We start from the raw sequence: 72089 nt of genomic DNA, 5'->3' as shown, positions 1-72089 counted from the left end.
TCTTCAGATATAAACTGAGCAACATAGGCCTTTTTAAGTTCATCAACATGGTAGTAAGATATTTAAAACTTGTTTCAGTTACATGTCTTTTAAAAAAAAAGAATAGGAAAAAATCAAGTTGTTCCCATAACAATATTGTAAAAATATTTCAGCACAGTTTGGTTTTATTTAACATAACTATGTCACTTGCAGTATTTTCCCACAGTGATGTGCATCGCTGTTCTCTTGCTATTTAAAAACACACGGTTGTTACTGTACAATGACTTTGTATGTTCATACTAAAAGTAGAACATAGGAACAATGGGAATAAACTGTATCAACAAAGGAAAATGCAGATTTACAGTGGAGATTGGATGGTTAAAGAAAAAACAAACCATAATAGAAAAATAAACCAAGACTGCTGTAGTTGTTTGAAGGTTAGACTTACAGCAGCCTCTCTGAACTGTGTTTTACCTTTTATGTTACTGGGCCATAAACTAACAAATTGCTTTATAACAAATCATAGGAAAAGAAGCCTTTTTTCTTCCAACCCCAGATGACTGCAATGCAGAAACTTCCAAAATGTGTATCCTTTCAATGATTTTTCTATACAGTTGACATGGTGAGTTTGTTTTGCTTTCCTGAGCTGTTATGCTAGTACTTCCCATCCAAACAGAGGCAGTGTGGCACAAAGGAACTACAGTATATTAATAAGAAATTTAAAAACACAAGATGTCAAATGAAGGTAAATATTGTAAAATGGAGTGCAGTTCCATGTTTCCATTAAGCCACTGCAACGTGAATTATCTGCAGCAGCTTTTTGTGCATACCCTAATAGTTGGCCTGGGGAATTTCTGCCTGAAATCGCATTTGGCAAGCTTCCCTTAAACACCTCTTTTCCCCGATGGCTCTGTGCTATACTTGCAGCACAGGTCTACCTATATTTAGCATCGGTGATTATCTTAGTACTAGTGACAGATGTTTTATGATGCAACATGTGTAATAAATTAAAAGGAGAATAATCTTTTGACACTGAGCTGCAAATTGTTTTGCCCTCAAAACAGACTTAGTGAGCTGTTGTGTGGATGGTAAAAGGTGGTGAAAGTGCTGGTTCATGGTGACTTCTATACTGAGCCTGCAGTCATGATAGGTTGACTAAATTTGATCTCAAGAGTGAAATGTTTCTTCCAACTTCCATCTAATCCCATTTCAGTTGTTGACATATTCTACACATCCTCAAAGTGAGAAAATTCTTCTTTTTTTTTCCCTGTTTTCCTGCCTCCACGGGGAGGTCAGAAAGGCTTTGCTATTGAGCAGCTCCCCTGGAGCCTGTATGGACTGTTGGGGTCCTATCTTGCTCAAAGAAATTTAAACAAGTTGGAATCCTGCAGTCACAGGAATCCTAAAGCTAGGCCTTCCACTTGAAGGCTGGTGTCCCTGCTTACACTAGCCTGCTGCTTATTTAATGGGATCTAGTGGCAGGGAAGGTAGCAGTATGTGGAGTTTGTCAAGTTTGACCAGCTGTAGTCTTGTGGTATGTGACATTTTCATGCTATAAAAATGAGAGATGGATTCATTACTGCAGCCTGGCAGTGACTGCAGAAGACCCAGCCTACCCATGCAGTCACTTCGGTGAGTCATGGCCATTGTTAGCTTGGAAACAATTTTTGAATTAAAATATAATCCTTCTAAATAAATAGTGTAAGAAAATCTAAACCACAAAATCAGCTCACAATTATAGCAACTAACCTACAATCAAAGTGCTGTTTCAGTGCATTTATTTTTCATGAAAGTCAGGGATTTATTGCATGCATTTTGAACAAAACAAATGGTATGATAAATTTGTCAAATCAAATCCAAGATAACTTAATTATAAAATAAAGCATTGTTTTAAGTTACTTTATTAATCCCAAGCTGGGAAATTACTTCTCTGCATTTAATCCATCACTGATTGAAACACACACACATGCAACATGCAGTGAAACACACAGGAGCAGTGGACTGCATCAAGCGCTCAGGGAGCATATTGCATATTGGGGGTTAAGTGCCTTGCTCAAGGGCACATCAGCCAGCTAATGGAGGGGTGTGGACATTATCACTCCACCACAATCAATTTTTTTCCTGCCCGCCCGGTGGGGGAATCAAACCAGCGACCTTCTGATCACAAGCCGCTTCTCCGACCTCTAGGCCACGGCTGCCCCCCCATTTGACCTGGAGCACAATCAGCCGCTCTGATGCATTTTCCTGAAGTGATCTTTTCACAAAAATATGGGAAGATGCACTTACCTCATGGTTTTTGTCTTCTTGTAGCAGGAAACTGAACAATCTTTTGAGTGGGAACATGAAATGTTGAAACAATAAATTGTAAAAATCAGATACTTTCCAATTTCTTTCAACATCCTGTCTGACTGACTGATGATTACAACACTGAGTGCTTCAAGACAATGTATTGTGTAAAGTCAATATTGTCAAGGTCACAGATGTTTAGAAACATTGCAGTACAACAGTAGTAGTCGTGGTGGTCAGGACTGCTGAAATACTAGAAACCACAACGGGCCTGTTGTCGCTTCAAGTGTAGTGATAGAATAAGCTTGTAGTAGCCACCACTGATCAAATAACCCAAGGACACCCCCTGGGCAGGATCTGCATAGCATATGCTCATAGCCTGGTTCTATGATAATAATAAGGAAACCTTTAGAAAACTGCAGATGGCTGAAGCTCATTCAAGTTTAAGTTCAGTGATTTAAATAACCCGTGATCACAAACAAGACAATCTGAAAGGATGTTGCTGCAGAGGAGACACGAAATGGGAGAAAACGAGATCCAAGAAAAAAAACAACACAGTATGAAGTAACAGGTTTGTATAGTAAGGGGTGTTCAGCACCAGCACACTTCGTGTCCTAATCTGGCATTACTCTGTTTTCTGCCTCTAAACAAAATGAAACATTTTTAAAATGAGCTTTGATAGTTTCCTTGGATCATGGACATTTGACTCCATCAGCAGCTTGGAGGTTAGAGAAATAACATTCTGACTGAAGATTTACCAGTTCTGGACTGACTACAAAAAGTTGCATGAATTCAACACTGACCCTCAACAGCTACCATCAAAGTGCAGTTGAGCAAGGCACTGAACCATCTATTGTTCCACAGTAGCTGCACTTCTGTTGCCAGCAGAAAAAAGCCGTAACAGTTTGAACGTGAAACCCTGTGTGGGTGTCAGACTCTCCAGCTTTGCCATAGTGTAAGTAAAAATATTTTCAACTTCAACTTGTCTTGTTAAGTTGACAACATAAAATCTGTTGTAATGTATTTCTAAAAAAAAAAAAAAAAAACCAGCAACAACACTGAGCTCTCCTTGGAAAATATACTGTAACCACGAAAGTGAGTTTTATTATTCATAACATCACCTTCCCTCATTTTTTGCATCATTGTGAGAACGGTAGAAAGCGTGAGCCGACTACTAATTTACGTTCATTTTGCATTTGAAAGTCACAGCGATTTTTGTTATTACGGCTCTGTCAGGTTGATGGAGGCGGGATTGATGGAGCCGCTGAGCTGTTCCTGAATGCTCATGAGAATAGGGGTTACAGTCTTTTTCTCATCAACACCTATGACACTGTGATGAGTGGAGGCTTCTAGTTGTGACTGACAACTAAATGCGGAGGCTTGCCACATACTTATATTTGGATAAGAGGCAACTTGCGACTCTAATTTCAGGAAAACACTGCAATCCACAAAGCATAGACAAGACATGGTTGTAGAGTGGTGTGAAGAGAGACAATAAAGGTAGAGGGAGAGCAGGGAGGGGAAAGAAATGAAATAGAAGTGAAAAGTTGGCAAAAGAATGTGAAGAGGAGCACAGACAAAAAAAAAAATAATGAAAAGGGGAGCTAAAAAGGGAGAAACAATACAGCATGAGCTTGCAGCATCAGCAGTGTGGTGCTCAATGTTATTAGCTTACTAGTGTAGGACCAGCCTCAGTTTACACAACAGCAGGAAGAGGTCTAGACAGAGGCAAACAAAACATGTCTAGCTAAAGGAGGAGCGGAAAATGCTCATGAACTTGTACTATCTAGCAGAGCTTGGCTACCCAATTGACCCCGGTGAAAAGAAGGGGTAAACAAAACCAGGTGCAGGAAAAGATTTTGTCTGTAAGAATTGAGAAGTGATGACTGGCAATGCAGTGTGTACCAGAGAGGGAAAATTGGACTTTAGTGGTGCAAATGGGAACTAGATTTGGTACACAAACGGGAGCTAGATTTGGTACACGTCCAGAGATTTTTCCACCGTCCTTCGGACAAGATAAGACTAGTCAGTCTATAAATACAAGTGTAATTTACATTGTAATAACTACATTGATAATTATGCATTGTTAGCCAAAAGTTGCACTTAGGTGGTTGACTAAGGCAAAGGTCGTGTGTAGGGGACCCCATGCCGACAAGGAAAGTAATTACTGACATCCGCAAACAGATATTTTGTTTGTTTGTGTTTTAAAGGTATGGCGTTATGCTGCTTGTTGCCCAAGGCATTAGGTTTTCAGCGTTGTGTCATATTCTTGTGAATGAACTAAACTGGATTCCTGAACTAGTTATGACAAAAATACACACAAGTGTCTAACAAGATAAAATAAATTAGCGATGACATTTTATATCCAGAAGGTCAATTCCACCATGACATTATAATGTTCTTAAAAAACAATAAAAAGAAACATAATACGAGGAACATAAGGGGAGATATATTTGACATTTACTGGGATGCAGAATTGGTAACACTGGTGAAACTGTCCCCTCAGGACGCACCTATGACCCTGCTGATTGATCAGAAAAGATGGGAAGAACTTTGTTAACAGAGGTCCATCTAAGAGAGGATTAAGAGAGAATTTTATTTTTCATAAAATGGATGAAAGAAGTTACTTCCGCCCACCACATCTTCAAATTAGATGGAACAGATTTTGCGTAGGGCTCTGAAAATTTTAGGGCCAGCCCTGGTTATCCCAGTTTATTTATTTATTTATTTTTCACATAGGGGCCAAATAGCTCGACCTTTTCAATGTCATGTTGTTCATCTGTTGTAGCATCTGTTCATGAACAAAATGCCAAAGATAGAAACAAGCATTAGGACTTGTGAGGAAGACTGGTTGATTATCTGCCCTCCCTGTCCGTTTTGTTTACATGGTGGATTTATGATGATGTGACCTCTATGATAATCAAGAAGGACAGGGAGAGGTTACACCAGACTGGGAGGACTTGTTGTCATCATGATCCAGCCATAAATGTCTTCCCTTTCTTCTCTTCCTTTGCCTTTCTCCCAGTCTAGTTTATTCTTTTTGCATGAGTGCCCGTATCACAGATCCCAGTCCTCTCTAAAGCAGACATCAGTTGGCAGTTTATTTAACTCCACAGGCCTCCTTCATCACAACAGATCTCCAGCTGTCACAGTAGACTTCTTTCCAGCCACCACACTGAGGGGAGAAGAGGTTCAGTCCAGCAGAGCTGCTCAGGTTCCTTTCTGACACATCAAGCCCTCCTAGGAAGTAGGAAGCAGGAGCAAAGGGAGCTTTTCCTCTCCCCTGTGGCTCAGTGTGCAAAGCTAGTTATTATCGATAGGAAGAGGTGAGGGAGCACCTTATGAAGCAACAAGGAATGCAACTCTTTTTTCCTTTCCTCTTTTCTTCTTTTTCTTTGAACCTACCCCACAGTGTTTCTCCCTCGCTGTGATTTTTCACCTTTCCTCTCCCCATGCCTCCTTCCCTGCTCCGATTCCACATGCGGTAGCTGACATCAACACAGGTAATTCTGACTAATGTGACAAATAAACTCTTCTAATCTCGACAAAGTGGCTGTTGCTTTATCATGCGCATTCATCTGTGTTAAATCAAAGGTTTTATGCAAATAAAGGTTTTTACAGGGTCTTACTTTTCATCCAAATAAGCATTTATATCAGGTTGTAAGCTGGACAGCTTTGAACTTACTATGTAAACAAGTGTCAGGCTTCGTGCTGAAATGCAAACCTCTCTAACTCTCACCTGTCAAAATCAGACTTTTTTTCTAAATTACACCTTTTCTAACGAAGCAACATCTCCTGCAGAGAGATTTAAGTTTTTAATCAGGTGTGTCTGGTGAGTGATTCACCTGCTCTGCTATTTGAAACTCCTGTGACCTTAAAGAGATTAGCACATCAACATTTCCACAGTGGGGCATTACTGTATATGCAAAGCTTTAGTCTGTCAGCTGTGCAGACTAGATAAATAATGTTGGTAAATGCTGCTGTGCCGCAAGTAAAGGCGTCAGATTTGCAGGTATGTGCAGTCTGCTCAATCATAATCAAAGTTAGATTTCCACGTAAGCTTCACACCCTAAATATGCCTGAATATTTTTTCCATTTTTCCATCTTTCGCTTGTAGGGAAGTACATTACTTTGTTTTCCAATGGCATTGCAGTGGAGGCATTTAAACATTAACAACAACGCATCAGGATATATGGGACTTGTCAGCGTCTATGCTGGGAAGCCCATTGCCAAGGCACAGCTGTCTCGTAAGTGAGGAGAGCAGCGGAAAGACAAACTTCACCTTGCAGTATTTATGAACAATTTTCAGAGAGGTGGTGCTGAGTGCTCTCCTTTGTACTCGCCAGTCTACATATCCTGACCTACATAACCTATGTGTGACAACGAGCATTGTTGTTTGAGTGCTGTCTACTCTCCAGAGGAAAGTCTTGTTTTCCTCAAACACTGGCAGCACCTCGCTCTCAGTGTAATGTGCCAAACAATTGATTCATTGGAATACAGGTGTGTAGTGAAAGCTGCAACTCATGTCATTTCACCTAAATCACAAATAAACATATTATCCCACCTTTGCCAAGCTGTATCTAGCCATGCAGATAGTTTCAGTTACACTTGCCAAGGTTTTGAGATCTCTGCCAGTAGGATTTATGCAGCCACTTTCATACAGTGAGGGTGAATGGAAAGAATGGAGGAATTACATTTTCAAAATTTAAGTGCTTACCTTTTGCAACACTCCAAATTATTCCCAGTAGCAGGGATAGCATCTGACATTTTTTTTTTTTCAGAATGGACCAGATGCATTTATTCAACACGTTCATGTTATATTTTCAAATCACATTTTTGAGAAAAGAACTAGGGCAGCACAAATTTTATCAACAACAGTATCAAAGACTGAAAAGGAATCTGTTTCCTTATAGTATGACCAGTTGTCATGGAACATGTGACTGTGATCCACTAGGCTATAACAGAAGGAGTAATGACGTCTCAGGCCTCTTGATATAACACACTGAATTTAGGTCAATTTGGATGAGTTGAATACTGATGAGACCAAATTTATCAAGTTATTTTTTTTTAAAAAATGCTAAACAGTAGTCTAGAGTACTCTTTGCAAAAACACAACCTTTGGTTACCATAGCGGTAATTGTGAGGTGGTGTTTCATAAACACTGTTCTAATAATACATTTATTTCATGACAGTGAAAGTCAGTTTGAAAACTAAGTCAAATTAGGTTGATTAAATAAATGCATTTATTAATAAATTATCACTATCTCTTCTATTTGGCATTTTGTAGGCATTAGGTGGCTCTTGATGTGACCCTGCCAGTCATCACTGGGCATCAGTTTGTGCCCCAGTAATCCTGGATGATGCCATCAGGAATCGATGTGGTCTAGAAACCACACAGGCCTCTCAGTACTATGCCAGATGCAGCTTTGCCACCCGTAGAACCATCTCAACCTTTTGAAATTTAACGGTTCATGTACGTTCAGGGCTGAACCATCTGGCCCTCCAAAGAGTTTTTGCATGTAGAAATGACTTTGGAGGTGATGAAATGAACACATTGCAAAATATGCATTATGATTTTCTAGCTTTCATTTTACAACATTTGATCAGTGGTTTATTGCACCATAATAGTTTGTTGATTTTGATGCATCTGTCCATCATTTTTTCATTGAACAGTTCTAAGATCTGAATTTTTATACAATAGAGGTAATTACTGAATCATCATTACTGAAGACATAAAGAATCAGTCTGCTCCCTTTTTAGGGAAACTTAAGATTGCCAGAATTTTAGTTTATAAGTTTTAAAAAATTATCAACACAAACAACAGTGTTGATGTTATGGCTATGTACTGTGTTGCTGACATATCTAATGAAATTAACTTGCTAACCAGGTAGTCTTTTGTACTGGCGACAATAGTCCAATAGCCCCTGTAGTCTCAAAGACATATACGGACACAAAATATGGACATGGTTTATTACCCATATGGGCTTGGCACCTTGGGTCCATGAAGCTAGTGCTTCACTAAATCATGATTAGGCCCAATAGAGGTTAACTAGCTGAATTTCCCCTTCAATCTCAGAACTGAAGAAGCCTTTCGGATGAGGTGAAACATCTTCAACAATCTAAAGATACTACCATGAGACTACCAACTACCATGACCTGGATGACTGAGAACCTATGACACATTGAATCATAAATCAATTATTTCTTTAACAACTTAATCTATTGAGCAGTCAGTAGATCAATAAATTGTTAAATCAATCCAATAAGATCTAAGTATGATTTTCAGAAAAAAAAGAAAAAGTCATTCGACCTGATTGATTTTCCCCAGTTCATATTCATTGATGTACAACTTGACACCTTATTGTAAACTGGTGTCAGGCACACTGTGTCACAAGGACAGTGGATCTGAGGCAGCACTGTCAATGTCCTTCTGCCACTCAACTGACACTTAAAAACAGGGTGTTCAGATGTGCACTGGGCTGTGATCTGAGCTGTAAAACTAGCCCAGATGCACAACACGCGCACAGTTGCACACATACATACACACTTGCACATACATGCACGCACACACAGTCATGTCACTCAATGGGATTGTCTGGGTGGTCCATGGGAAGAGAGAGAGAGAGAGAGAGAGACAGTGACAGACAGAAAAGAGAGCAGTATATCTGAAGGGAAACATTAGATGGGCACCTCTTATGTTTTCCATTAAGGTAGCGGAGATGCGATGGCATGAATGTTGGACCTGATAAGAACAGAAAGAGACATATATGGGAATGAAACTCTTTTTTTTTTTTCCCCTAGATAACCTAAGGCTAGCGTGATTTCTGGTGACTCCAAATGCTCATCTTAGAACAGTGCTTCGGTGTTGCGTTGGCTTTCTATAGTTTGCTTTGGTCTATACTAAAGTTGCATTACAGCTCCATACACAAGTGAATGTGAGTGAGTAATGTGTTGTATACTGTATTTTATTATGCTAAATGTGGTACAGATTTGTGCAGTGGTACCTCAAATTGACAAAGACAGAAATTATTGTTGAGTCAAACTGAGAATCCTTAAAGATAATTTCCCTGCAGTTGGTTAAGTAAATGTCAGATAGCATTCAAACAAATCAAACATCCAAACCAGGGAGTCTTTGTGTTATGTGGCACACATCTCTGGAGACTGACTGTTATTTACACCCTCTTATCCTGTCTAGGTTGGTGCTGTGCGGATGCATCACATCCTCACTTTGTTGTAGATCAGCTTTAGACTGCTTTAACTGTCAGCCTCAGCCCTTTAAATCCCTCAAGGCCCATTCTATTTGCACTAGCCATTAGCTGAGGAAAAGGCCTCTGCCTGTCGCCCAGCTTATTTAGCAACTCTTTGTTTGTTTTTCCCTTGCTGATTCCTATTTGATCGTTCCGTTCCTCACTCCTCATTGATGCGGACTGTGTGTTTCTTTTTTGTCAGTGTTTCAGCGTATAAGTTGGAGAATAGTTGGCGGTGGGTGTTCAAATCTCTAAACGATGACCTGATCATATGCAGGCATGGATTTAATCGCCTTTGTCAGCGTTGTCTCTGAGTTCAGAGAGGGGCCGACGTCCCTGCGTGATACCCACTGCTGTGCTCTTACTGTAGATACATAAACTTTGAAAACAAAGGGAGGAAGGCAGAGGCACAGGGCTTTGATCCGACTTAAATTTGTTAAATTTGCCAGTTGCTCTTGGTGTGCTATACCATACAAAAGTTTGGTTTGACTAGGAGTCTTTGAACAGGGGCCAACAGACAAATGTCTCACAGATTTTCATTGTGGTCGACTGACTCTCAAGGCCAAAGACTTCAGCCACCCAAGTGATGTATAATCCTGACAAATGCATTCTTCATGCGAGTAAATTCTCAGTGAGCCGTTATAACTTACACTACAGTTGATCACAACAGAAAATGTGCAAGGTTTCCCTTTAAATAGAGCACTATGCTTAAACCTTGCATTTCAGAAATGTAAATCTTTCAGCTTGTTTTCAGCCTTGGGGGGCAGCCGTGGCCTAGAGGTTGGAGAAGTGGCTTGTGATCGGAGGGTCACCGGTTCGATTCCCCCACCGGACGTGCAGGAAAAATTTGGGTGTGGTGGAGTGATTAATGTGGAAAAAAAATGCCCCCCCCCCCCCTTCATTAGCCAGCTGATGTGCCCTTGAGCAAGGTACTTAACCCCCCAATATGCTCCCCGGGCGCTTGACGCTGCCCACTGCTCCTGTGTGTGTTTCACTGCATGTAATTTGCCAGGTGTTGCATGTGTGTGTTCAACTAAGGATGGGATAAATGCAGAAGTCAAATTCAGTGCGTGTATGTAAAAATATATATACTGTCAATAAAGTTGATTCTTCTATTGTAAAGTTTTCTTAGATCTTTTCATTTTCACAGGCTTCCCTTTTGAAAGAACATCTAAATACAGTCAAAATAACATTGTGGTAAAACTCACTTAATGATGGCATGGTTAATTGTTATTAGAGCAAAAGATCAATGTTGCAGCTCTGCCAAAGAAGAACAGCTTCAACGGTAAGATGTTATGTTTGTCCCCAAGGTCATATTCTGTTACTGTAATATTGACCTTCCTGTTCCCTCCTGACATTCTGTCCAAATCACATCCTGTTGTTAATGTACAGCCATTTACCGGTATCTATCTTCTCTTTCATCCAATACATCCTCTCTATGATGGCCTCAGTGGCAAGTTATCAAAGTCTAACAATAAAATCACTTGCGTACTGACTATCAAATAAGTGACCCAGTTATATTATACTCCTTTAACAAATCCTCATTGTTCCCACAGATTAACAATTTACAAGCAACAATGTTCTGCAGATGTGTGGTCATCATCTTTGGTATCTTGCTTTAACATTTTATCAACCTACTGAAAAAAAGAAATGTTAAAGCATTTGTAACTGAGGACCTACTGCATTCTGTAACAAATAAGCAAATGCCTGGGTAAATAAAATAAAAAAATATGACTCTAATTCCCTGGAACATCCAAAGCATAACCTTAATGAAATACTACAAGGGCGAATGCCACACACACCAGTAATTTCAGACTCTTAAAAGTTTGAATAGAAAACCCAAAATTGAAAAATTTACCAGTAACAGAAAACAAAATTGGTGAAAACAATTGTTTTAAAAGTCCAGGTGACACTTCGCGAAAGGTCTTAGCTCTTAAGTGCCTTACACACCAGACACTGGATATTTCTGAATTGATTCAGCAGTGTTAGCCAGTCCTGCACTTTGCCAGGGGCACTAATCCATGAGATGCAATTCATATGTCCACTTCATATTAAGTTTCTCATGTTTCTTATTGACCTTTTCATCTAGCATTTTCCCTAACTGATGTGAGCTGCCCCTTCACAGAAGCTGTCGAGAGCCATTATTTGGCCGCTTTCTATTCTGCTTCCGGTGAGAAACACTTGAATGCTTAACACACTGCCTCTATCTCTGAGGTAACTGGGAATGAGGGCTTTAATGTGGCAGCCTGAGGGTGCAGTAAGAACTTTCTTAAAATGGATGAACATAAAAAAACAAAACAAAAAAAATAAATGAATTGTTATGTTTCTGTCTTCATTTTGTATTCATGCCTCTGTTTTCTTTAATAAAATCTGTCATTTTTTGTATGTTTGTATGCTTTTTGAGGACATACAAACAGTTTCCAGCTAATGCAGGCTGAGGGACGGGTTTCAGACAGGGAAGAATTTCAATAGAATCTGGATGCACATTTACATAGTGTCACAAAAACTCTTATCATCATGGCACATTCATAGTACCATGCATTGTTCTTTAGGCATGTGATGTGGTTTGTGATGATTACGTATGCCATCATTTCTTCTTCTGTTTGATGAAAAGTGATTCTCTTAAACACCCACTCAGGCACTGCGGCCATAGATACCTACTGGGTTCCTGTTATTTTGTCAGTGGCATCAAATCAAAGTCGACACGCCTGACTGTTCCCGTTGTTTCCAACCTCTCTTTTATACAGCTGCACACTCTCCCTTTCACAAACATACACACTCACAGACATTTTTTAATTTGCCTACTTTGACGAGCGCTACCACAAATGAGAGGAGAACCCTTGTCCTTTAACTTGAATATGATGAATACCATCTCTCCTTCATGTTGAAAACATCTCTCAATTTGCCCTTTTAGCCAGCTCAATACAGAACAGCACTTGATTAAATCCCATTAGCAGATATTTGGATCAAGGACTCTGATTAAAATACAGAAATATGATTTTCCTATCTCATGTTCCTATAGTAATATTCACTAAAACTGTATGAAAAATTTCTTGCCCTGTATTTTAAATTATGACATGTGTGTCTGGTGCACACATTTGTAACTAATTGATGCATGTTGTCAAATGTAATATATGTCATATATTGTCAGACGGACAAAAAACGATGTCTTTATGATGATCAGGTTGTGTTTTAGTTCAGGTTTTATCCAATTATGAACTTGCTGCTGCTCTTCACCTGCCACACAATCTGCCATACCATAAATATTTCACACTTTGTCACAGTTTCTATTAAAAGTTGTGTGATTGGAAAGTTCTGAGAAACTTTGATTGAATGTGACTGACATGTACAATTGAGGAGGATGTTATTTTTTGAAGGTATGCTGTGGGTTTAAAGAAAACTCTTACAACTGGGCCAAATGAGACAGAGTTGCATCGAGCCGCCGTAGTCCTAGAATTGGTGTTTTTAAGAGAGTACCTCTGCTATCTTTTTAATTAATATCTGCCTTGAGGCTACTGGTTAGATACAAACAGAAAAAAAGCCTTGGTGCATACCAGTGGTCTGGAAATCCAGAAAACATTCCCTGTGTGGTCAAAATGAAAATTAAATTGATCAAGTCCTCTTCAAATAATAAATAATTCCACAAATAATTTACCTTGATGTATTTGAATGAGTTCTTTTTGCCAGTGGAGTTTTGTACAAATAAAGCACTAATATTACCATCTCAATAGTTTTTTAGTTAAAAAAAAAAATGTATTAAGATGTGTGTTAAGATGGATCTTAAGACAATTACAAAGTTCAGTTTTGAGTTATACATACAATAATTCATTTTTAACTTGAATTTTAATATTTAATCTCTTCAGCATTAAGAAAATAACCACTGACAGGTTTTGAGTTTGTGTGTGTGTGTGTGTATGTGTCATTAGCATGCGATAGTCCTGAATGAGAGTTTAGAAGAACTGAAGTCTATGTGTATGCCAACTGATGCATGGAGTCACAAAGCATACAACCAGCAATTACACAGTGATGATGGAACAGTTTCCTGAGAAAAATATAATGACGTATCATTAGTTTCCATGCTCTGCCTTTTTTGTACTGTGAAACACTGAAGAAGGACATTAAAAACCCATCTAATACTTTAAGCATCCGTCCACTCAAAAAAGTTTGTTTACTGTTTTTTTTTTTTTTTTTTAGGGAGCTAAACACAAGAGAAGTCACATCTGCCACTGCCAGTGTTATGTTCCACTCGGAGCATCTAACACCTAATGACCATTAATTATAAATCAAGCAAACCAGATTTGACTGAGTAAATGGGAAGCATACAGTATATTTCTCTAACTACAGGCCAGTGTTGAAGAGACTTCAAATTGGCCTCTGAATGTGAAACTGGCTGAAGGGTGGAGTGCGACATCTTATCTGAAAAGCATTAGAACACATAATTTCAAGCACCAATTTATTTGCCTCTGAGCAATTACAGAAAAACAGAGCATGAGCAGTAATCTTTTGTGTGGCAAGAATGTGAACTAATGTAATGAATGAAGAATCATTTGCTCAAAGCCAAACTGCAAGCCAGTGAGCGAGTGTGTGTGTGTATGTATCTGTGTGTGTGTGTGTGTGTGTGATTATAAGGTAGATGCATATGTGACTTTAAAACCCAAGAACGCAATTCAAAAAAAAGCTATTATTTATCTTTTCCAAAGCTGGCACAGTGAAAGTAAACAGTGCAATCCTATTCGTCAAGGCAAATTGGCCGCGCCGATGCTTGAAGGAACAAAAATATCACATGTGCAAGGTTATCTCTCGGGAGACGAGAAATTAAATCAAATCCATGACTATCCATTCCTCAACCAACCCATACAAGAACAACAGCAAACATTATTAGTAATTGCTTTTTTATTTGATCTTTTCATCTTTTTTTTTTTCAGATAGATCACAATGAACACAGCCTTTAGACAATAGCAGTTGAAATAATCCATACAAATGAATGTCTCTGGTATTTTCACCAGTTGCCCATTGTAGCGTGGAGCCCTATGCTATCAGTGTGGGCTTGGGGGTGAGGGGGACGACACTGACAAACATCGGGTGCTTGTTTTAACTCACCAAAATGGCATGTTGTCTCTATGTGTGTGAAGCAGTGGCTGTCTGAGTCGGTGTGCACCTGCATCAGTGTGAGTCAGAGACCAGAGGCGGTTAGCAACATTCAACAAGGCCCTGTCCTAATCACAAGGTAAAACCAACAGTCTCCAGTTGGCAAAAATAACCCACTCTAGTTTTGAGTAATGCACTGCCAACAGTTTGTAATTAGACAATAAGAAGCCTTACATTATGCTCAATCTCCAACTATGTGTTGACCTCCGCGGTAGCCTCTGCTCTATTAGACAGCAAATAGCCTGAGAGAGGGGGCATGGCTTTAAAGAGTACCTTCATTCCACTGGACCCAGCTCATTTCCTGCCCACAGTTTGTGAGTGTACAGACAGTGGCCAGGCCAGGGGAACACCATTAGAGGGGACAGCACTTTAAATGTGCCTGAACTGTGAGAGTGACTCTTTGTGGCAGCCAAACTGAGTAAGAAAAAAAAACAAAAAAAGAACAAAATCCTGGAGTGACCTATTCACTTTGTTTTAATTAATGTCCAAATTAAAGAGAGACCACAGCAATAGAGGTTTACTGTGCGCTGGAATTTAATCTATAGAACACAGGTAACAAAAATCAAATAAGAACAAAGGAACTGTTTTGTCAAACAATGAGGGCATGAAAGTGAATCAAGCACACACACACACACACACACACACAGTAGAGGATGCTTGATCCAGCATGAAGACTGAGCGAAATGAGATAAAAAGAAAATAAACCGTGAAGACAAGTGTGGAAGTGTCACATCTGTCTGGGTAGTGTTTTGCCCTCTCTTTCAGCCTTTACTTTACATGTAAGGGGCTATGCATTTAAATGAAAGGCAGCATGCTGCTGAAGTGCCCAGGTGTTTGTGTGTGTGTGCGTGTGTGTGTGTGTGTCTGTCTGTATGTGTGTGTGCTAAACAGAATTTTTGCTGGGATCACAGTAGCAGGGTGCACTTTGAACAGCACATTTTAACCGTTTGTGCTGTTTCTATGATGTGAATGTCAGGCTCGCTTGATTTCTGCAGATATTTGAGAGAGACAACAACAACAACAAAAAAAAATCTCATTTAAAAATAACCATAAATATTTTCCTCCTCCGTCAAATCTTCCAAGCCCTCTCTAAAAACAGCTTCTGCCATCTCCCAGGAAAAGAGCAAGGGTAAACCAAAACCAAATACTTTACAGACGAAAGAGAGGAGAAAAGCTAACAGTTGCTTTGCTCCTCAGAGGCGAGAAAGCAAACAGCTGAAGAGGAGAAAAGTAAGCAAATGAATAATGAAATAAAAAAAAAGAGGCAAAGGATACAGCAGAAATGACAGGACAATGCCCAAACATATACTTTGATTAAGAAAAATATGCAAGAACAAAAATACCAAAACACTCAGATGTGACACGTCTGAATGAGTTATAACTGCGGTCAATGTTCCAACTCAGCTCAGATGTACTTTATAGTAAATACACCAGGAGCCATGTAATTTTAAGTCACTGTTCCCTCTCATGGCTGCATCTTACATAGATTTGGTGATTGTGGATCTTTCAGAACATATCTAGTCTATTAGCCTACTGTTCTGCTTATTTTACTGTCAGAGAATATTAGAAAAAGCACCTCCCATTCTTAATTCAGAGAGTGGCCGAAATGTGCCAAAATTTTCAAAAATAAATGTCTGTATCTTTTCTTTTTTTTTTTTTTTTAAGAAAGCCTGAATGTGAAGACACTTGGTTATATAAACCATGTTCCTAAACAACAAAGACATCAAATCCAAAGTAAATTCAGATAGAATTTCAGATGTCAAGTTTCTCTGCAAAGTATGAGAATTCTAACATGTAAAGAGAAGGAGTACATACATAAACAACACAGACTGCTGAAGAAGAACCTCTTTTGGTCCTTTATAGAAAATGCACATTCTGGTGGACCAGGGCTTTATAAGCAGTCACAAGCTCCACAGATACAATAAGCTCTCCGCAGAGACAGTAAGGCAGTTTTATGATCACCAAGGAACACTCCACTTTCCATATGGCAGGTTTTTTTTTTTTTTTGGAAAGAAAGTAAAAACATAATGAACACAAGATACGCATACTAGTTATTGTAAAAGAAAATAGCTGCCCTGTAAAAATCTGCTCAGTAAAAATATTCAATCTGTTATCTTGTGGTTGTTGCTTTTTGTTGTTGGTTTGAATTGTATTCTAGATCAGCTGGCTCATTAAGCTTTCAACAGTTACTGTATTTGATCCAGCTGGATGTCAGGGTAAAAAGAGGCGACATCTCAAAAGCACTGAAGCCAGCCTGCAAAGATGCAGAATAGAGAGGAAAAAAACAAAAACAAAAAAACCCCCAAAAAGTACACCAACAAAAACTCGAACTAAAGCAAACTCACAGAGTTCGACAGCTACTAAGGCAACTTTTGCCAAATACAATATAAGCCCATGTATATTGCAACACAACTATATATTAATTTAATAAAATACACAATATAGCTTTTGTACACATAACAATTTGGCTCAAATGCACAGAAATTGCAGTAAAATCAATAAAAATATGTCAATTTTTTTTTTTTGATGTAAACACATCTAAATTGGATACATTTACACATACAATGATATTATGTATAGTGATAATGTGAAGGGACATTTTCTTGTTTGTATATTTTTGGATATTTGTCTTCGAAACAATGGCAGTGTCCTTTGCAGTTCTTTGAGTCAACACTCCGCTCTCGACTCCAGGACACTTTTTTGCTGAGATTCCTCATTTCTTTTTTTCTTATAAAATGTATAAATATTTTGTTAATATTTGGACACTATACATAGATTCATACATGTAATCATCTATATTATCATATAGATATCTTCTTTTCACAGTTGAGAAAAAATGTCCCTTTTTATATAACTTGTGATTGCCTTAAGGCATAGTCACGCACATGATAAGTCACTGTACACAAGGGACTGAAAGCTGATGATGTTCATGTATAAGACAATTACACAGATGGCAAGTTGTGTGTAAGCATTAGTGTGCATATGTGTTTGTGTGTGTGTGTATGTATGACATCAGTGCATGTGATTGTGTCAGCATGTGTGGGCGAAGTGCAGTGCACAAGTGTGAAATTGGTACGTGCAGCTACACCGGCCAGCAACATGAATGTTTAAATAGAGGCGTGAGACAGACACAACTTACAAATGTGGCTACAAATGACAGGTGAAACATGGTTACACGGTTATTAATTCTCCTTCACAGTCACATTTTAGCCCCTCTATCCACATGTCCATAACCAACCCCTGTGAAGACACCCCTGATTAAGCAATCTCTTCATGTTCAGATACAGGATCCATTAAGCGTTAAACACCTATATTAAAGTCAGAAAAGATAAGGACGTTCTGTGTATTTCGATATTTCACCGTCCCAAATAGATTCGAATTTGCTTCTCTGCTTCCGCATCGATTGTCGTGTCTGACCATAAATAGTCCTTTTTCATTCAGTTTCTATGGCCATCACACATAACAGAAATCCACCTACACACACTTAGATATGTAGGATTTTACAAGAGACCATGAACAACACACTTATGAGCTGGTGGGCACTTAGATAATAGCTTGCGAGGTGCCAGAGACATAAGCCTCTGCAATTTGCTTAAGAATCCAAAACAAAAACAGTTTATAAATTCAGCAGAATTCAGATGTTTGTTACCCAGTTCATTGTTGTTGCGAGGGATTTTAGCACCAAAACTGGGGCCAAATAATAAATGTTCTCATTGTCCATCCAGTGTTGGTACTTTTCAACAGGTGCAGTGAAAAGAGCTCCTATCCTAAGAGCCATTTAACCTTTTTGAATTGTTTTGGTGACAGTGACAGTTTTGGCATGAGAGTTTTTGGAATAGCATTATATTCCTCTCTCTACCTCCATATTTCTTTATGCTGCAGTCCTTTGTGTCACTTCCTGAGTGTGCCAGTGGCCTCACTTCCCCTGCAGTCCTGCAATAATTTGTCGATGTCTCTCACCACCTGGTCAGCGTCCATTCTGTCACGGTTCGCGTCGGGCTCCACCTGCTCCAGGACACACTCCATTTCACCTGTTGCCTCTTGGCTGATCCTAGAGCGGGCCTCTGCGAGCACCTTAGCCACTGGGTCTGAGGGAGGCAAGGGTGGGTAGATCCCCTGGTCTCTGGTTGGTTTGGTTGGTGACAGGTACTGACCATCAGGAGGTCCGTAGTGGCCAGAGCAGGTGGCAGGAGGAGGTTTGCCTTCAGCTCCGTCAGCTGGGCTTTTGACTGAGGAGCAGGGAGACATGGTGGAGCAACCCTTGGTAGGACTACTAGAGGCTGAGGGTACCTCTTGGAGCAATGGACTGAGGGCACGTTTTGCCTTCAAGTAGGGCTTGACATTGGCGACCAGGATGGTGTGGTCTCGCCTCTCTTTTCCAAAAGTACAGAATGTCTTCTTGCCATTGGGGTTGACAGCCTCGTAGGTCTCTGTCTCGGGCACAGCCTCCATCCCCGCTGGCACAAATATATTGTTACGGTAGTCGACACCCTCTGCCTGGTTTCCTCCAGTGGGGAACTGGGGCATCCAGCAGCGGTCAGAATGACCCAGTACTCGGCACTCCTCTGTACAATTTAAACAATCCTCATCTGCAGAGAGAAACAAAAGAAGGGGATGGATGGAGAAGAGAGTGGTGTTTTTGTCAGGATGGTGCATAAAATACAATGAAACCACACAAGAAGAGGGTAACAGAATCATAGCACTATTATGAAACTGAACTGTACAAAGAGCTGGAACCCAAAGTAAAGCCAAGCCTAATGTAATTATGCAAAAAGGGAAGAGCCAGCTATGGACGTCCCATTCCAAAGACTGTCAATGCATGTGCACGCATGCACACACCTTTTCAAGGGACTGGGGGACACCTGCTAGCATTTTCTAAAGCTCTGATCAAGGGGATGGCAGAGCATACAGAAGGGATGGGAAGGGAGCGAGAGAAAAACAACAACAGTTGAGGTTTGGCAAAGGCATAGTGCCGTTATCATAAATTCATGTCAGTGGGCTTTGAAGCGCTCCCTAGACAGAGCGAATGTGCCAAATGGCTTGTGCTTCTTCCCTGTGAGTTTGTGCAGGTTTATTTGTGTGTTCCTTGTTGTGTGTGTACACGTGTGTATAAGTGTGACTGTGTGTTCCCTTCTTTCATCTCTATTCAGAAAGATGCACACATTGGCTGATTATGGGAGTGTTCATGCCTGTGTCAAACAGATCCGGAACTTGGTTAAAAAAATAATTAATAAAATGAAAAGAAAAGCACATTTTTTTTCCCCCTCTTGGGTGTGAAAGTGAAAAATAAAAGGGGCAAAAACAAACAAAAAATGGAGCATCTGTTGTCCCATAAATGGAATTTTTCCATTGACCATGTGGGATGAAACCAAGAGAAGACACAGTTAGAATCTCAACAGTTGAGACTATATGAATGAAACTCGAACATCAAGTTCCTTGTTTCTCATCCACACATCAGACAGTATGACTTACTGTAAGTCGTTTCAGTATGCTGCCTTGACAGGCCTTCATCAATCATTCCATTAGTTCGAAGAAGTGTAATATTGACAAGGTACAGGTTAGACAAACTCAATAATGCAACATTACACCAGCATTTAACACTGCTCTCCAGTAAAATACTAGAGATTGCTTCTACAGGCTCCTATATGAATGCAGCAGGTCGGGGCAATTTGCACACTGGTGATGCATCTCTGTGTGCTTGTAGAGCCAAAGACCGTAGACAAAGACGGCACTGCAGTTTTTATTTTTTCTTATTTATTTATTCTTTTTACAGTAATGCACTTGCACAACGCTGGCGTGTTTCCTAAAATACATTTTTCAGAGCAAAACAAACTGAAACATAACTGAGGCAGCTCTCTTTGTTAAGAGGAATTAGGCAAGTCTATTCATGGGAGCTTAATTTTTGCATTGTTGATGTTTGTATAGCGCAGTGAAAGACTGCAATATTTCAACTAAAACACAGTTGTGTAATTAGCAATTTTGCGATTTTATAATTAACAGAAAACAGCTTCTTGTCACCTTTCACCTTCCCTGCTGAATGGTTTAAACCTTGATTCCTCTTGATGAATCCTTGTCATTGTATATTGAGTATGGGACCAAAACCGCATTATAAATTAAAGAAATTTTTATCTCTCTTTAACAAGTCTGTTGTGGCTTGAAATTTGACACTACAGTCAATAGGTGATATTTTGAGGAATATGTTAACAAAGGGATTGAAAATGCTCTCTCACGTTTTGTTTTAAATATAACATTTACAGGATTCAGAGCGAGGCTACTCAGAGCTGTACAGACCTTCCGCTTTTACTCTCAACTAAATGTAAGAGGACAACATTACTGTTAGGAGCTGTAAAGCCAGCCGAGTGTTTCCATTATGTGATGCTTGGACCTTTACAGCATGGGCAAAGTGCTACTTTAAACACCACAAACTTGGGACTAATACAGTCTTTCATTGATGCAAATGAGCGGGCAGAGTGCATGTGCTTGAGTGCACTTGGCTTGCCTGTCTTTGCTGTGATGCGGGTCAGCAGCCTTGATTCCTGAGAGACTGCCCTCCTAAGCTGTAGAGATGAGCTTAACACTTCACAAATGTTTGAAGAAGCCAAACAGCGCTGGCAAAGAGAGCCTGACATTTCCGATGTCGAGGCAGTCATCTGAAGAGGTAATAGGGTGAGCCGGAAAGCGGAGACCAGACCAGTTTGAGGTGGACTACATTTAAATGGTGTGGGGGCGAGCAAATGCATCTGCACGCACAAAGAATCATTTGTGTGTGTGAGTGTATATGTGTGTGTGCCTGTGTTTGTGCAAGAGTGATTTGAGATTTGAGTAAGAAAATATAAACAGCGTGTCAAACCACAAAGATCGATGATACGGTCCAAAGCTTGTACATACATAATACAAACCTGAATACACTTTCCGACCAGAACACGCTATTACTGTAATCCATCACCAAGCCTCAAAATATAGAGCCTACACGTAACCAAGCTGAACAGCTGGACAACCACTGCCTGTCGCACACCCGGCTTGCATGCATTCCAGACACACACAATTAACTTAGCCCCTACAATGTCTTCATGCTCTCGGAGGTGATTGTCCATTCACCGTGTGCATATTAAAACATAAATAATCCATGCAGGCATATTTCCCTCTATTTAGTTGGAGGAAACCTCTGATAGATTATTCATGTCTCAGCTGCACATTCAACCTTGAGGCATTCTCCTCATATCTATGGCTAACAATATGACATATGAGAACAAGGGTGACATTCATCTCTCTCTCTCTCTCTCTCTCGGCAACAGGAGCGTCCACCAAGGACACATTTGCCTTTGATGATTTGGCTACCAGGGGCGTGCTCAGTTGCTCCCTCTCCAGTTTCTCTCTCAGCACTGTGTATGGTCCAAGATAAATTAGACTGATAGATACAGTGAATCATGCAATCATTTGTCACAATTTCATTTACCCTCTCGGTCTGTCATTTGATATGTTGTAATGATGTAACACACTAAGCTGCTTTATTTGTTATTTTTGAACACACAGTAAATGACTGAGAAAAAGAATCTCAATATCGATAATTAACATATTAGCTTTAGTATTACTTCATCACTTTCGACCTGCTTATACTGTCCACTCACTTTTATTTGTGCTGATGTCCTTGATTTATCATGGCATTTAGGCAACATCATGGTTTAATTTTTCACAAGAAGTTTTTGTTGTAAAACAAAAACATCAGGAGCATCAGCTAGAACCTCAATATGAGGTTGATATCATATGGACATTCATATTTTATGGATAAAGAAAAATGTGTCCATAAAGCTCATCTTACATATCAGTTTTGAAAAGCACATCTTATGGCCACACTGGCCCTGAACCAAATGAGAACAAATGGAAAAGGCAGGGGATGATGCAGCAAGACTTTTAGATTACTTGGTTTGAAGCATGACCAAAAAACACTTGGACATCAGAAAGAAGAGAAGAAGCAAAATTCAGCTCAGTTTACAACGAAAATCTGACTGAATTGTCAAGAGGCACGGATGTTTGTATCTTTGCAGCCCTATTGTAGATACTTGACCTGTATCCCTGATTGAAATCAGATATTTATTACATCTCTATTGCCAACAAAAAAGTTTAATTAACTCCACATGCTCTTTTGCACTTGTGATGCTTTTTTGCAGCCAGAGCTATCTTACTACCTCTGGCAGGGTTAATTGCCTTGCTTTAAAGCAGGATAGCAAAACTGGGTAACAATGAGTTAGATAGGCCTGCCATGTAGCTGCCAGTTATCTTTACTGCTAAGAGCACATGAAACGGATACAAAAGTGGCAAAGCAGCTTGAAGAAATCTTTGAGCAATAGCAAAACGCAGTGTTCCAGAAAGTTATCACGTTAGAGAGACCCTTAATTTAGCAAGATTGCAAAAAAGAGAGGAAGAAATGAGTGATCTTAGTTCACTGTGTTATTTGTCAACATCAAATACTGCTGTAGTTGTAATAGCAGCTGGGGTGAGATGGGCCAGTGGAAGCGAAGGATAGATGAATGAAGGATTTTCTGAGTTACTTTCTGAACCAGTGAGGTGCCTTATTTAAAATGTAAAAATCAGTTCCCCCCATGTATTCCTTTAAACTGACATTTTTAGCGGCAGTTTTGGTGAATAAATTATGAGTAATTTGAATGAAGAATTTCAATAACAAATTCCATTTAAAAGCAAGAGAGAGCATCTAAAATTTACTGCGTAATGACTGCCTGATGTATAAAATAGAAGAAGGCAAGAGGAAAGCAACGGGGAGCTACATCTATGTCTGTATGCATCAAAGTGTATGTGCATGTATGGATGAACTGAATATTTTTAACCAAACACAGAGGTCAAACCAAAAGAAAACTTGCACCTGAGACAAAAGTACACAATAAAAGCAGAAAATGTAAAAGTTTACTGTTGTACTCAAAATTTTCAGAGCAATGTTTGTCCTTTTGTTAAAGTCTGATTTTCTGTTAGTTGCATGCCCTGATTTTTCTGGAGCACCGAGCCCTTGTTGTGATGGTGGATTTACAAGAAGAACAGGAAAGTATTATTGGTATCTCATTTTTCAACCTACCCTTTCCAATACTCTTTGAGGCGCACCATGCAAGTAAAAATACAACAGCAGAAAAAACACAACAAGGGATGGTGGGACATACCTATAGACACAATTACAATCACACACACACATACAGCACTATATTCACTTTCACAACTCCACTTGATATGATTCACAACACAGTTGTTACTGTAAAATGTCAAGATGGAATGAGGTTGAAATTAAAAACCATCAATAACCCAAAGGGGTCAGAAATAAATGCTGAAGAAAAAAAATACTCAATAAGGTAAAACCTAGTGGGCTACAAAAATGATGTTGTTCTGCAGTCATTTAGCTGATAATAATAAATGAAACAGTCACATTTTATCACCATCTGATATCATGAGAGTTATCAGTATCATGAAACCCTCCCGCAGCCATTTCAGCATCATAGCAACAGTGAAGGTGCTTCTTCTACTGAGCCATAAAATGCCTCTCATCTCTTTTCAAATGTAACAAAAAAAAACCTGCTGTTTTCCTTTCAGAAATAGTCATTTAATAAATTAAGACTTAAATAACAAGGGCCACGGGCCAGGTAAAATCTGGCAAAGATGCACATGGCTCTCCCTCAACACAGACTAACAGAAAGTAACTGATCACCATCCTTATTTTCTTTTCTTTTTTTCTTTTTTTTTAACCTTTTCTGGGGGGAAATAAGAAAAAGTTTTTTAAACTTTCAGGGTGGAAGCTTTCAGTATGCTGCCTGAAGGATGAGCACCTAAACCTGTGAGTGTAAAAGTGTGGTTTGTGTATCAGTGTGTGTCATAAAGTATAGTGTGATTTCCCTAAACACCTTTTTCTCCCTCCAGACGCCTGCCCCCCTGGCCCTACATGCCCATCCCTCCTCGCTTTATTACCCAGCCCTGTGATTAATGTCCCTCCGTCACACTTTGTGGTTCCCGAAGAGGGAGGGAGGAACCAAGAGAGAGCTGTACACGCAGCCTGCTGCTAGCAAAGCAGCAGCAAGCTGCAAACAGGACAAACTGATGTAGAATTTCCTCAAGTTCAAAAACAAGGTTCAGGAAAGTGAAGAAGTTCATAAAGACATTACAGAAACCATCACAGTGGCGGTGAATCATTTTACCAACATGCACACCTGGGCGGTCATTACTCAGCTACTAAAGTAGCCTTTGAGGATGGAGAATGATCCGAGATAATTTGTGTGTGTGTTTGTATTTATGGGTTGAGGTTGTGTTGCGGTGAACGTCCCCCAACACACCCAAGGTGGACAGGAGGAATGGCAGCTGACGAATTGCACAGAGCATCTGTGACAGACCATGACTGCACCTGTTCACCTGAGGGAGCTCACAGTGTGTGTTTATGTGTGCATGTGGGTGTGTTATTGTGTTTTTAATCTCCTCGCCTACTGCTATCTGGCCCAGCTGATCCATGCAACCCCCCCCCCCCACACACACACATTTTCAGCCAATCAGGATGACTAAATATTTGAACTGCACAGATGAGAGAGTCTCCCTGATGGAGCCTAATGTTTAGTAAATATCTTATGACTTCTCAGGTCGCCAGTCTACCAAACTACGGCAGTTAAGAGAGAGAATTTCAAACTTTGGGTTTGGATAAACAAAGTGTGCTTCAGCTATTTCAGATTTTAAAATTTAGAAGGTAACCTGGGAGGCTGATTTGTCTTGTGGTTAAACAAAAATCTATCTATGAATACGATATTCACTGTCAAGGTAGATCTTACAGGTACCACTTTTTCAATTGGAAATTACTGGTGGAAATTACTAAATAAAATTACTTACTCAAGTGTATGAAGGCATCTGATATTGTTATGATTCTAAAACACAGCTGTGCTGGGAAAACAGGTTGTTCTCTACAGTTGGTCTGTCTGTTTTGGCAACATTATTTCAAGAGGATGCAATACAACATGTCCATCAAACTGCTGTTTGGGTGTATTCAATATAGTTTGCTGTGGGACCTGCATTTCTTACTGCTCAGCTTGAAATCTAAATGGTGCTCATGATGTCATTTAAGATGCTAATTAAGAATAAATTGCAATTTTAAATATATTCATCCCTTTTTATTTCAACTCAACATCCATGTCATCAGAGCCCACAATCGATATAATGTGTCTGACTAAGCAGCTGTATCAAAATTAATACAATAGCAGTGAATCATATGATAAATTGTTGGTTAATGTATTAATTCAAAATCTTTAATTCAAAGTTCTATTGAGAGTTTAGTTGTGTGTTGAGGGAATGTAACTGGATTGTTTTGTGTAGTAGGTGGCTTAGCACAATGAAAAGAATACTTGTCTCCAGTGTATTAGCTTTTATCACAGTGGGAGACAAGAGAATAGCAATGCATAGCCGGAAATGCTCTGCAGCAGCGGTGTGGATGCCCAGTGGCTGGAGATACCGAGACTGAATCAAGGACATATATCTCAGGATCAAACACGTCCTCTCTTCAGACATTCGCTCGCAAAATGCAAGCCCCTCTGTCAGCTAATGCCTGGCTAAGTTGTTCAAAGAACACCCCGAGGTAAAAGTATTTATGCATGGGAGAGAGAGAGATATAAAAACCCAAGAGGTGGAGGAAGTGGAGCATAAGCTCATATTCAAACAAAAAACAAACACACAAAGCCTAATCAATGATGAGCAAGCAGGGCTGTTTGCCGTGGATGGCGAGAAAGGTCTGTGGGTTGTAAAGATGAGGGGCATCTGTACAGCCAGATTGATGTTCTCAAATAGTGCTATTCCTTTAAGACAAAGCATCAATGAGGGCCCTAAAATGTTCGATGTGGTCCTTATAAAAACAAATTTGCTTGCAGGTGACCTACCTAGTTATGTAAAGTCTCCCTTCTGTGTAATACACACGTGTGTGCATGTGTCTGTGTGTTTGCCTATCTGTCTGAACAGAGCAGATCAATCAGCAATTTAAGGGCATACTGAATGTTGCTAATTTAAATATTTCCTTTAAAATATGTTTCCCTCAAATCTCTGTATCTTTTGACTACATGTCACTCAGATACAGAGAGCCATGTGCTGCTTGCAAGTTTCCTGCAAGTCTAAATTGTGAGTGAAGGTCAGCTTTGAGACAACTGTGACAACCTGAGACAATGTCTTTGCTATCTGTTGACAATCAGATCTGACGCTATGGAAAAAAAAACAACAAATAAAAATAAAAAAAAATGAAGAATCCCAACAAACAGGTTTTCAACTGTAATGAACGGCCATGGGAACCTATCCAAGGCCAAAAAGCGCTGAGAACAGACAAACTGATGTTTATCTATAACCTCAACTGTGACGTGTACCAACACTTCACTGATAATTCCCACTGCTGTGTTTGAGAAACCTATTCAACCAAGTTTTAAGTGCCGTTCACTGTGGTGGTTTGCTGCAGGGAATGAGAGAGGTAGAACCACAACTACCACAAAGATTAAGCTATTTTTGCGTTCTTTCTGCATGCATACAGAAAGCAGCTCGCAGGATTCACTGTTCACAGTGGTCAGAAGAACCCAATAAATATTGCAAGGTCAGTCAAGGAGGATCTTTGCCTCAGCCAATCAAAAAACCTGAACCTCTTTTTCAACCTGTGACTGAAGACGTTGTATAATTCACATTTCCTCTGGCTATAGCTCACTTGTCAGCTCCTCTTTCTCTCACTCCTTAAGTGTTCTAATGGAGCAATTGCAGCATAACAGCCACAGGCAAGCTATTAGATATAGATGTCTGAGAGGAACAACTCCTACATCATCCCTACTATCATAAAGCTATTTATACTTATCAAGCAATTGACATGAAAAGAAAATAAATAATTTAGCAATACAATAACATGCTCCTATCTATATGATTACTATCTGAAGTTATGTTTGAAGGTATGTGCACTAAGCAGATACAATACAATCAGGTTCATTTTGGTACCTTTTTTGGGCAAATTAATAAAATAAAGGGAAATAGGTACCTATAAAAAAGTACAAATCTTTACAGATAATCACTCACAACTGCAGTTTTTGCACCTTCTGTGCTAAGGGTACATGTATGTGTACACTACAGTAAAACAGAAGGGTTTAAAGAAAAACAATTAGATATTGTGTGAATTTTATCTGCTCTTAGCTTGTTTCTACATGATATATATTACTGCTGTAAAAAGAGTTCAAATATTGATAAAATGTGGAGAACAGCTAAGAAAACCAAAGCCCACTTTAAAAATGGGATTAGGTGTTTTCCCAATAGGTGTTGTCTGAGGGAGACATGTTAGCGAGGAAGAACAAAGAGAGTCAGAAAGCCACAGGTCAATACTATCATGTTACATATACCTGGAGAAAGACACGGAGGGTGGCACAAAGGGTGGCAAGGAGACAAGAAGGGGACTTATTAGAAGATGAGGCGAGAAGCGTAGTGAATCAGTGGCTAATCCTCCGTTTCCTCTAAGCCTGTGTAATTAGGACATGGGGGATTGCACCGTGACAGGGGATGCTTCTGGACCGCCTTGCTTTTTTTTCCCTCCTCTCTTTTGTTTATTTCTTCCCTCTTTAGCCTGGGTTTATGGCAGTTTGTCATCTAAATATAGCATTGCTCATGTGTATTTTGCATTTATTGTATGTACATTGCAGCATGTTCACACACAAGCAACATTAACAGACATATGATGCCAACACCGTATTTTATCTGCACTCGCTTACTGTTAACAGATGTGAACGCGAGTGCAATAATTTGGCCGCTGCACAGTGCTCTAAAGATTGTATTTGGGCACATGTGTGGAAATCAAAGAGGTTAGTTCAATCAAACAATGCTTCCTCCACCTAACACACTAAACAAACAAACATAACATGTTTAAAGAGTGCCTATAACTCAAGAGCTTTAGGAGAGTGAGCACAGTGCAGACCAGACATGAGACCAGAGTCCAGAGAGGCTGATCAGCATCCTTCTGCCTGTTAATAGCCTTAATCTATTTCCTTCCCCCAGTAGACAGTAAGGAAAGTTGCCTTGGCCCATTTAGAGAGATAGTGTGTGCAAGAAATAAAGTGAGAACGCGAGAGAGAGACAGGAGAAGAGAAAGACGGAAAGAAAAGGGAGGGGGCACGGAATTAAAAAAAATTAAGCCGAGAGAATCTATGACTCACCAGCTCATTACGGAAATCCTGTTTCTATCCAAGGAGAAAACAGGTTTAAAACACCCTATTAAAGAAAGAATGAAGGGAAACCTTTTGTTGCTAATTCACAGAGGGTCGTCTTTTGAAGTGCCTCACTCCAACAAATTTATACATTTTAACCATGCTACTTCAATGATGTTATTTCCAACACTCTAAATTTGAGATCTCTTTTTGAATCGACTGGATTCAGAGCCTAAAATGAGGCGCTTTGGCTCTGTCTCGATAGCTGGCCGAAAACAACAAGGAAATAAAACCCATTTAGCATTGTGGAGGCTTCATTCAGACAATCCATACAATAACGAGATCCACTACATATCATACAATCCTGTCACATTTGCTGAATTAATTCACTTTCTTTTCTTGCCCCCCCCCTCTCTCTCTTTGTGTCGCTCTTTTTGAACAAAGGGATTTGAACAACTCAGGGTGTCATGGCTTTGTGCAAGTAATCATTCCCACGTGTAGTGCTTGAGCAGGATTAGGGAGAGTACTTTTGATTCTTTCTCTCTCAGTAGAATCATTGCTGTAATGCAACATATAGTTATAAATGCTGCATTAGGGTCCTATGGTATCAAATGACCTTGATAATTTTTAGTTTTGAATCTTTGTATTAAGAAGCTAAGCTCGGAGACAAAACTTGTGATGGCAACATACATTAAAAAAAAAAAATCAATAAAAATCTGCTGTTGCCAACACAAATATCTTCTTCTTAGTGGCTGAAACAGGTCACTCTCAACCCAGGGAAGGTAGGTGAAACATGCTGAGAGGCTTGACACTCAGAGCCTTATGCCAAGTTCACACTATGGGATTGTAGCCACAATTTTCCACTTGAAGACAGATTTTGGAGATGGCAGAAGAAAGCTCCCAGATAAGAGGAAAATCCATGTTTGCATTCGGCTCCTAATGTTCATTTGTGTGAACTGTTCAAAGATGTCATCCAAGAACTCACCAAGACACCCAAAATATCAGTTATTGTCAGGGACTGGTTGGAGGGCCATGCAACAATGTACAACCAAAGAGCACAGGCACAGGCTTGGAGGAGAGGCTGAGTTGAAAAGGGGTGAGGGTTTGGAGACCAGATAGACTTGTCAGGGATTCCTCCAGGTGAAAGATCTTGTAATGTGCAACACCCTGTCAATGATTAGTCATGTAGCGTGCAAACCACAAACGCTTCAAGATTCTCAATTACAAGACAGAAAGCAGAGGCAAGGCAAGGCAAGTGCAAGGCATAATGCAATCCGAGAAGGGACCAAGACCTAAAAGAATGAATTGGTCTTGGCTGATGCTGTGTCTGTGTTATGAAAAATGTTTCAGACATCAAAAAACTCAGAAATCGTATTTTCAACAATGTATTACCAACAGCAGAGTTCCGTGCCACAACAGAAAGCCTAGTCCGCTATTGCAGAATGCAAAGCCAGATATGCTGACGATTTGCTATGTTATCTTTCAGATTCAATTCTTCCTGTTGCAATGCCGTCACCAGAAATTCCAGTACTTGTCTGGAGAACAGCGAATCTTTGGTGACACCGAAGATCTGTTAAGTACTTTACTTAAATTCAGCTAAACTAACAGCATCTACAGCTATGTAAAAATAATCAAAGCAAACACTAGTCAGGCATTTCCAAACAACCTAACGACACTAGTTAGGCATTTTCAAACAGCCTAGATTAATAGTGTGCACCGTCACAGTAAAGTTCAAATCATTACTTTTTCATTGCTTTAACAGAATCATTACCTACTTAAATGAAATGGGATCCCCATCAGTCTGACTGCCTACTAAACAATATGATCCATCTGCCAAAAGAGGGGAAAAAAGTGTGCAGAAGGACCACCTGTAAGGCTACTTGCTGCATAACAGGACACCACTCCATCCTCCAGCATGTGCATTCATGAGACTTTTATGTGCAATAAGAAAACTGTACACTTTAGCATGTAGGCATTTGATCAATTGTGCCAATGAACAGCAGTGTAGCTCCCCTAAGGATATTGGCGGGTGTTGAACAGAGGCTAAGTGGAAAGGTGGAGAGAGGTACGTTGAGTCAATGGTGTTGGCTTTCTCAGCCCCAGGGCCTAACACATTTAGAGAGCTAACTGACACACTTTGGATGTATTAGCCACAGTGAGCTCTGCCAACCTCTCCTCTATTTCTGTTGCACCTCCTCCTCCTCCTCCTATCGCCGTCTGTCTGTCACTGCAATCTACTCTCCGTGCAAGACTGAGGAATATGCCTAGTGTTTCAGCAACATTGCTTTAGCATTGATGTTCCTCCGTGCCCCAGCCAAATTGGTGTTTGCCAGTCTAGACACTGGTTGCTTGTGTCTCTGTGTGGGTAAACATACGCACACACTAACACTCTCACTCGTCTGTTTATAAGCATGATTAGATTAAAAGAAACTGACGGAAATGCAATAACAGTCTATTAGTCTACCCGTCAGGGGGGAGGGATAATCATTTCAAATAGAAATGTGTTTTCCATCTCACTATCTAATTTATACTTTCTTTGCCTCTCCATATGTTTCACTCCTGAGACTGGAGGGTTATGAGCACGAGGCTTTAAAACAGGCTGGGTTCAAGTCCAGGCCACTGCAATAAAGCACAAATAAATAGAAATATATAGCAATAAGTATTTCTCAGACTCAGCTCATAAGAAAGAAAACCCAAAGGCTAGAGGACGCCAGCTCTCTCTGACAAATGTATGCATTGAATTTGAAGGTGAGAAAAACAACTCCTCTCAGTCCACGTTGCCCTGTTCTATGTGGTGGTTTAAGATTAGGGTCAAAGATTAGAAGGCTTACACAAGATAAGAATGGGATTAAAAGAGCTCAGAGATGTAAAATTACAGATCAGAGAACTGGTGAAAACACACCTGAATTGTAAACAAACTCATAACACAGCAGCCACCTGTCCTGCTGGACAATCATGGCATCGTGGGGGGTAAAAACAAAACAATGTATTGCAGATGAGAGAATACGAAGTGAATATTATGGAAGCAGCATCCAATATTCCAGAGAGGGATTCAGCACACATCAAAGGCTGCCTCTGCAGTAAGTCTGTTAGATTTGGGATTAATGGACTCCAGAGGGGCCTGGACACACACACGCGGGCACACGCACACAAAAAACACACACACACAACCCTCACAAACACGTACACAAACACACACAAAATCCACTAACACAACTTCGTCTGATAAGATTCACAACCCAAGCTAGCAAAGCACTGCAGTGCAGAGTACATCTATTCTAGTAGCTCTCCACAGTGGAGACTCTACTGCAGCATGACTCTCTGTTACAACACATTAGAATTCAGTGAAAGCAGTTAGTGTAATTCCTTAACATTCTGATAAATTCTGGAAAACAAATGTTTCAGGTACAGGTGGTTTTAGTGTAAGATTTCCATGAACGCAGCACAGGCTCTTTCCAGTCATGTCTTTTGGATTGTTTGCACAGCTTCTTTATTTTGCTTGTCAAATTACCAAGGACATGCCCAGACACACACACGCATGCATGCATGCATACGTGCACACACAACCGTAAGTTGCCTCCAAGCTCCAATGGGTTCATGCAAATTCTAAAAATGCAAATTCGAGTGGTAAGACTCAGCTGTCCTTTGCATTTTGAGGACAACACAATAAAATGGGGGAAATTCAACAATGAATCTATTTCGATTAATCTCGACAGACAGAAAGACAACCTAATCTCAACCCCGGCTGCCTTTCCACCCCGATGCCCAGCCTCTCCCCCATTCTACCACCCCCCATTCCTGCATCCCCTGCCCTCTGGGCTAAAACCACAGGTGCAGGCAAATGCAAACCACTGGGTGGAAAATGCTCGTTGACAGCATTCTGGTGTGTTTGCGATTGGTCAGTGAACAATGAGGGAGTTTCCTGAACCACTTGTCGTGCTGATGGAACAGCTGGACACCAGCACCAGACACAGATCAGGGTGGGAATAGACCATGTGGAACAACAGGGAGCTTCAAACTAAAATGAGATTCAGCAAAGCTTGAGCTCATTGTTTTTTTCCACAAACTGCTTGTGAGTTGCGAAGAAAAGAACACAAACAAACTTAAGCCAGTTACTTGCAAGACATTCTGTGCATTTAAATGCCTTTTTTTTATTTCACACTGTAACTGGGTGTGAAATAAGCTTCTTTATACAATAGGATTTGTCCAATTTTTCTGTCACTTCTTGTATATTAATTCATATCCGTCATAATAAGCTCAAAAAGGAAGATGTGGCAATCACCTGTTGTTTGACATGTCTTGAATTTTGATGTGGTTGCCTGGATACAGCAACAGCAAGAGTGTGTATTTTCTATCACTCTGCGAGGACTAATTCACCACTATTGTCTGCCTCTTCTCTTTTGAGCACCACCACGCAGGCACACAAGTACGTCCAAGCACAAAGTCACAGCCATGCGCACACCCAAACCCGCTCTCATCCACATGATCATCCTGAACAGCATTATCACAATCTAGGGAACTAGATTATCCCCAGGCTCTAAACTTCATCCTCTTTGATCCCCACTTGGGAGGGGATGAGAGGCAGCACAGGGAACCATCACCCAGATTTCCCACTTGTTAATCAAGGCAGATTTTGATCACCTTCAGGGACAGATGGACAACTGTTTTCAAAACACACAATGGACACTGCTCTATCGAGGATATTTCCTCCACCAGTACCAACCTGACAGAGTTTCTAAGATCCCATAAACATCTCAGCAATGCTCATTTGGGGAAATTATTTCAGACACAGCTGCAGACATCTCACTTGATGTGATGCAATGTGTGGCTCCTCAGTAAAATGTATGTTTACTAGTACTGCATTTCACTTGTAAGAAAGAACGTGTAAGAAATTTGAGCTGAACACTTTAATATATGTTTTTAACTTGCTACAACCAATTCCAGCAATAAAAACTGCTAACTACATGTTAGTCCCACTAATTTAGAGACTCAGACTCACTGTGTCTGTTAAGTAGTGGGAGTAACATGAAAAAATCCTACACATCCGTAGCACATCCAGAACACACATCTGCAACACATCCATCCTCACCGTGGTCTGAATTTCAATGAAGTGTGTGTGTAAACCAAAAGAGGAGGTGCAAACATCCGTAAGCACTGCATGAAGATTCATCACACTTAGCTGTTTACACTGCAAGCTTTCTAAATCTCCATAATAGATCTTTGTTGTGGTTTGAGGTGGGATGGTGAGGTCAGCTGTTAATTGGCTGCTGGTAATTACAGATGCATCTTAAGCTTGCTGACATTGTCCATGGGGCTTTGGAGACTTGCAACTAATGCACTGTAGAGATTACTGCAATGTACAGAAAATTACATGACTCTCATTCATGCATAATGAAGCAGCAATTAAAACTCCTCAATTTAGGTCTAACCTGGTTCTCATCCTGTCATGGAGCCACTGCATCACGGCGTCACATGTTAGGAATATGGTGCGTTCAGAGGCTTAAATTATATTTAGGTTGGGCACATCATCTACTTTGCCTCATGCCTCTTCATCTAATTTTTCTGGCTCGTCATTTCCTTCAACTCTCCCATCCTTTGCCAGTAGCCATGAGGGTATTTTTCCCCTCTGTGGGGCTGCTTCCTGGGGACGGGAGGCAGCACGGGGACAATAGGAGCCACCCAATTAAAGTTTTGTTGGCCTCGCAATTCCTCAAGGTATTGCCATGTGACAGTTTAATTAACCAAGCCCCTTATCTTAATTTAGCAGGATCAAAAAGTAACAAACTGAGGTTATCGGAGAAAAACACTCTCAGTCGCCGTCCTCACATACTCACCAAGACACACACATGCACACATTCCCTCACTCAATTTCTGTCAGTTTAAGAACGCTATAGTACAGTGCCATACACGTAACAGACATATTTGATGTAAATCATACACCCAAGCTTCTATTGCCATTTGCACAGATACCACAAAGCAATAGTTACAGCGCAGATGCTTTAACGCATATTTATTTCAGCTGCAGAGGTTGGCCTAATGACAGTGTTTTTATGCAGAGTGTGCAATTACGTCCCTGAGAGAGTGTACATGTGACTCGGTTCAAGCGTGTCTTGGTGTGACATGTGTTAAAGCAGGAGATTTTCTTTTGAATTTGACCTGGTGTCTCAGTGCCTCCGGAAAGCCACGCACCACACTACTTAAGCCAATCTCCCATGGAGTCCACCTGCTGTCCTGCCCCTCTTCATCCATCCATCAGTCCATCTATGAGCTCTTTCTTCTCATCATCTGATCATTTGTCATTAGGTTGCTGGGTTTCTGTATTCCTTCATTTTCGCTGTTAAATTAAATTTTCATTCTTCCAACACACTTTTTTGAGGTGGTATTGATTTCATATGTTTAAGTGCCAGTTCTGTTGCTCTATAAACCCTTTCATATATCCCAGTTTTCTTCTTTTCTGAGATCTCTGATCATCCTATCCACTGTCGTCACATAAAGCATATTCACTCTCTTTGTTTTAGCGTTTCCTCTTATTCAACTACTCCATTATCTATAGCACTGCAGGCAGTGGATAAAAGGACATAGAGTTATGGTTGAACAGAGAAGAAGTCCTGATGCCTTAGACAGGCCAGGCCAATTTATCTCTCTGGTTCTTGATGCAGTGTAACATGGGGAAACAATGCCCCAGGGCACCACAAATATTCATTCACATCAGCCTAGGAAGCAGCCAGGACAAAGGGTCCCTTCACTTGTATCTTACTGATTCAATGGAGGTTGTGCTAAATTTGCCATCTTGGGAGTTCTTTGTTTGTTTGCTTTGTCTGTTTGTTTGTTTGTTTTTAATCAGGCATTTCATTTTCACTTAATCAGAGTTTAACAACCAGTTTGCACCTGCCTGCACAGAACTGATCAAACCATCCATTATTTGGTATTTTTGTAATTAATACTGTCACTTCATTCAGTATGACATATACTGTATTATACTGTAGTATAGTGCAAGTAGGTCACCTACTTGCACTATACTTCCACCCTGCACTACCTCACTTTTGGACTACCTCCAGAACCATATTTGTTTTACCTTATTCTATTTTATTTTATTTTATTCTACTATTATATGTTACTCGTTACGTTCTATGTATGCACTAATCACCAAGACAAATTCCTAGTAATGTGTTCTGATTCTGATATTACTGGGCACAAAATAATTCAAAACACTGACTGCTTTGTGTGATGCAAACCTCAGCCGTGTTTGTGTGTCCCACCAAATCCAAACTAAAACTAAAATATAATATGAATATAGCCGCATGCTTACAGATGAGAAGGTTTGTGGATATAGAATAGTATGTGCCAAACATTTTCAACATTTTGGTATTGAAATATAACTTAAAAATGGACAGATAACACACACTACATTAAACAAGCAGTGTTTGCAAGTGAAAACACCTAAACTACAATCAGAGACAAAAATTGTCTGAAAAAAAATCTATCTGTGCCACTGGTGACTTCACCTCCCACAATATTGCTACCAAGTGACGAAAGCATTAGCTACTCCGATTCTGAGAACAGGCTGCAAGTGTGAATGTGTCATACGTAGCACATCACCGTTGAAAGAGACAAGTCTTGTCTCTCTACCTGTTTATAATAAAGTTTTTTATAGGCAGAGAGACAGATGGAGAAATAATGGAATCTAAGAGGTAGATAATGTTGCAGATGCTTGATTTAATAGCATATTTTTAGATGTAAAGTTAGGTTAGAGTAAAGCATAAAATAGCCCCTCAGGTTGGTGCGCATGAAGAATACTTGTGCTACTCCTTCTGTTACCAGTTCTACTATACACCATGCATAATGAAACATACATGTAAAAATACAGTAATACAAGTACAATTCACAGAGCCTTCTTAAAAACTAAACCTTAAACTGTTGCATGTCATTGTCTGAAGTCATAGTAATGTTTCATTAATATTATGACGTGGACATGGATTCTTGTGGTCGGTCAGAAATCCTCAACTCAAGGGACAAAAACTACTGATGGCGGCACTGCTTTCACTGCTTCAATACTGACAGGAATCTCCAAGGACAGTAGAGCTGCTAACACTAACTGTTTACCAATGTTTTTTCCGCTATTAGTCAACTAATTGTTTCCCTATAACACATTGCAAATAGCGGCAAATGCCAATTCATCATCTAATTTCTTCTCATTCAATTCAATGTATGATTACTTGAAAAAGAGTAAAGTAAATGGGTCTTTGCATTTTGTTTTACTTTTTGCATCTGATTAATCAGTAATTAAATCCGAAACCCATGAAACTGTAAGGTAAATAAGTGCTGAAAGCAAACAGGAATATGATAATTTATATGGCTGAAAAATGACGGGGGGAATATCACAGCATATGTAAACGAGTGTGAATAAAGTCTAGAATTACATCGAGGCATCCGACACATAAACACGCACACACACACACTTAAACACTCATGCAAATGCACCAATGCCCGGCTGTCCATGGACAGAGGACAGATGGCTGCGAAGTGGCTCAGGTCCAGGAAGTGACGATGTTCTGTATCATTATAATCTGCTCCGTAGTATCCTCCCTACTGCTGTGCTGGACAACATGTTTCACCCACTGAGAGCAGATAGTGGAACAGCTCTTCTGCTGCTCTGTCACACAAGTTGGAAAAAAAAAATCTGCCCACAACTTGCACCAATTGTCTTAATGCAGCAAGAGTGCAAGTTTACAGCAACAGCATGTTCTCAGCCTTTGCAAATCAGGGAGTGGCCTGGAGTTAATTCTGTCAGTCGCCTGCCTACCAAACTGACACATAGATGGTTGCAAAGCATACTGATTCATCATTTATTTTCTGTAAAAGGTCCCTTGGTACCAGTCTTATACTGGGAAGAAAAAAAAACAAAAAACATCTCCATCCTCTGAATCCACTGCCAGAACATCTATCTTAAAATATCTCTGCATCAAAAGTTATGATAACATCCTAATTGTGTGTGTTGTTATCACAAATTTAACTAAGCCTTTCAATTAGAGGTTAATGCCTGAAAGGAAAAAAAATGTAGGCTGCACTGCCATGGGGCTCAGACACACAATGTTAATTAATTTCATTTATAGCACAGACACCATATCTACAAGGTTGTTGTTCATGTGATTACAAAGAGAACATCTGGGAGCAGAAATATGTCTGTTGTGATGATGGAAGAGATAAATACACTGGGTTTTCTCCCTTGCTGCTCCTTTGAGGGACTATATCTTACATCTGTGTGTGGTAGAACAAGTTTGGCGAGGAGGGTTTTGCTTACTCTCACCAGTGTGAAAACACACACTCTGGATGACAATGTAGGCTACGAGCATGTTTACAGCAAGCAGGTCTGTGTGCATGTATAAAGTGTAAACATGAAAGATGCAAACTAAACAAACCGCATGACTTTATGTACTGAGTTCCATTACATACAAATGAGGCATTAAAAAAAAAATTCAAATGCACCTGCAGGTGAGGCCTCTAACAAGAACAATGACCAACACATCTCTAGCTAGACTACAGTTGAATATAAACAAGTGTGTTTAATACAACGCATGGGAAATCTGGGTCCCAGCGAGCTGAAAAAATAAAAACGAGAAAAACAACAATAATAATAATTATAACAATAACATCACACACGTAGTAGATGAAACTTTAACAATATGGCTGAAGAGTGATTAACTTTAAATCTCCATGACTCTGCACTAATCCTCATACTCAGTGCACCTACATTTTTTAATGGGCCTTGAATAATATTTCCACAGCATTAAATGGCTTTGTGTGTTTTTTCAATGTCTAATCTGAGTGAGTACACACTTGGATTAATACCCTATAATGTTCTCATTACAGAGTGGTGTGAGGGGAGAGGACTGGGCAACTGTACGCATTTCGAGGCAGCAGCTCTTATTGCAAGGTGCAGGAGAAAAGCACTCTCAATGGGATTTTTCTTCTGTTTTTAAAAGATGAGAAGTCCACTCATACTTTGATAAGAGGTTGTAATGGTACAGAGAATGAAATAAGGCACATTTTTCCTCATTGCATCCATAAACATGCCATGATTATGCGCTGTGGCTACCAGGGTGAAGGGATAATGTCAGAGATTTATAGCCCAAGTGGTAAGAGTCCAAGATATTCATCAATCCTCTCCAGCGCTGTGGTGCCACAGTGCTGGAGATAGGCTTCACTGGCTGAGTGAGGATCAGGGGGTGAGCTGCCATGCAGGCAAGCTGAGGTTTAGAGGTGAAAATCACACCCCACAGCAAGCCCAGCCCACATCACACAACACTCGGCACAAGAGGAACGACCTAAGATTGGACATTACCCTTCATGAACCACAATCACAACAAAGGAATTTAATAAAACCTAATGTATTAAAGAAAATAGACTAATCCCTTCAAATCTTCTATAATGAGAGGGAAGAAATCTTAAGACTGTGATATTTCCCCTCCCTTCACCCCCCACAAGATTTTAGGCTTTCCACAGGATTCTACTAGCTTAGCTGCAAATCGCCTCACTGCTGTGTGATACCACCACATCCTCTAAGAATGGAGTGAGCACACAATCTGGCACATGTGTATGGGCATGCACGCACACACGCACACACACACACACACACACAAATCTTATTTGACTTTGAGTGATGTCCAGATTGCTGATGGTTCTCATTTTCCACACCAGGAAAGTAGCTGGTGATGTTGCCATGAATCAGGCTATCAGCCCAGCCAGGGACAGGCCATGGAGAACTGAGGAGATGAGGAACAGGAAAAGATGAAAGGCTCACAGACAAATCTCTCTGTCCAACGGCTCACACAAACAGTACGAAGAAACACGAGCACCTGACTGCTGTTTTCAGGTGTTGCTTGTTTTTCAAATCCACTCCTCAAGGCCATGCTACAGAGTTTTAAATGGATTCCTTAAAGGTTTGGTACTGAAAAAAGATATATATTCCATAAAAAGAAGCTAACACTGATCCTGATTTTTAAATGAATGATTACTGATAAAAAGACCTGATAAGCCGTCAGTGACTGTAATGCAAACAGGAGCTCTGCAGCACATCAAGTCCTGCTCTTGTCACTATAAGAGAGTTCACTGGAATGACACATGTGCATGTCTCCACTGGAACAACGGGTGTAAACACACTCTGATGGCCTCAATTCATCATGTTTAAACAGACAGATGTGATAGCATCACATGAAACCGTGACTCCTCCATATGGTACCTGTTTACAGTAATGTTTGTAAACTAACTAATTACAATGTTCTCAAATGAAGCTTCCCTCTCAGCAGATGTTTGTCCATTAACCTGCAGAACAACTGCTTTAACATCGTGTGAAGAATCGCACACTAACAATGTCCTTTCTGCATTAGAGAATGCACCCTGACAAAGACTTCAAACACGTTCATTGAGCTAAGTTGCTAATAGGAGACATCTGGGTGAACATTAAAGGCTCTGCCTTTTAGGAGTCTGTTCTTGCTGTAGTGATTTATGGAAAAATAAAAGTACATTTTCAACTACTCCATTTTAAATTCTTTTTTCAAAGTGTAAATCAATGAGGAAATTATTGTGCTAGATTTATTGTAGCCAGCAATGATATATATATACTTACTAAGGTCTGAGAGTAAATTATGCAGTATAAAAATAAAGCTTCTTCTTCACATGGCCAAAGGTTAAGAAAGCAGGGGATATTATATATCATAAGATCACCTATACTGTATACAAATGTTACAGGTAGAAGGATCTGATAATGGTAATGGAAACTGGACACTGACAAACACTCTTTACCCTTGTAACTGCAGTAACTGGTGAATAAATGTCTAAAAGTCAGTTTTCTCGATCACAAGATATGAGTGAGTCATGTTCTGGCTGTGCTGTGGCTCCATCACATCTACACTTTGGATCCAATGCCCACTGGAAATGTTTCAGAAGAAGTGTGTCTTCAACTAGCCTGTCTTTGCGCAGCCAGATTTTGTGTTGCTTTGTTCATTTGTTTATAGGATTCAATTGTGCTGTTTCCGAACTGTGTGTTACGCTCTCTATCTCTAGGCCTTTCTCTTGCTTCAACTGAAAAAAACTTTACATTATAAACAGTGATATACTGCTTAACAGAACCCTCTCATGACAGCACTGCTTTGACTAAGGACTATTTTAAAAACAACCATCAGACCATGACCAAACTCTTATTTACACTTTTCAGTTGCCACAGCTATCAGTGTTTTGTTTTCTGGGGTTTTTCAGCAGTTCATGAAACAATTTTTAACTATCTGAGAGACTTTCATGCACTAATAGTCTCTAAATTTGAAATTGGTCAGCCATATTAAAAACACTTATGTCATAGAAGGGAATTATAAGTGTATATATATAATATATGAATTATAAATAAAAACATCTCCAAAATGCATGTCCATGCATTATTAAACACAACTATCAACGTAATATACTGTAAATTAACTGTACTGTCCTAAGGGCACTGGAACAAAAATGACATGTATGTCAATAATGAACTCATAACAACGTGATCATGCTGCATTGGGAATACAAATTCAAAAGCATTCAAATCGCAGATGTCATGTGCATGTAGCCAGCCTATGAAAGATGTTTCTGCATTTATTTGTCCATGAAATATGAATGATGTTCAATGGAATGCCCTTTTCCAACAGAAAGATAAAGGTTTATCGAAGGCCAGAGTGAGCAGGATAGAGGTTGCCATGGCTACAAGTGTGAAAAGGGCATCTAATCTGACTTGTGACCAGTCACGTAATGTTGGAATTGCTCTTCTTTTTTTTCTTTTTTTTTTTTTATAAATCAAAGGTTCACTCGTGATTCAAAGTTAATTGCTGCGAATAAAAAAGAAAAAAAAAAACAAAGACTGAGACTGGGGGGACTTGAAGCGCTTTGTAAATGTACAGTAATGCTAGAGTCTTAAGATTAAGATTGCCACGAGGGGAGATGGGTGAATATTTAAGTTGGATTAAAGTCTGAATATTAAGTTTGTTTGGTCTCAGTGTGGAGAAGAAGAGAAAAGAAAATATTATTCAGCAAAACAACACATAATTTCATGATTTTTCAGATAGTCACACCATTTTCTCTCTTGAAAATGTCACAATGCCACATTAAAGACCTCAAAAGCCATTATATGAAATTGCATCTACAAAATATATTGTGTTTACTGTCTTGGCTCCTGTACTTAATTGAAAATGCATATGCTAAGAATAATGAGTTGTGAAAGTCATCAGCACTAGGTCCACAAATAAATGGGCTCTTATCTTATCTTAAAGACAAACTCGCACATAATACTTGGAGTAAAACATCCTGTGATGCTGGAATGTCAAGAGAACTTCCATATTTGGCAAGATACTTTATTGTTAATGAATGATGGATGACAATATTATAATATATTTCTTTTTTTTTTCCTTTTTAGCTTATGAAATTGTGTAAAATTAAAACCAAAAACTATGAATATACTGTAAACTCAAAGATGCCATACATCCAGACAGGGATATAAAATCACACATATGATAAACTGTAAATGCATCCGAGTTCAGAGGACTTAGTGACATCCTCAGCACCATAAATTACACCACAAAGAAGAGACTAACATCACATACATATAAGGTTTGGTGAGCTATAAGTCATCTGTGTGTTGTATAATGCCCATGTCTGTGAGAAGCACTATACAAATAAATTTTACTTATGGTACTTTTTCACTTCTCATTGGTCTACATTATGCCTGTGAGTGCAAGTGTTGGTATTGTACGTGTGTACGTGAAAAGAGTTTGCATGTATGCACACAATGACAAGAAATGACATTTCCCTATTCACAAGCTGAGGGATGAGATGGTGGGGGAATTCTATCACCTAGCCACAAATAACAGCGCAAAGTCTGTTTTATCAGCTTTTACTGCGCTGTCATAGGAACACATCTCATGCTGTCTCTCCTCACTGTATCCATGTTGTCCTTGTAGTATCCCCTCATCCTCTGTCCCACTCATGCCTCCCTTTTAAAACAAGGCAGGAGGCGGCTTGATTATCACACTCCAATCACAGCTAATTAGGATAGGTCAGCTGGTACAGCCAAACAGTATCCCTGTCAAACAGCATCCCTCCACTCCTTTCCTCCTCCTCTTCCATCATCTCTCTCTATCCATTTGCTAGGACAGCCCTATCAGTGGGTAACATCTCCCTACACCACTGCCGCCTGTCTGCTCATGATAGCGACTAAGGCAGTCATCTCCACAGAGGCGAGCAATGTGCTGCCAGCCACTCCGTCTGAGCCAGACAAGCCTGTATCAATGTCTGCGGCAGATGCGTTGGAGCTTCAATTAATCGCCAAATTCGCAAAAAATGCATTTGATATACTTAAGCTTAATTAATACACTGCTACCAATTATGCAGGGCTAATTAATCAATTTGAGACTGGTCCCTGGTGCAAAGATGTCCAGATTATGTTGTCTGGAAGGAAACCACACTGAACATCAGACAGGAAGATAAATTAAAAGCATGGAAATGAAGAAATGTGATTGTTTTTACCAATGCCTATTGCCAGAGGAAAGCATAAATAGTGAAACTGAGGGGAAATGAAGTATAATAAGAAAGAAAATGAAAAAGTCTAAAAAGGATAACAAAATCGGAAACAAAAAGGGGAGAGACTCACAGTTGTGTGTGCACTGCAGGCTACAACCTAGTGACTACAAAGAAGAACTGAAACACAGTTGGGGATTGATTGGGACTTGAACTACATGCTTTGCACACTTGTAGTTCTGTTTATACTGAGCCAGCGAATGAGGCCACAGTGTCCTGGCAGGCAAGCAGAGAGAGCTACAGAGAGTAATGGGGGGTGGTGGTGGTGGGGGGGGGGCTTGAAGAGCAACAGAGGACCTAAGATGGGATGGGATGGGATTGGGAGGGGGGGGGGGGGGGACTCAGGATCTATGAAGTAGATCCTAAGTGCTGAGATGTAAAGAAAACAAGCCTGCAGGAAAACGACCCCCAGAGACAGTGACCAATGACAAGCTCCTTTGTCCCTTTTTTCTTTCATTTTCATTTGGCCTCTTCCGATTGTGCAGTTTGTGTGTGTGTGTCCACATGAAGCTTTATTTAAACCACTGAAAACAATACCTGAATGCCGAGCAGTACATGACATCTCATCCCCTTGAATAGCTCATGAATAGCTCATGTTTTAGTTTCCTAAGCCCCATTAATTAGCCATGAAATTACTGTAATAAATTACACGTACATAAATGGGTCTGCTTAAGACAAAGTAGCACATAGGACTATGTCCGAGCTTACCAGGCACAAGGTAACCAACTTGCATTTCATCACAAACAGCAGGGGAACACAGAATGTAAAAAAATACCTTTCACAGTTCATGACATTGTACTTTGAAAAGCAGAAGATCACACAATAATATTGTTGATTCATGCAAATATTAACTGAAAACGAGGCATAATTTGCTGCTTTTGAGCACTTAATAAAGATGCAGTGGAACACTGCCAGAGCAATGTTTCACCATCCCTCACTCATCATCACTGCTCTTGCACAATGCCTTGGCCTCTTGCCCCTGCCCTCCCCCACAGCTTAGCTAAGCCCACATGTTATTGGCTAAACACAGCCAGCTGCAGCCAGTTAACTGTCTAATCTCACAGCAATCGATTTCCCCAAACAAGGAGAGGTGCAGAAGTGGAACGAAAGTCGTGGAGCGGGGGTGAAAACACAGTGGACGGTGAGAGTAAATGGGAGGGCAGCGACGAGCGAGAAACAGGCAAAGGCAGGTTACAGCCTTTCACCGAGTTTTTTTCCAGAGATACCCGGGCTTGCGTGTGTGTGTCTGTTTGTGGATGGGTGCAACAATCTTTTATTCGAGACCATCAAAAGGATACTGATCGAAGGCAACACACAGAAAGGTGGATGGACAGGCTGAGGTTGGCACTATCAAGCCAGAGCAGTTCACATCCACCATCCACCTTCCACGTCAGGACAGTTTGTACTGACTGACTACTATCAAGTGCACTTTTGGCTCTTGTTGTCATGTGTGTATAAATGTGATTTTTTTTTTTTCTTCCAGTCCCTCACGGACAATTAAATGGGAGCGTTCTCAAAATGAGAAACATATGGAGCTTTTTAATTGGCCAATTTCTCTTGCCAATGTGTGTGGCTTTTATTTTTTCATTCAAAAAACTAATGAAAAGGAAAAGAAATGTTGTTTGTCTATGCAAACACGCATATTGCAGCAAATTGTCATTGTCCTTCCGCAAGGAGTAAAACAACCCTTCTGTTTCGTGGATTAATAGCACCATTACGGAGGATCCATATTCAGAATGCAGAGCTGAACTTCTAGATCCAGTCAGTTAGGCACACACTAGTTGGTGTTAAGACTTCAGTAATTTTGTATTTTCTGTGGAAATATCTGTTTTGCCAAGCAGGTAATGTTTCACACCGAGGATAAACGAGTGGTTGAAGCCCAATGAGAAATGTACCATAACTTTTTATTTCCTCTCTGCACCCACTCATATTCTTGGTTTCTTCCCTCCCCTGACCCTGCACTAATCATGCGAGGTGGCTGGGGTGAGGACGACTGGAACAACTCATATCTGGGGAGTTATTGTTCTACACATGTCATATGTAATCTGCCCGACCCACAGTGCTTAGGATAATTATTCATATTTAATCACCATACCACGAAGCTACATCGCCTGGCGCTCACTAAGTCATTTTCCATGTTCCATTATCAAAGTTTCAGAGACGGGTGCTCAGAGAAGGGGGACTAAATGGAGGGGCTGAAGTAGTTGGGCTTATAAAAACATAATGGGCTTGTCTGCTTTGATAAACTGAGAACGTGTATAGAATGCACACTCGCTCACACCGTCAAATACACACAGAGACATACGCACAACACACACACACGAACTGAGAAAAGTGCAGAGAAAAAAGGAGGGGAGAATAAAGTAGCCAAATATAAGTTCAGATTGCGAGCGCTCAGGCAAGTCAGGAGCTCAATCGTTAATACAAATAACTGCACCACTGAAAATGGATTGATAGTCATTTGGGTTCAAGTGTGTTTGGCTTGCGCGGCAGCTTTCATTTCTCATGTAGTCAAATTTGCAGTGAGGGCTCACCTTGCTCCAGAGGTGGTGGTTTAATGCCCGTAGCCTTTAACTTGAGGGCTTCTTTTGCAGACATATCGCAGCAAGAGCCTTTGTTGGTGTCTTGGTCGCTGTCAGCCTGGTCGCTGTCACCATGACCACTGTCTCTGAGGCTTGCTCGCTCAGGGTCTTTGAACGTCGAACTACTAGATAAATAAACATAAAAGAAGAGCATTAGAACATTGTGTACGGCTGCGACACTTCACTGTCAGTGTTCTCATTATTATTGTTTTTTTTTTTGTTTTTTTTTTAAATCTTTCAGTGGAAGTTTTGAAACAGAATAAAAAGATATGAGCATGATTAAACAAAACAAGAAAAAATATATATAAGATTTAGGCTGTAATAAAATGCTTCCAAGAGAGGTTCTTGTGCGTGATCATATTTAATGTATTATCAAGAATACTGCTGGTGACCACTTAACTTAAAACATGTACATGTAGTTCCTCTCCCGTCAGTTCAGTTCCTGATGGGAAAGTACTACGTTGGGACAATAAGAGGAAGGAAAAACAAAGGTCTGATACGTAGTGAGAGTTACAGAGCCCAGTTCTTACCTTTGAACAAACTGTTGTCTGCTACCCATGTAATTAGGCTCAGTGGGGAAATTGTCCGTCTGTGGAGAAGAGAAAGAGAGGAAAACAAAGTAGGTAGTGGGCTTTACAAAGTCCTGCTGTGAAACAAGATCTTCCAGTGACATATGATTCATTATGCAGAAAAAATGAGGTAGAGGACAGAGTAGGAGGATAATAAAATACTGAACATGTGAGCTGTGTATCGTTTAGGTTGGAGCATTTCATTAACCACAAAAGCAGGCTAATTATGCATTCAAGAGTAAACCGCAGAGCTGAACATCATCTGTGGCAGATGTAACATAATCAATAACTGCTAGGACAATAGTCTTGATGAGCACAGAAAACTTTGAGGATACTCAACATCCGGTAACCAAATTATTGCATTATTTGTGCAGAAATTAAAGCAGTTTGTCATTTCCTTCAACAACATTTCTGTGAGAAACTGACTCTCAGTCTCAGCCATTTATTTTTTTCTCTAGAACTTGAGAAATCGTATGTGAGGAACTGGGGCTTCTGTGTGTGGAACCATCTGGTGTTCAATGGATATGTGGCTACCTGATCATGCACAGGGGCCTGCTATGTGGACTGATTGAAAAAACACAAACACATGCTGATGCATGCATGTACATGCACAGACACAAACAAAGCTAAGTCCCACATATACAGTACACCAAAAATATATATTATAGTATTTATGACAAAATACAGGAGGATAATGGAATACAGGTACAAACCCTATACTTCATAAACTGCACAAACCCTCAGTATTGTATGCAGCAGTGCATTACAGACTGGATCAATCACACTGGCACTGACAAGTACTCTGCCTCTCTCCCACTCTCTCTCTCTTGTTAATTATATCAGAGTAGGTATAAGAGGGTTTTTAATCACGTCAATTTGTATAAAAGGTCACAAAGATCCCAGTTTCTTAGTGACATTTACAGAAGTATCTGTCAACATTAATAATAATGAAAAAAAACAGCTAATGTAAGAGCAATCAAATGTACAGACTTTGTTAAAAGCCATAAAAAACACAGAAAGACACTGAAGTGTTTATATTTTAAGGAATATCACAAAGTCTCTGTTGGGTAGAGGTAGGAATGGTGGAAAGGAATGCCTTCAGGAGGAATAGTTTTCACACTGCTGTAGCAATATTCATCACACTAACACAAATAATTGCACGATGTAGTGCACAGCTCTCTGTCTTCCAATTGATAGCAGTAAAATGTCATGTTTAGTGAGTAATGTCTCCTTGCGCCAAGCTTTTTCACATGCACAGCTTGACTCACAGTCGATAGAGTATTTCAATGTCACCCATGCTCTGCGGTGGCTCAGTATGAAAAAGGGTGTATGAAGGTCAGACAGGCCACCTCAGTACTTTGACCTTCCATGCTTTTGCCAATACCTTTATTTCCACCTAAACACTCCATTCCAGTTCAGCCTTTGCCAAGAGAACAAAAAAAGATAAAAAAAAAAAAAAAAAACCTGCAGAATATATCAAAGGATGGAATCTGAGTAAAGGAAGAATGCATTTTTGAAACAGTTTGGCATTGAAATAATTTTTTTTTTCTTCAAAAAGAGAAGATAGAAGTCTTTATATGATGTGCATCTCTTCCATTTTTTACGACCAGGGACACATCCTTGGACATACTTTTCAATCAACTCAGCTCTTTTGGCACTGAGTATGATCAGGATGAAAGGACATTAACAGAAAAAGTATTATTTATCCATGATATTTGTATTTTTAGAAGGTTTCACTTACTTTCTGCACTTGTGCACATAGAACAGATATCTAAATCATATCCTTATGCAGAGAAGGTTTTTTTTTACATTACAATAGACTAAAAAGAGTCAGGATGTCACTCACCGTAGTGTTTACCATTGATTAAATAAACTTGAAATGGCACTGGTTTACCGTTCTTTAGTATGAAAACAGATTTAATAGTGTGCATACCCATAGCGTGGTATTTGGGTTTGTAGTTTTTTTTTTCTTATCGCACTTAAAGTAGCAAATGCTCTACATCCCTCCACCACACATCCCCCTATAAGCCAATAAAAAGCACATTACGCCACTTCATAGAAACCTCTTTCCTGCCAATTAGAGTCCAGGCTGATCTTAACCCTCCATCTCTTCCTGTCTGTCCATGCTGCCCAGCCCTCTCACTACAACGGGCCACTTTCCAATTAATGGATCAATAACAGCCAGTATGGCCTGCTTTGTACTCAGCTAGTCAAAGACCACAATAAGCACAGGAGAATTTGAGGGCAGAATGACATACATACTGGCAAGTATTTTTACTATCATTATCATCATATTAAACACTGTATAACACAGTACATAAATTCATTTAGCACTGCAAGCATCATTGAGTATTCTATGTTGCATGCCTGTTCTTCTTGCCTTCTAATTTCCCCTTGTGGGACTTCTTGAAATGAACTGAAGTGAAATGAACTAAAGTAGACTGAACTGAGCTGAACTAAACTGACCTACTGCAAACTGCACCATCTGTACATCTGACCTTTAAGGTTTGAAAATCTGACTTTCTTATTGACCTAAAATTTGAGTCTTTGACCTTAAAAGTTCAGAGAAGCACTGAACCTATTCAAGACACAATAAATCCAACTGCTCTGAGTCAATGCTTTCTGTGCATATATCAGCAGAGGTTAGTTTTGTTTGTGGGGGATAAGAATTGCAAAAGACTGAACAATGCATTGTATCAATTCCATGCAGCAAGGCCACAGAGGTCAGTGAGATATTGAGTACAGTGAGGCTGCGTGAGTGTAAAAAGCTTCACTCTATTCTTTGCTCCCACTGAGACTCTAAGACTGACCAAGCAGACAGCAGGCCGATTGAGACAAATGGGACGGGCATATTGGAGTGCTATTCTACTCTGAGGCCTTGTTGGTGCATTTTGGGGCAGTGTTCATTTTTGCTGGGCTATGTTTATGTGTATGTGTGTTTGACATCGCAGGTAGGGGTGGTGAAAGAGGACAAATTGCAGCTTCTCTTTCACACATCATTGGACGGCTCTCTTTTATTCACAGGAATGAGAGTGCACCTCCTCCCTCTGCCTACCTGGGTATGATACATGCATTTGTCCTTTACTGTCTTCCAAAAACAAACACAGTACTCACTCTTTGTGTAGGTGTGTGAGTGCAGTGCTCTTCATGTCAGAAAGTATGAAGTTTCAAATCCAGCAGAACCTTGTCAGAGAGCCAAAACGATCTGGTCTGCAGTTTTTAATCTGAGTGTGATGTACGGGTGAGCAATCTGGCCAAAGATCTAATATCACAATCTCACCATCTAAACGGCAATCTTTTTATCTTAGTTTTCTCAAACTGAGATGCCAATAGTTGTCTATTTAAAATAGTTGAAAGAATACCTGACTTATTTTATTTCTATTTATAGCTTCTGTCTTATTTCACCCCTTTAATTCAACTTAATTCTCCACCTTAATTCATCTCTACCTTTGAAAGTTTTGTTGTTAACGACATAGCCTATCAAAACCATAAAAAACAATGTTTGAATAACATCACAGCAACCAGGAGCACTTAGAAGCTTAAAACAATGGCACAAGTAGACCTAAATAAAACTGCAGTGCTCGCACCATAATTAGTTCATTTACATACACATAATAGCCCGCTCAACTAAAGTTCACAAAATGAGGACATTAATATTATGATGTATACTAGTTGCCTGAAAAGAAGACTGAGATACGTCCGCCAAGTTTTGTTTTGTTATCACTTTTGTTTGTTTATTTGTCTGTCAGCAGGGTTGTGCAAAAACCTACTGGTCCAGTTTTCTTGAGATCTGGTGGAAAGTTGCCTCATGGGTCAAGGAAGAACCAGTTAAATTTTGGAACAGATCCGAAGCAGAAAAAGTAAATACACACATATTATGCAACTAATTATTCTGACATAATTCCAGTTTTGGAAATATATGCAGACATATATAGTGGTCGCCCATGCAGATTTACATTTCATCGTAGACATTTGGCCTTGACGGAAATCTGTGTTCTTCTTGTGCCCTTCTAGTTCTTCTTGGAAAAACTGTCAAAGTAGCTCAGCAACAGCCAAATGATAAGAGCGGATAAAAGATAGAACAGAGATAAACTGAGCTTAGAGGAAAACACATTGCTTAGGGGGATGGAGCAAAAGCAGGAAATAAAAGCTCTGTAATATTTTACCACCATGAAGGAGAGCAAAACAGCTAAGTGAGAGCTTGATAAAGGAAGTAAGGAAAAAGGGGAGGAGAAACTTGACAATAATTAGACTGCATTGATTACCTAGAGGCTGAGGAGCAATTGTAAGTGATCAAATCTAATTAGCTGGTCCTACACATCTTCCTGGAGATAACACACCAATCAATCAGGGGGCTTAAGTGAACTTAAAGCCAGCTCAGTTCACTGCCTGCTAAATATCTTCCACTATTTTTCAAATAACTTAGAGGTCTGCTTAAAATGACATTCAGAGATTGCAGTATTTAATGTCTTCTTACTTTTGTTTCCAAACTGTGCGAGTAGATCTGCGCTACATCAACACAGTGAAGTTTCCAACTACATGGCTCCACTGACTGGATTAATTAATTCACCATAAATACAAACATGAGATACAGCAAGCGGCACGGTGGACAAGGAGCTTGTGCCAAAAGAGAACCATCTTTAAGGCAACAATGTGCTTTAATGGTGAGAAATTCATAAGCTATTTCACTTCAAAATTGAGAAAAAGGATTAAAATTGAGACTGTGGGTCATGATTGCAATTAAATTGATTGAAATATTATTTTTTTCACCACCAGATCGCCCACTCCTACGGGTAAATGGATGCAGGACATGTCTCAAACAACTTTGAGGTCTTCTCAGTCCAGATGGACACTTTTCTAACGGTTCTTTACAGAACTTAATCACAAAGGAGACCCTTTGAAAGATAACATATTACACATCAGAAGCCAAGTTTGGATTTCAAAGTGACATAGGATTGCTTGGACATTGTTTAGTCTTGGCGGGTTAATAACATGTTGTTATAGTGTTTTATTGATTTATATATTTAGTATTTTAGAATACCTCCATATTCATATAAGGACAAAGCAGTTTCTCTGTGTCCACTTTGCCAACAATTTTAAAAACGGCATTGATTTCAATTCATATGTGTTTTACTTAGAAAATATATACATATGGCTAAAGTTCATAATTTCATTTTACCACAGTTTGTACACTGCACTGTTGTACACCACTTGATTCTGAAGTATGTATACCTCAGAGTAACAAACTGAAAAGGAACAACAAGCTCTGTAGTGGTCTACCTGTGAGTGATACACAAGCAAAACCTCTTGTATAATCCCAAAGTGCTTCAGTCATCCGTGTTGTGAAAAAAGGTAGAAATTGGCAGGTAAACTGGCATCAAGCGTGAACAAGTGCAGTTAGATGAATGATGTGGGGTACAGCTGAAATTGAACATGCATGCTCAGCAGAGCTCTGGTCAAAGCTGAGAAAAAGACCACTGCAAAAAAAAAAAAAAAAAGAAAGAGTTTCTTTTTTCAGTATAGAAACTCACCAGTGAGTAAGCATTCACACCGAGTCTGTTCTTCATCTGAACCACACAGCTTCCTGTCCTTTATCTTGTTTCAGCTTGTGGCTTTCTTTTACATTTTGACAGCAAGATTTGTGGCCCACGAGGCAATCCAAACCAAATGAAATAAATTCTCAGTTTTGTTTTCCTAACTGTATCGAAAACATACAGCGCCGTGACCCGCAAAAACAACCGTAAATTTTGTTAGAGTTAGAAGTCCTCATTATCCAAATGTGGTGTAATGTAGGATCCATCATCTCCTGTTGCTTGGTATCTGTGAGAGTTTTCTTAACTGACTTCATATGCTCTTTGCTGGCCAGATTTTGCATAATTTTGTGCAGAATTATTTGCTACAATGAGTCACCTGCATAAAGTGTGTTGATTTCTTTCTCTACTGCAATGTTTGTCATAGAGTCATTTTACCATAACTGTCACGTGACTGCATGAGCTGCCACTCCATGTGAGCACTGTGTATAAAGGGATATTTCAGAAATGTCTGCAGGAAAGGAAGAAAATACCTCAGTAAGAAAGAGAACATGCCAGTGTAACGATAACATATCACCACAGTGTGTATCAGATTATATTGATTATTTGTCCCACTCGTCGTGATCAGTCATTTAAAGTATCTCTCTTACCGACAGTCTCTCCTCTCCTCCCCATCTCTAATTGCACTGAGCTTGACATCACTAACACAAATCTAATACAAATCAAGCTAAATGAAGTTGCCCACATCTACATGTGCCGGACTCGTCATTGCCTTGAAATATTGTAATTGTGTCTTTATAGACACAGTCTTTTCTTTATAGAACTACTGAGGGGCTTTTTGAAAAATTGTTGGTTTACGCTGGTGACTCAGGCAGCTATAATGAAACTCAATAGTCTCATCTTGTTAATCGTGGTTTGCCATAATTCATAACGTAACTGCATTCCTTTTTATTTTTTGTTTGTGTCCATTTGGTGAGGAATGTGGCTTTTCTCTTAATTACAAAGTAGCACTTTGGAGGCTTTTATATGCAGATGCATAAACAGCATGACCTCTTGCATATTCACTGCTCACCAGCAAAGACATAATATTCATAATTAATATGCAGCCACTCACATTGATTGCCTATTATTTTGGTTGACCATACAGCGTCATTAGAGATGCCTCTTCGCTGGAAAGCATCCTTTTAGTGGTACAACTCTTTATTTTTAATCATCCTCCGTCTCGACAAAACCACTTCTTAAAGTAAGAAAATTGCGTGCAAATGAAAGAGTTGACTTATTATGCTAACCACATACTGAGCAGTGGACTGAAAAGCAAAGGGGAAAGACAAAAAGGCAGGAGGGCACAGGACAGAGGGAGGGCTGAGGTGGTGGTTCTTGCATCTCCTCATCAAGAGAGCCAAGACAAAAACACAATTTCAAAGCTGATTTCCCTCAACCTGTGCAGTTACTTCTACTTTATTATTCCTTTTGAGAAAGAGCCCCAGCAAGAGTCGATATCATTTTCTCTTCTGTCTACAAATGACTACTTTGGTCTCATTTCTAAGGTAGTTTCCTTTCCTTTTTCCTTTCCTGTAGAAAGAAGTGAGATAGTTGCATTTGCCTTTCAGAGTAATATGAAAGAGACCATTGCTCTTTTTCAGTTTTCTAAGAGCAGCTTTTGTAGAGTGCATCCATCTTTTGTAATAATGTTTGTCATTTAATTTTGGAGACTAAATTATTTTTAAAGAGTATGAAAAATCCCTCTAAGGGATGAGCGGTCTGCGAGACGGTCAACAAAGCGTTGTTAAACTCTAGTCTTAAGCCTGTCATTATCATCTTGTGAATCAACTCACGTAGAAAATAAATGCAAACCTCCTGAGAGAGTGAATATCCTTGAACTTATTTGTCTCTCTTTCTCTCTCTCTCTCTCTCACACACACACACACACATGCACACAGACCGCACACACACCACTACAGGTGTGAGAGATCTTACAGTCCAGCCTATTTTATGATGCATGAAAAATCAAATGATGGGCTAAACTAAATCCTGCATAAACAAAGTGGCTCAGAAGGCTTGTCTTAATAGGCATATAGTAATGCAGAATAATCTGTTTACCACAAATCACAAAAAAATATATAATAATATGTTTCTTAACTGCCATGCATGTAATTGATTTATTAATGGGATGATTAAGCTATTACTGACTGAATCATCCTTATCTAACTAAAAGGGACGTTACCGTTAACTGTTATAATGTTGACCAACATCCCCTCGGGTAAAGATTACAATAAGCTGCCACACTGGAAACATGCAGCAGAGACTGTACACCAAGACCACCGCTTACCTCTGTTTTTTCCTAAATGGAAGTAAATATCACCAATTCGATTATGACCCATTTTACAGTGCAAATCCGGTTTGAAATCAAACAAACTGAATCAAGATTAGTGAACCCATAACTTGGCACGGTGGCGCTCGTGGTCCCGTGAGCTTCACTTTGCCAATCTCTACCAATGCTAAAAACACGGGCTATTGCTGCTTGAAGGGACGACAGTGGATAACACATATCTCCCAACCACAACGAGAAGCTATTGCGCAGCAAATGATATCCCCGTAAGCTGAGTTTCACTTGAATTTCTTTACATGTTTTTCAATCAAATATATTTAAAATAAAACAAAGAATAATAACACATGAGGACACATCAAATTCACCAGTGGAACACTGCAGATATGTATATTTAATGAATGAACTAGTGTCAGAGAGATTTTTGTGTGGATATGTGTTCCCAAGCCATTATTATGATGTGCAGTCACCTGTGTGCAGTGCAATATAATGAGGCAGTCTGTTCAGGAGTTGGCAGTCAGCACTACACCAGACAATGAAAATCATTAAATAGGACCTGGACATGAAATAATAATAATAAAAAAAATATTCTGAATCACAGTCCACTAGACAAAAAAGTCTGAATGGGACAGGCTGTGACCCCATGTCAGTTCAATAAATCAATCAATAAACAAATGAACAAATAAATATTTTTTGGTCTCCAGTTGAAAAGTGCAAGAATAACTCCTCATTCTAATCTTACTTGAGTTATGTTTGCAATTTCTTTTCTTCAGTATTACTTCTGTATGTCTGCGGTTCCTACCAGCATTATGCTTTGCAAATAGAACAACAGTGACAACAACTCCGCAGCCAATTCAGCCTCAGCTGCCATCTTTGGATTCAGCTCAGAGGAAACTTTTCTGTTCTCAAGAGGAGGGGCGAAACAAGATGGTGCGTTTGTACTCCTATCAACACAATCCACATCTGTGGCAGTTTAGCCCCAGGAGTAAATGATAAATGTAGCTTTTGGAATAGATATCTATTCCAACACACAAAAAAAACCTTAACACAGCAGTTTGCCAGCTCTCCTAAAATAGTAGCATTGTTTTCCCTCGCCACTTGAACTTACTTTGTGTAGACAGATTTGACCAGCTGGTCTGGGTACTGTAGGTACAGTTGGGATGAGTCTTATGATTATTGATAAAGGAGAATACATTAACTTTGGGGGGAGAGGGGAAGTGAAAGAGGAGTTGAAGAAAGAGGACTTCACTTGATGCCAAATTATCTATGCACAACTGATACTGAAACTGTGAGGAGAGCAGAAAAAAAAACTGTATGTGATCTTGGTGTGTAAGCTACTAATCATTCAGTACTTGCTCATCAATAGTTACAATAGCTTTGCCGTTAACTGAAGTCTTAAGTCAGCACTGACCTTTTTTCACCCTCATTAAGTCAAAGCCAACTCAGCCCGAAAATCCAAAGCTGTTGCATAGGCCTATCGTGGTGAACATCTTAAGACATGCATGCATGAACATAACCGTAGAAGAGGAAGCACAGATGTGCTTTTTTGAGCAACCTACAGCCTATAATTTCTGAGAGTTACTTGGGAAAATCAATACTGCTCTCATGTATGAGACTCACTGCTTCCAGCCAAGAAATAGTTCTCCTGTAAAAACTTCTGTAACACTACAATGTGTCATTTTCTACATCTGACACTTAAACAAACAAGATAACACATATTAATTGGGATTTAAAGTTGCGGGATTGGTACCTTTAGAAAGAAACAGGGTAGTTGTTTTCCCCTGTTTCCAATTATGCTAGGCTAACCAGCTGCTGGCTGTCAAAGTGGTATCAATCTTCTCACCTAAGTCTCGGCAAGAAAGAAAATTAGTGTGTTTTCACATTCATGTCAAGTTAAATTGCAGGCAAAGTCTTCAGATGATGGAAATCAAACAAATACTTAGGAAATACGACTGAATGCAACAGCACAGTCAAACAAATTGAAGTTCAAAAGGGCCTTTATAAATTAAACTAAACAAAAGTCTCTATGTTTCTGTGTTTGCAGTGATAAATAAGCATACTCATCATTTATCGTAAGCTATCACTGCACTTAAAGTTCTTTAGAAAATCGAAGTGTTTGCAGCCTTGCAGTCTAAAAACTAAACGCTATCCACCTGTTTTCAGGCTGCTAAAAGCTCATGTTTAGCACACTTTTAAACTCATATTATCAAGCCCTCAGTATTAGCATCAATTTCGACTAAGGAAAAAGCATTTTATAATTTAGTCTTAACACAAACATCAACAAAGTGTGGTCTAGTTTGTGGGTTAGTAAGACAGAAGCTGAGAGCTTGTGAACAAAAACATTAAAGAACAAAATTATTCCATTTGACTTGATGGAGAAAGAGCTGTTCCATAGATGAAAGGGTTTCAGATATTTCCCCAAAGCCCAGAACCAAGGCCAGGCACAGAGAAATAAGCGCACAAACACAGAATGCAGGCACACATACGTCTAATATTAGCACATGCATAAGTGCACACACACAAACACACACATGCAGAAATACACACACACACCTGCGTTTTCCTCTCTGTCTCTTTATGTGCACACCTACAAACCAGATGGACTATGTCTACTTTCTCTTCAAGGTCACCAATCTACTATATGAATTGGGTCGGAGGTATCAGAGAAAAGGTTGGGTGGGGGGGTGGAAGACAGAAGGGATACTGTCCATACACCTGGGTAAAAAACTGACAGGAAAGGCTTTAGGATAATGCCCCGTTGTCAAAACGGTGGACGCTAGTTCCTCTCAGTCTCTTTTAAGTGCGTCTATGGTGCATTAAGAATCTGTCAGAGCAGCTTTAGCATTAATCAGCTAGCCCACAGAAGAAACAATCACACATAATCTCAAGCTCTAAGCCCTGCTGACCTTCTCTTCAAATGCACAGATAAACTCCCCTTGAAACCCCAGTCATTTACAGACACACACAGGCCCGAGCTCCGGTGTTGGAAATTTTTTTCTGCCTGCTCTTGTTCCCTGTTGTCTATCTGATTGGTTCCTTCCACAGCAGCACCCATGTCTCTTCACCTGGGAGTACATCAGCTCAGCATGTCAGCGTGACCTCAAAGACAAGGCGTTTTAGACAATACGTGTGGCGAGATTGGCTGTATTACCCTATCAATCTGGAAAGAAGAGAAGAGAAGAGAAGAAAAGAGAAAGGAGGAAAAGCACAGAAGAGAAGAAAAGAGAAGATACACAAGGTTCATTCATCATCTCAGTAGTGTTGAGAGTGTATGAATAGCAAGATGTGTTCAGAGTTATCACTGAGCCAACGCTTCCATCGTGGTACTTCATTTATTAAGACTGCGCGCCGATCAATACGGCAGACATATACACTCTGTGCTGTTGACAAGATAATCTCATCATTATGAATTTGGCTTGGGTCGTCAGTAACATGAGCAATTGCAACGCTTATCTGAGATGACAAGAGCAGAGAGAAAGAAAGGGAATCCGAAAAAGGAGGAGAGTCAGAGTAAAGAGTGAAGGGAAGCAAGGAGCAGAGTGAGCGAGCATGAGTTCTTTGTGTTTTTTTGCTTTTTTTTTTTTTTTTTTTTAAACTAAGCAATGCTCAGAGGGATAGATAATGAAATACAGTATTTCAGTACCAAACACAGCAAAAATCAATAAGAAACGGAGCAAACCAGCAATTGATCTGAATGCTAAAGGATCCAAAAAGATTTCTCTCTAAGACTTAAACAGTGAGGGGCCAATTGGGTACTTCTGTGCAGTACAATAGAAAAAGATGAAACCGGCCAATATACCATTTTCAATACGCCATTAGCACTCAGCATCGCCACTGCTACCCTGAAGAGCAGACACAGTCAAACGTTTGATGACAAATCTTGTATGCCCACCACTCATGGTCCTTTTGTTTAGGCAATAACATCTGAGGGTGCCGACTCATTTGCCTCTGTTGACACGGACACGTAACAGCCACTCTAAAACGCAGTGGCTGTCAATTCCCTTCAGACACACACAGGGCTTTAGACATAAGAGTCAGATTTCAAACTGTGCTGCAAATATAAGCAGGAACTGAAGAGACAGTGGGACCTCTGCTATTAGAGCGTCGGACCTTCTCAGACACACATAAATGTGCAAACATACACTGGCAGGATTACACTGTTTAGAAAAATACTCCTCAAATTGCAAAGCAAACTATCGTTTCCAGATTGACCGACTGTAATGCACTCCAGTGGTTGCACGGGGGAGAAGGAGCCATTTTATAGAGGCTTGCTTTGATATGTAGTTACTTGAAATTAGAGCAAATGAGATGGTAGTCATGGTATGTCCCTCCAATCAATTAATCACATTACTCACAAAGCTGAAGAAGTGCTGAACTGTAGAAGGCAAGGACGAAGAGAGTGAGATTCAGGGTGAAAGGGATAAATCATTTCTTTTATACTAATGAGATAGAAGGTGAGAACAGACTCACATAACTCATTCTTTGAGCTGCTGCATGTTGTTTCTACAGCACATGCCTAGGGGGCACGGTAAAGGAAGATGTGGAAGAAATAAAAGCTCTCTCAGGTTGGACTTGTGCCAAGAAACGGCAGAACGGATTTCACTTTGTTTGACTTTGAAAGTGTTTGATTTACAGCAAGGAGATCCAGCTGCTGGCAGTTCAAAGAATACATCGCCACACCATGTGCGCTTGTGGTCTCCTCTGTGTGCTGTGCATCAGAGCACATTAGTCAGGTCACTTGCATGTTCATGTATGTATGTGTGTGTGTATATACATATATATATGTATGTATATAGCACACACACACATCACACACATACACCTATTGCTGCAGCTCCGGCACCATGCTGCTCAAAACATTATGTCTAAAGACCTCAGAAGGGATCTAAGAGCACTCAGGGGGCAGACGGCCCCTACAGGAAAGCCCATTCCAATCTGAGGGAACCAGCAAGGCTGGTGCTTCAGAGCACAGCTGGTGGTAGAACAGGTGCATGTGTGAGTGTGCACATACACATATACACACACACACACACACACACACACACCCACAGACATATAGATGCTGAATTTTGGATTCCTCCACTGTGAAGGTTATGTTTTGCTTTCTTGTTTGTGTGACCTCAGTTGATGCAAGGTTGGCACCTTGTGCTTGAGATGTTTGAGCACAATGCCAGCAGCAACAAAGTGAATTTTTCAAAATCCATTGGAGGCATGCACATATCTCTTCTTTTTCCTTCATAAAATGGCATGTATTGAAGTATATTAAAAGGAAAACACATTACAGTAAAAGGACAGTCAGGAACAAAGGTCTCTCTGTTGTAGGTGTGCAATTGCAATGCAACTGCTGCCATATTTCTGTGCAACTTGCAATTAGGTTGCCATACACCCAAGATAATATGGAATCAGGAACATACTGTATATTATGAGATTGTACCATATGGAAAAATTTGTGTATGTTTTGAAAAGGTTGGTGAATATATACAGCTCAAATCTGCTCCTAACAAGCTGTACATTTGCAGATTTCAAAGGCAGGCAGACCATAAGTGAAACAGTCCTGTTTGTGGGATTGAATACAAAGCAATTTGTACAGAATACAAAGCAATTTGTATTCAGTAGTATTTTTTGTTGCCCATGGTTAACTGTCAGAACTGAAGCAACATTCAGCAGGAGAGTAACACGTCCAAGCAGCCCAAGACCAGAGGACACAGAGTGGAATCGCTAAATTCTTGATACCTCAGACTTCCCTGTGGTCTGGGCAAACAACAGTGTGTGTACTACCTTTATTTGATCATACTGTATTCAGTCAGTCAGCCTCACCTAATAGAAGATAGCCTAATGCTGTAAGATAACACAAACCAATTGATCTTGCATAAAGCCACATTATGCAAGAATTGGTATTTTTTGCAATATGGTGCCTACATCTTCAGATTGCATTTCGGGGGCAGCTGTGACCTAGAGGTTGGAGAAGCGGCTTGTGGCCAGAGGGTCGCCGATTCGATTTACCACGGACTGGTATTAGCCGGCTCATGTGCCCTTGAGCAAGGCACTTAAACCCCCCGCCAAGTGCTCCATGGGCACGTGACAATGGCAGCCCACTGCTCCTGTGTGTTTCACTGCATGTTGCATGTGTGTGTTCAATCAGTGATGGGCGAAATGCAGAAAAGAATTTCGGTGCATGTAAAAATATACTGACAAATAAAGTTTAAAGTATTTTTTTTCACTTAGGTTATACACCACGATTAATTATGATCAAAAACAAATGAGTCGCTAACTTTGCAAACGCAGCCATACATCACGCAAGTGCAACAACACAAGACACAGCAAGCCATTTAACATAACTTAGTTACATAACTAGTCCAACAGAAATGAGGTCAGCTGTAAATCATTTGTTTTGCAGTCTTTTATTCCGCAAAGCTCTCACCAACAACCAAAACTTAGTCTGAGATTTACTCTTGTTTGGCATCTTACTTGGCCACTCTCTTTATACTTTTCAGCTCCTGTTTGCTTTGCTTTACAGTTAGAGGCAACCTTAGCAACAAGTTAAGTTGCATTTCATCGGTATAGCTGCTGGTGTGTGATGTTGTAAAGCTAGCGTACATCTCACACAAGATCACAGCCACTCACCCAAGTTACATACGTCAAGAACAAAGAATGTTGGGGATGCAATGACAGAGGCAACATACCCCTTATTTCAAGTCAGTGTACCACCAAAATGATTTTGAGGCTGTTATTTTAAGGTAAAAATACTTGCATAATGCTGCTTTAATCTACCAAAAGCTAGGCTAAACTATCCTTTATGGGAGGTTTTGGGCTGAAATTTTAAATGAGATTTGTTTTACAATACTCACACGTACATCTTACTGACTCTTTATTCCCTTTACATTTATGTTGAGAGTAGCAAACCTTGAAATGTATGCATAAAAAGCACAAAAGGATACATAAATGAAATGAAGTATCTGACACGTATGGAGAAAGACCCACCTAACCCCTCACTTGATTTATATCCCCTGGGGATGGGACTGCTGGGCAAGGTGTCCCTTATGTTTCAGCAGGGTCAGCAAAACAAAAACACACTGTCACACTAAGGAACAGCCACAACCAACATAGATGACGGTGAAAATAAACGTTCTTTGTAGCCTTGTAACAAAACAGAGAAGTACTTACTAAGTTTGATGAGAATGAGGACTTGATCTGAAACCGCTTAAAATGCCAGTTTGCCTATGGAAGGAAAGCCATGCTAACAGTGTTAATTGCTACTTAACAAAATGACATGATATTTGGAAGTTCAGGTGTCAGTAAAAGCGGCAGAGGATTCCTAATCATCCTCGTCCCCTCTATCACAGACACACTCATGCACACACAAACACACAGTAACTTGAGAGTGAATGTCCACTGACAATCCACAGTCTTATTATCGTGCCCATGTCATATCCAATAGGCTGCTTTCTATTGAACCAAGTAAATTGGTTTAATGTGTCCGGCCAGTCTGGCTATCGTGGAGGTCAACTTGTGTTCTCATATCCTGTCTCTTTCTCTACACTTGAAAAAAAACACCTTTGTTGCCCTGCTTTATTGGTCCAGGAGGTCTGTTAAAATAATGAAATTAAGCGTGTCCACACGAATACACAACAGCTGGATGAAAGTACTGCTAATAGCTGCACAATGAGATAAATACACTGTATCCATACATCTATCTACATGTATTCATTCATCTATTTCTGTCCACAGTTTGACTCTCCTGGAGGTTGTTTTAATTTACAGAAGGAAATGTGTATAGCGGTAGGCAAAGTCAGGGGACTGCATTTATATTTAATTATTCAGTAAGGTTACTTGGATTTTTTTGAGAACTTGCAATAAATAAAATATTCACTTTTACAGCTCTCTTCGATCTCAAACAAATTTTCTGGGAACAAGTAATATGTATTTTCAAATTAACTATTAATTGCGCAAATCTTTGAAGAATTTTCAGCCAAAGTCTGCTCAATGCTTTTCACGGAAACAGTGACCAAAGAAAACTTTAAATGTGAGGCTATAAGATAGAGACATCAGTGGTGTTCATTACAGTCACAGTAAATTTCCTCCTTCTGGATTACTACACTGATCTCCACTTGCTCTCATGCTGTGCGTCCTCACTTTGCAAACAGACTGAGACTGAAGAGTAAATGAAAGTTCAAATTTTGCTTATATCAGAAAGTAAGTTGCTTCTGTTCGAAAACAGTTTTTGCCCTCCTCTTCTCTGCATGTTCGCAAATATGTAGCCTGAGACCTCTGATGTTTATTGTGACATCTTCCGCTTCCCTCTGATTTGTTAAAGGTTATTATTTATTAATGAGAGAGGATGCAAATATAGCTTCTATTTTGTGCTGTGTATTACACTTCTGCTACAGCTTCAAGACATTCTAACACATTTGCACTGAAACAAATCTTTGTGCAAATTGAAATACAAGTAACAACAACTAATAAATGAAACACCATGACAAAATTTCTACGTTTTGTTGTGAGAGATAAAATAATTTACTGTTGTTCCCCTGGGCAACATTCTGTAGTCTGAAGGCACATCCTCTCAGTTCTATCTATCATATAAGCTTGGGGGAGATGAAGAAAAACTTCCTATTAATAATTCAGAATTTCAGCGTGTAGTATTATGTACAGTAGCAGCAGGTTTATTTGAGGAAATATGATCATACAGCCTAGGGGCATTTGATAATTTCTTTTCTTTTTTATGGACTAGAAGTCTCAAAGAAAACAAATCTGACCAAGTGGCCCAGAAGAGCTCAACTGGGGGACAAAAACACATAAATTAAAATGGCTTCTTGAACTCTCTCATTCCTTTAAATGGCTTGCATCTAGCTGCTGAGCTGTTCAGTCGTCTGCAAGCAGGCTTCGGTGCGTACAGGTTTACCAAACTCATTCCATGGAAAGCTCCAGAGGAAAGCAGTTATCTAAAGATGAACGGAGCGGGAGAGAAATGAAATAAAGACTGCTTTTCTATTCATTGCCTCAGTGGCCACTGAAGTGTGGGAGCAATTTCAATACAATATACAGCAGAGGCTTTGATAAGACATTTCAGAAGAATCCTTAAAAATAACCCAACCCCAGTTACATGTGCATCTGTGTGTTTGTGTACATGTGTGTGTGTGTTTCTAGGAGGAAGGGTGTTTCAAGGTTCGGACAAATGCAAGATTGTCCTGCTCATAAAAGAGAGGGGCTCTGTCACAGAGCCTGCCAGCTAAAGGCTTAAATAACATGCCTGGAATACACAATGATGTTACAACACATACACACACACACAGACACACAAAATCTCCCTAAATTATGCAGAGTAGGAACATTCCTGGAAGCATTCATTTTCAACATCTGCTTCAGCTACATTGTTGGCATGCACATGCTAAACCTAAACTGATCAAAGGAGTGAAAATTTTATCTCCAATATTGTATACATGCTGCTTGAATAATCACAGTCATACCTCCCGCCTGTTTTTTAGCTTTCTTTAAAATCACTCAATAGTGCGATAGCTGTCAGTCATTTTGAGAATTTATAATAAGCCAAAGTCCTTGGTTTATTGTGAACTAAAAGAAATCAGCCATTTTTTTTTCATTTATATGCAGCAAAGCTATGAAACAAAATGTAAGTATCACTGATTCAGTATCTGCATGGTAAATTCAGTCACTATTCTTCACAGAAACTGAGACAAAATACTGTAATACAGGCAGAAAATATTCTATATTTCATGTCTTTGTTACGTATTCATGTCTGACACGTTTCATCAGAGCAGCAGGAGACCAAGTGACAATGTCAAGTAAGCAGAGGCAAGAGGCCCCTCTCTTTTTGACACCTCAATGCCACCGTACACAAGGCAGAATGCCGCCACCTAAAGGCAGCCGTTATAGCCTTTCACACTCCCCCTTTGCCTCTGTACCACCTGCACCTTATTAACACGGATGGTCTCCCACAGAGACAGGATTCTGTTTAATTAGGGTTTCGTGGTGAATCAAATTACAACACTCCAAACTTATCAAAACAAATCAATATGATAAATTATGGGCCAATTAAAAGTAACGACAATGAGGGCAGCTTCTAGAAAAGGTAGCAGCAAAGCAGCAAACTTATGAAGCAGTCAGTGTGCCACAGCCTGGTGCGGCTGCTAAAGCTAAACATAATGTGGGACAAAATCCTCAAAGATATTCAAGACATAGTGGGCACAGGCTCACTCGTAGCAAATGACTGAAATCTGTTCTTCCTGAGCATTGAGAAATTTTGCAGCAGATTGGTTTTAACCTTGATTCCACACTAAGTAATTCCCTTCAACGCCTTAAGCGGAATTAGGCATCATTACGTATCTCTTATCCCAGGAATTCTCTTTAGAAATGAAATGAAGCTCTCCACTGGGCTGGATACTGGCACTGTGGTGACAATGATAAGGCCAGCAGAGCTCTGCTGAAATGTTCATATTATTCCGCTCTCCCAGCTAGAGACCAAACCCAGCTTGTCTGCCAGTGCACCACTATAAAACATCATTAGAGGCCGGCAGCGGTGTGGAAACAGACTGGGAGTTGCAGGCAGTTACAGTAGCCCTACTACGACAGCAGTACTAAGGTGCCCTTGTGAAATTGAGTGAGCAGACGATATGTTCTCCCGCTTTATCCATCTCTTTATTTATTTTTCCTATTTAGCCTCTCCTCCTATGGCAACTGTAGTGACAGATGGGTTGAAAGGCCTTGGGATCGATGGAAGGGGAATTCTGTCTTTGTTTCCTGACATTTTCCCCATAGCCACTCTTCTCTGACTCAGGTTACTTACTGTCCACACGAACAGAGAGAAGAGGCAGAAGCAGAGGAGAGGGAGGAAAGTGATACGCTTCTGTACAGCTGCTGAAGAAACTTAATGCCTCAGGCCATCTCCCTCTACACAGGTTTCTATTGAATAATACAACAGAGCACCATGCACGCCTGATGCGTCAAAGGGACCCTCTGTAAACAAGACGTTAAGGAATGTGTTGTTGCTACTCCTGCTTGTTTTCCCTTTGACACGGGGGAGAAAAAAGTGCACAAAATGAGAGTGTGACAGTCCCAAACAGTCTAATTCATCATCACTACATTAGCGGAGAAACAGCCTGCAAAATGGACCAGAAATTATTCTGTCCCTCTGATTAGGAAGCCTTAACGGTCATTTTACTGACCCTTGCCCTATGCAGCTGGCTCATAATAGAAGCAGGGCTGAGACTGAGAGTGGGAACAGCAGACAGTGGCCCTCCTCCCTGGTGGGAACACGTCACATCTGATCACACTCATCGTCACATCCATGTCCAGCACAAATAGTGGGATAGAAAAGACTGCACAAAGCCTAATCGAGAGACTAATGCTTAGTGTGCATTAGAATGTATATGGTAAGAATGCGATCTCCATTTGTGCCAAAAAGTAAGATCATGGGAATATATATATAATAACAATAAACGTAACTGAGGACTTTTATTATCTTATTATTCCTATCAAATTATACTGGGAAAACAAAATTTTTCAGGAAAAGGGCTAATTTTGCTACAACTGCCCGTTATCCCCAGCGTTACGTACCACTGTCTTAAATAAGCCTTAATCCTCGTCTGACACGACAGACTTTTAATGGGCTTAAGGCCAAAGACACAGAGAAGTTATCACGTTAGAGGCTTAGATACCCAAGTCCTCTGCACAGAGACTATAAAGTAGCTGTGAAAATAAGTACAATCTGCTAAGCTCTAGGAATTAAAATCGTTAGAATTAACCACAAAGAGTTTTAAAATTTTAAGACTAATAGGCTTGACAAGAAAAAGAAACAAGCATCTGTTTGGAGTAACCTTACTCTCATAATACAACATTACAGCTGTTGTTAGTTGTGTACAGGTCTTAATAAAATAGCTTAATAATCTTAATGGCATTTAAGATAAGAGAAGATAGTCTTTATGGTCACTGCACAGTCATCCATACAATCTAATTTACAGGTAAGTATAGTTTTTTTTTGTTTTTGTTTTTTTTTTTTTGGTTTTAAATCTAGTCATCAGATTAGGACATGAAAATGTCTGTGGCATAATTACGTTGTTTAAAATTGAACTGGTCCTAAAAACACACAAGCACATACCTGCTTATAGCTCAGCCACAGGCTCTAAACTCTTTATTCCAGAGAAATGAAATGACAGTGATTGAGTGGTTAATGAAAAATTTCTACATGAAAACTGATTTCAAAAGCCTGCCGTGACATATTTCGAGCACAACTGATTTGTGTTGATGTCACTGGCTCTGTTTTATGAGAACACCAGAATGACTGTTTAATCCTTCTAATGCTCAGCCCTCCCTCTTTTCTCTCTGTGATCCTGGGCCTCTCTGCCTTTGCTTGTCCTTATCTTCTATTTCTTTTGTTTTACAAACAAGGGGCAAGCGTCGATATAGGAAATGTGAGCTTCCTGTGGGTTGTGACGTGAAAATGGTCGCAGAACAGTGAAGGAGGAGAGTGCAATTTCCCTTACCTGTATGATGGACATGCGGTTAGTAGGTGTGTCTGTAGTGCTGGTGACTGGGCCTGTGAAGCTGGTGTGGCATCCCACGTGGCCTTGGGGAACGCTGAGGTTATTGGCAGTGGGCTTGAGGTACATGACCTCTGACCTTGGTGAGCTGAGTGGCAGGCGTGTCTGGTAGTCAAAGTACATGGGAGAGGTGGCCAAGGAAGGGCTGCTTACCACATTCATCACATTCATGGCATCCCGCTCCTCCACCTCGCTCTGCACCAGCATGATGTCGTTCTTGTTAATCTTCTTCTTCTTGCCTTTCCCCAGCTGAGGGTGCGAGTACTCTGCAATGCGACAATTATAGGTACGGATTTCCTTGTTTTCCCGCTTGCACTTGATCGCTATGGCCACCATAGCGGCTAGAAGCATGATGGATATGATGCTTAACGTTACAATAAGAGGCAGGGACATGTCCCAGTTCTGATTGTCCTTTGTTCGAGGCAGTCCATCAGGAGGACGTCCGTCAGAGGCCTTGATGATGAGTCTGGCGGCAGCAGTCAGGGTTGGCTTGCCGTGGTCTGATACTTTGATGATCAGCTCCACAATGGGGCTCACATCATCCCAGAACGGGTGGGCTGTTCGCACCTCCCCAGTCACTGGATCAATCTCAAAAAGGTGCTCCTCATTGCCGTCTGAGATCTCATAGGTGAGCCTTCCACTTTCACCGTAGTCATTGTCCACTGCCCTAACTGTGGTGACAATATAGCCAACACCAACATTACGTGGCACGTGGATTTCAGCTGTGTCATTTAGAAGTATGGGCAGAACTATGACAGGGATGTTGTCATTCACATCGAGAACACTGATGCGCACTGTTGTGTTGCTCTCCAGGTGAGGAGATCCGGCATCTTTAGCAAGAACCTTGAAGTCGAAATACTTTATTTGCTCATAGTTAAAAGATCGCACTGCATAGATGGCTCCATTGGCTGCGTTCACGTTAACATAGGTGTTGACATCACCACCGCTCACATTGGAGTTGATTATGCTGTAGTACACAGTGCCGTTCTGGCCAAGGTCAGGGTCATGTGCCAGAACTGAACCTAGGTACTCCCCTGGGATGTTGTTTTCAGGTATCTGAAGAAGGTAAACTGACTTTGTAAAGCGAGGAACATTGTCGTTTTCATCCAGAATCTTTACAGTGAAGGATTTTGTGGAGTTTAGAGGAGGAATACCGTTGTCTTTGGCCACAATGGTGACATTGTACTCATCCTGCACCTCTCTGTCCAAGGGCCTATCTGTCACCACTGTGTAGAAGTTATCATAGGTCTCCTCAAGTTTGAAAGGGACATTACCCAGTACTCTGCACTGAAGCTGCCCATTTCTGCCAGAGTCCTTGTCTGTGACACGGACCAGAGCAATGACAGTGCCTGGAGGTGCTGCCTCACTGATGGCTCCCTGTCTCACAGACACAAAGCCTATAGATGGCCAGTTATCATTCCTGTCAAGCACTTTAACAGTGACTTTACAATGGCCTGGGATTGGATTGGGACCTAGATCCTTTGCCTGGACATCAATCTCAATAACAGGGCTCTCTTCATAGTCAATTTCACCCTGAATTTTTATCACACCTGTTCTTGAATCTATGGAGAAGAGCTCCCGGATTCTCTCTGGGGCATAGCCACTAAAAGAATAGACTATTTGCCCGTTGTTGCCCTCATCAGGATCTGTAGCGTTTAAGTCAATCAGGACTTTACCGGGAGGGGAATTTTCAGGAATTTCCACAACGTAAGATGGCTGATCAAACACAGGACTGTTATCATTGGAATCAATAACTTTAACATTTATCTGCATGGTACCTGACCTAGGATATTCCCCCCCATCAGTGGCTGACAAAATAAGGGTGTGATGGCTTCGTTCTTCTCGGTCCAATGGTCGCTGAATAACTAATTCTGGGAATTTAGTCCCGTCCCCACGAGATTTTACCTCCAAGGAAAAGAGATTGTAGTCGTCGCGTGTTATTTGATAGGTTTTCAGGCCATTTTCCCCTGCATCTGGGTCATGCGCGCTGGTCAGGGGAAAGCGTGTCCCTGGCACAGCATTTTCAGAAATGTCAATATCAATCTGATCCGAGGGGAAAGTGGGTGAGTTGTCATTAATGTCCTGAATATCTATTTTGATCATGCAGATCTCCTTGTCATTGGCAAACACCTCCATGGAGAGCTGGCACTTGGGGTTTCTTTTACACAACGTTTCCCTGTCAATGCGCTGCTTTGTGTACAACAGTCCGCTTTGGGGATCCACGTCGATAAGATGCGGAGCTGAGTTCTCCAGCACCCTGAAGTTGGCTTTCTTACCCTGTCCTGCCTGTCCAGTCTGTTCAGGTCCGAGTCTGGCATCTTTGGCAATGTTCCCAATCACTGTCCCTGGACCCTGTTCCTCTGGGACAGAGTAATTCAAGTTTTTCAGTGTCAGGGCATGAGCCCACAAGAGGAGGAAAAAGAAAATAGAAAGATACATCCCCACTCCGTAAAAGCTGCTATAGTCTCTGATGTATTTATGCCTCCTTTGACCTGTTGATATTTTGTTCAAATTTGGTATTTCTATTATTCAGGATCAAATAAAGAGTTCTGTTCATCATGTGAGGCCTTGGCGTTTGTCTTTGTGGATTGTCTTTGCTCTGTCTCTCTCTTTCTCTGCCTCTTCCAGCAATCCGTGGTGCCGAACACCTAATTTATATTCAGCTGAGCGCCCAGACTCATCTGAGCAATAATCGCGATCAAGTCTCCAAACAGAATAGTCATTGTAAGTATTCACTCATACCACCTAAGAAGGAAAGCAGAAAATATGTACTTGTTATAATGTATAATTGGCAATCAGTCACACAAATAAAAATAGAATATGCTACATTATAGACATTCTGCCAGTAGGACATCAGATCCAACATTGAGCCAAAAATGATACAAGGCTCATGTGTAATTCATCTCCACAATTATGGGGGAAGCTTGTCAATTAGTTAACCTTGGAAAGACACTCGGCAGCAGCCCTGATAGGATATGATTCTCCTTGTAGCTTACTTACTACATGCGTTATTATAAACACGACATTCAAAATCCAGTTTTTAATCTCTCTCTAATGTAGAATGCACGACCTGACCCTATGGTAATAATGGCCCATTCACACATTATGAAAATGCTGACTGAAAATGTACTAGGGCAACTTTAATAATGGTAACACTGCAGGCGTACAACTGAAGATGTGCTATTGTGGCCGCTATTTGAATAAGTGTGTATAAAATGAGCCTCTTACACGCATTAACCAATCCGTATAATCCGGATATTCACAATGAGCCTTATAAAAATTCGGAAATGAGCTGCCAACATCTCAGCACAGCCGTGTAATTCTCTCCACTGATGCTCTCTGTCTCTCTCTCTCTCTCTCTGCAAGATTCAACGGTCCATGGGAGAAGCTGTTGCATCCGCAAGCAAAGGGATGATTGTGAAATAACCGTTTGGAAATGAGCAACAGACAGCGCTTCCAGTGGGAAATTACACAACAGGAGAGACTTAAAAGAACATAAAAGACAATGCGGAAACTTACCAAAAGAAACTGCTGTTAATAGTCCAAAAATATAACTGTGAAAATCAAAACAGTCAGTTCCAGCAGGGTTCAGGGAGAGTTTCATCCCCAAAGCACTTCAGAAGGTACCACCCGTATCCTCTTTCCCCTCTGTGTGCTGGGGGGGGGGAGAAAAGCCGCAAGCCCCGACGCACACGCAGGCTACAGTGCAGCGCAGTGGAAATAAAAAAAAAAAAAAAAAGAAAAGAGCTGGAGAAAAGTATGACTGTAATGTCAATGAGCTGAAGTCCTCTCCGCTGTCTGATTAGGATGCAGCGGATCGCCTTCTGCCTGCAGTGAGTCACCGTTCTTCAGGAAGGAAAACTGTTCAGAGAAATACTCTATGAGGAGGACAAAAAATCCAGATGTGTAGCAAGGTACATCCAAAGTGGACACTTTAAAAGGCGATCACCGCTTCCCCCCTCCGTCCGAAACAGCGCTGAGTGACTGATTCCCGGTGAGGCATTTTGTCCTTGTCCGCCGTCCCCGTAAAAGTCCACGGAGAGAGACAGCTGCTGAGGAGGCGGTCAGTAACAACTCCGCAATCTGGCACAAGTCTCTCCGTGGCCGTGTCCGGGGGGGAAAAAAGGCTGATTTTCTAGGATATGTAAACACTGTCGTTATTTAGTATTTTCAGCACGTAAGACAACCCTAAGCACACACAACGCTTCCTCTCACTGACTGAACTCCGGACACCGCATGGTGCATTAAACATTGTCGCTACTCCTCTGGCAGCCAATGAATTTGAAGAGGTGGAGAGAGAAGGAGGGATTCAAAAGCCGCTTTGGGTACAGACTACAAATGATTGGTGGTTCGTAGCTCACCGGTGGCGCATCTGTGTTTTTTCAAATATCACACTTTCATTGTTGTTTACAATAAAGGAAACCGTGCAGTTACACAGCCTTGCCAAGAGACTTGAGCGCCAGGATGAAGTCGTTTTGTAATTTCAGTTAAACCGTCGTTCAAAAGCGGACAATGGGATTCAAATTCAGAGAAATCTGAAGTCATTTTGGAATGATCTGAAGTAAAGATGTGGGTTGTCAGCCTTTTATTCTGAAATTCATTCAAACAGAACGGAGATAAAAATGTTGAGGGGAAATGTCAAGGAAAACGACAAATTCAATAGTTAAAGTGTACTTACTTAAAAAAAAATGTCAACTTTAGGATTATGACTGAATTGTGCGAGTTTTTCTGTAGGCCGACATCACTCCGGTTTTCAGCTTCATTCTAAATTTGGCATATTTCCGCCAACTATCTACTTTAGAGATTTTTGTTTGAACCGAATTTTAAAGTTTTATTAAAGTAATGAACAAAAAGTACCATTGCCTTCATACACTATCCTTGTGTCATGCCATCTGAGAAAAAGTAGTTCTAAGCTCAACATGAGAGATTCGGAGCTGATGATTGCAGCTTTAGTAGCTTTTAAAGCATCTTGTTTTGAAACAGTAATAAACAATAGTCGTTATACTGAGCCACCATGCCCCCTCTGTAGTATTTAGCATTTTAAAATACAACATGACTCATTAAATATCCATAGAAATGTCAGATCACG

At 40.2% G+C, this 72089-nt stretch overlaps 1 protein-coding gene across 1 annotated transcript; it reads right to left on the bottom strand.

Moving 5' to 3' along the window:
* Positions 1-15172: 15172 nt before the first annotated feature.
* pcdh17 (protocadherin 17) lies at positions 15173-71247 on the bottom strand. Its single transcript, XM_046390865.1, has 5 exons — positions 70520-71247; positions 66944-69745; positions 46551-46609; positions 45973-46145; positions 15173-19249 (listed from the first exon to the last, which is right to left on the bottom strand). Exons 2-5 carry the CDS (start codon positions 69437-69439, stop codon positions 18552-18554), a joined length of 3426 nt encoding a protein of 1141 aa, XP_046246821.1. The 5' UTR covers positions 69440-69745; positions 70520-71247; the 3' UTR covers positions 15173-18551.
* Between the last annotated feature and the right edge of the window lie 842 nt (positions 71248-72089).

The sequence above is a fragment of the Scatophagus argus genome, chromosome 1 (assembly GCF_020382885.2).
Source record: "Scatophagus argus isolate fScaArg1 chromosome 1, fScaArg1.pri, whole genome shotgun sequence".
NCBI classification, from domain to species: Eukaryota; Metazoa; Chordata; class Actinopteri; family Scatophagidae; genus Scatophagus; species Scatophagus argus.
The sequence above is the reverse complement of the archived record's forward strand: the minus strand, read 5'-3'. Positions and strand labels throughout refer to the sequence as shown.

Bases quoted from the DNA above. Each gene is read 5' to 3' on its own strand.
- pcdh17 (XM_046390865.1), bottom strand. From the start codon at position 69,439: ATGTATCTTTCTATTTTCTTTTTCCTCCTCTTGTGGGCTCATGCCCTG. The intron at 46,610-66,943 runs GTAAGGGAAATT...TCTTCTCCACAG, and splicing joins ACCGCATGTCCATCATACAG to ACGGACAATTTCCCCACTGA. The intron at 46,146-46,550 runs GTAAGAACTGGG...TTATTTATCTAG, and splicing joins AGACAACAGTTTGTTCAAAG to TAGTTCGACGTTCAAAGACC.